The 72,089-nt window shown below is 41.4% G+C and overlaps 1 protein-coding gene across 4 annotated transcripts; it reads right to left on the reverse strand.

Annotated features, from left to right (window-relative positions):
• Positions 1–4,039: 4,039 nt before the first annotated feature.
• On the reverse strand, positions 4,040–47,816 carry slc38a4 (solute carrier family 38 member 4). Of its 4 annotated transcripts, none has more exons than XM_080421738.1 (16): positions 47,748–47,816; positions 29,721–29,938; positions 28,276–28,372; positions 28,034–28,149; positions 24,713–24,786; positions 24,230–24,322; positions 24,038–24,119; positions 23,738–23,820; positions 23,245–23,303; positions 21,972–22,226; positions 20,329–20,408; positions 18,815–18,915; positions 18,456–18,580; positions 7,917–8,061; positions 6,066–6,163; positions 4,040–5,550 (listed from the first exon to the last, which is right to left on the reverse strand). In XM_080421738.1, exons 2-16 carry the CDS (start codon positions 29,846–29,848, stop codon positions 5,449–5,451), a joined length of 1,638 nt encoding a protein of 545 aa, XP_080277864.1. In that variant the 5' UTR covers positions 29,849–29,938; positions 47,748–47,816; the 3' UTR covers positions 4,040–5,448. The 4 variants fall into 4 exon arrangements, with proteins under 4 accessions (XP_080277864.1, XP_080277862.1, XP_080277861.1 ...); XM_080421736.1 differs by lacking the exon at positions 47,748–47,816 and adding an exon at positions 32,997–33,118 and having other exon boundaries at positions 29,721–29,934; XM_080421735.1 differs by lacking the exon at positions 47,748–47,816 and adding an exon at positions 32,997–33,112.
• Positions 47,817–72,089: the final 24,273 nt, after the last annotated feature.

Genomic DNA, 72,089 nt, shown 5'->3' on the forward strand with positions numbered 1-72,089 from the left:
AGTGGAGAACATGACAAGCAGGTGCTACATGTCAGCAGTGGATGCTAGCTAGACAGGACTGGGACATCTATTATCTAATATCACTTGTTTGTTATGCCAGGAGAGTTCTGTCCTCCTGAGCCTCCAACTTGGACATCGATATCTTATGCAAGGCCTAGTATGGAGGGCCAGAGCTTCTATATCTAAAAATAAATTCAGAAATAAAAGTGCAGGCTAATATGAAAATAAATAAATCCTCAGACTAGGCCAAGGAAGAATTGCCACCCTACAATTTTCAAATCGGCTTCATGGTGGCGTTATAACAGGCATATTCATGTTTTGGCCTATACTATGACTCTTGAACTGTAGGTCATACAATCAAAATTCCTTTTCCCTTGGATTCCTTGGATCATTACGCAACTCCCCAAGTAAGCCATGCCCATTTTCACCAGTTTTTCTGTGTATGTATTTCCTGCCATGTTGCGTTTATTGTTTTTGGTACAATTTTTTATTTGTACACCATATCTCTGTAGTCATGTGATCAAGATGTGTCTGTCAGATTTCTCATATTCCATTCCAATTGGCTATTATTGCTTTCCAAACTTTGCGAGAGGGGCCCATTTTGCACAAAATGCCACAAGCAACACTGGACCGATCGGTGAGAAACTTCGGTGAACACACACTTCCAGTAGGCCAAGGAAGAACCTCCACCCCAAGTCTTTCAAATAATTTATGCCATCTATGGTGCTTCCTATGGTGATTCCCTGTCATTTATGGTGCTTCCTATAGTGCTTCCCTGTCTTCTATGGTACTTCCTATGGTGCTTCCTATGGTGCTTCCCCGTCTTCTGGTGCTTCCTATGTTGCTCCCGTGTCTTCTATGGTGCTTCCTATGGTGCTTCTCTGTCGTCTATGGTGCTTCCTATGGTGCTTCCCTGTCTTCTATGGTGCTTCCTGCTGCCCTGTCATCTATGGTGCTTCCTATGGTGCTTCCCTGTCATTTATGGTGCTTCCTATGGTGCTTCCCTGTCATCTATGTTGCTTCCTATGGTGCTGTCATCTATGGTGCTTCCCTTTTTGTGCGTTTTCTTCAAAACACAATTTTTTCTACTACTACTCCTACCGATTTTGTCCAAAACTCACACAAATTGGTACATATTATCTCTATTAAATCTTGATCGGTTGCCTCTGCTACAGACAGTTCACAGGTTCAAGTCCCATGCCATCAAGGTACAAACATACGTTCACCTTGGAACTCCGTTCACAATTTTAATATTTCAGCTTACTGTGGACACACATGCTTGAACTTTTTACTTTGAAATGTTTTGTAGTTTTTGAGATATTTACCTTTTAAAACGTACATCTGAAAACTTTGGCACCTCGCTGTTCCTTCATACTTTAACCTAGAAACTCCATTCACAGTTCAAAAATTCCACCTTACTGTGGACATGCATCCTTTAATGGGGGAAAGTACAAACTTTGGCAGGCTACTAGTCCTAAATACTTACACCTAGAAACCCTATTCAAACTTTAAAATGTTCATCTTATTGTGAACATGTTTGCCTGAAAATGAATCTTTGAAATGTTTCATAGTTTTAGAAATATATAATATATTTTTATAATGGAGGTCTATGGAAGATTTTGGCACCTCAAAAAAACACTTTCACCTAGAACTGTGGACAATGGACATGAATGCTTGAGATTTTTTCTTTGAAATAATGTGTAATTAATGTGCACGTTCTTCAGTGAAAGATTAGATAAAGGTGCAAGAGTCAGGTAAAAATTGGAAAAATTTCCTGGTTGGATCTGAACCGGGAACCTTCTGGTTACAAGCCCTGTATCCAAACCACTGCACCACAGTAGTTCTTACTCATTCTGTTCACTTGCATGGTCTTCACTGAAAGATTAGATAAAGGTAAAAGCGTCAGGTAAAATTTGGAAAGATTTGATTTTAACCAACAACCCAGAGGTTGCAAGGCCTGTATCTTAACCACTGCTCCACCATGATTCATACTTTCTCTAGTCTCTTGCACGCTCTTCATTGAAAGATTAGATAAAGGTGCAAGAGTTAGGTAAAAGTTGGATTTTTTTTCTGGTTAAATTTGAACTGGGATCCTTCTGGTTGCAAGCCCTGTATCTAAACCACTGAACCAGAGAGGATCTTACCTTTTTTTGTTAACTTGCATGGTATTCACTGAAAGATTAGATAAAGGTGGAAAGATGTCCTTGCTTGTCCTTCATTCACTTAAAGTGGATGCAATATTCAATATTTCTCTTTTTAATGTGGTTACGCCATTTGACATGTTCAAGAGCAGTCTGTAATTTGACAATTTAATTGTAAAAATGGTGCAAATGTCTTTTCAAATGACTACAAAATGTACATTTTAACAAACCTGATACATGCCTTTAAAATATTTTTTAATTAGTCATCTTGCCAACACCATTTTGTCACTGACCCTTGAAAAAACAACACATAGCTTTTATTTCACATTTTTTATTGTTCATAATATTGACAGTTTCACTGATACAAAAAAAAAACCTCCTTGTTCAGGCAAATATACAAATCTAAATGTTAGTTGATCCACAGGAAGCCGGCATTTAAAGAACAGGGGCACTGAGTCGGTACTTCTGAAAGGCTTGAGGTTCGATAGAAAAATAAGGCAGAGGGTTTCAGGGGTGGTACTTTACATCTCTTTTTTAAATGACACTGCATTTAACACAGTCATATTTAACCCGTTACACATCCATGAACCTGAGCTGAGCTGTACTGCATGGCTCGAAGCACTTTTTTTTTACTTGTGGGTTTGATTTAGCCCCACTGTGGACCTACAGTACATTCCCACATGGCAGGAAACAATCACCTCAACTCAACCACTACAATATCTTTCATAAGTGCTCCTACTCAACGCTAAGTTTATATGACTACCATGTGCCAATGCAGGCTGCTGAAATTGTATTCACAAAATCCATATAGATATTAAAAGGCATAGACAGATAGATGAGTAGAGACCAATTTTCTACAAATATACAAGTTTCAACAAAGAAAATAACTGGTGTCATATTGAACCCCCCCCCCCCCCCCCAAAAAAAACAGAAACCTAAAACATGATATATATCTATCTATAAATGCGTGAAATATCTGTCCGTCTGTCCCCCGCATAACTGAGAACGGACCGATCGATTTCAACATATAAACTAAAACAACCACTGAATTGCAGAAGATTTCACCCCCACAGCCCATTCTCACAGACAATGAGTGTCAGTGCACCATATAATAAGATTATTTACAAAGCATATACAATTGTCAAAAAAGACCACGTTTGTAATCCATAACATGCACGTAATACACTATTTCATTTGAAATATCATTTTTTTTCACGTATGTAGATCCGCAAAGGATCTGTATAATGTCTTCCACTTTGGCTGGATGTATTCATGACACATAATGGTGTAGGAGCACCGTATAATAAAAATATAACAGACAGATGGACCATTACAGTATGTGTTGGATTCAATCTACTGGTGCTGTCATTGATTGATAACTAAGGCACCAGTATTCAAGAGACATATTCCAAAAGGCACGCTTTGAAAAAGAAAATCCCAATGGACAACAATGGCCACAAAATTATTTTTTCTTCTTTTTTTTTAAAGGCATTGGGAAGTTTGGGGATTTGTCAGATAACCTCAAAGAATGTCAAAGACATAAGAGCACACAAGCAAGGCAGGGTGAAATGTTAAGTTAAGTAACAAGGTACTGCAAGTACCACTGTGTGATGGTAGCAACTACACAGACTTTAATGACCCAACCTTGTTGGTAACAGCTGGAATACAGGGAAAGGTCCCTCTAATCATTAAGAGGGAAAGGTCCCTCTAATCATTAAGAAATAGCAGAGCTTATCTCAGTGTTTCCTGAACAAATATGGACAAGACGTCTTATCGGATCAATTTCATCAACATGTTATTCTTTTTCGCTGTGGAAACGTGTTTCGTAATTGAAAATGACCTTGCCTTTTATTTTTTTACAGATGTTTTCCATAGAGATACTTTTGATTTGAAAGTAAGAGTAAAAAAGAATTAGTAAGCGAGCCACTGATATGGATCATAATATACATTTTCAATTGTCGTGATTTGGGCTTTTGCCGTGTAAGAACCGTTTATGCATGAAGCCCTTGGTTTGGTGCACGTTTCCACAACACATGGTTTGAAGAGTCACAAGTGGATAAAGGTAATAAATAGCTGTCGTCAATTACAACCTCGACTTGCTGAGTTACAAGCCTAAGTAATTCCTGACAAAGGCTTACAAAGCCTCTTTGATGGTACTCCCAGGAAGCGACTTGATATGGCATGAATTAAAAAGTATGAGAAAGCGAAGTAAGATACTATGTACAACACTCACTCTTTCAGTAGATACAATTACTTATGTACATTCAAACCTTATGTACATTCAAATTTCTCAGCAATACTGAACCTGCTTGGTGTCCTGACTGAGCCACTATCCAAACAGAGGCTAGGTCATGGAGATGCTGGTTTTATGGACCAAGACAAAATGGCCACCATGCATCACCTCTTCACCTCTGCGTGACCCTTGTTCTAAAATGTATGCAGAATTTGGCAAAGTTTCTCCATGTAACATATATAGAAACTCAACAAACTCATACTTATACTGATCAATCTCCTGAGCTGAAATACTATTTTATAGCTGAATGCTCTTTGCCAATTCACAACTAACTGATTAGAATATGGCAGTGTAGGAAAGTTGCATTGTTTATTTAAAAAAAAGGGTAGGGGGGGGGCACTGTAGATATTCTTGATGCAAGTGTATGTGCGTGTATGTGTGTGTGTGTGTGCATATATCCATGCTTGTATGTGTTGAGGACACCACACAAGGTGGAACATTACGCTAGAAGTGCTCTGCGTTTTTTGTGGAGATCATTTCACTCCACTTCCCCATGTCTACTTCAAGTACACAGAGGACCTAAAAGGGACACTGCCTTGCACGGCATTGCCTCCCCGTCTCCCAAGCAGGACGCTCACAGGCTGGCTTTCGGGTGAGCGCTGCGAAATGCCTGCTTGTGCTCCATCTTTTTCATAGTCGATGTGATTGATGACGAAGATGATGAAGGCAGGTTGTCGACTTCATGGCCCTGTTGGGCCTGCAATCTCCTCTAATGTCTGCAAACTCTGTTTGTGTCCTGACAAGTCCAATGCTATACAGCCTGCCGTAATCTTTTACAGCAGCAAAAAAGAAGACCTACAAAAACATCAAAATTACAACCACTAAAAAGAGTTCCCTCCAGTAATACTTTATGGGATGAACTGAGCGAGATCTGTTAGGGTCTTCTACCCTCCACAGTAGCACATACTGTAATGTTGATAAGTTATGTGTCCTGGGTTCTTTGTGTGTTTCCAGAAGGAGGGCGCAGTACACTTGGTGTGGATTCGGGATAGATAGCCGGGATGGTCAAACGACTTAATGACCCCTAGAGCCAGGGGGGTTTTTGATCCAATCGGCCACGATGAGCGTCAAACTGGTGATCATAAAGAAGACGCCCACTATCAGGAAAATGAGTGCCTGAAAAGAAGAATTTGGGGAAAGAAAAGAAGGGAGGTGGGATTAAATTAAGTCAAATGTTTGAACGCAGCGGTTCTTTGTTTGTTTTTTTGGCCCAGTGCTCAAATCTGGCCCTGGGGACCAAACACGTTGGTACTCTGCTCATGTTGCAATTATCAGAATCCTAACTGAAATCTGAAGAAAGGCTGACACAGCAGAACCATATGCTACTCTTCTGGAACCCCAAAATGCTACGCTGGCAATAACACAAAAGACTGCAGTGTGTGTGTGTGTGTGTGTGTGTACGTGTGCATGTGAGAGTGAGAGTGAGAGTGAGAGTGAGAGTGTGTGTGTGTGTGTGTGTGTGTGTGTGTGTGTGTGTGTGTGTGTGTGTGTGTGTGTGTGTGTGTGTGTGTGTGTGTACATGTACATGTACATGTACATGTACATGTACATGTACATGTACATGTACATGTGTGCATGTGTGTGTGTGCGTGCATGAGTGACAGTGCGTGCGTGTCTGTGTGTGCACTTACACCAATTTTCTGCGGGGAGCGAAAAGGAATAGACTTCACCAGCCTTAGATAAAAAGCAGCAGGCAGGATGAAGATGAGCATAGTGGCTGCAGAGGCACCTGGGAAAGACAAGGAACAACAATAGTATTACACACCTTTTGTATTTCATTAGCATTATTTATTGCTATTATTAGAATAATGATAATAGAATAAACAAAACCCACTCTTTAATTCATGGTTTTCTAGTAGTATTACAATTAAGGCCCTGACATACTGAAAGCGTCAGACACTCGCGTCATCAAACATTGTTTACAACGGCTGTAGCCGCCCTGGAAGAGTGGCTGTTCTAAATTCTCTTTTGAGAAACTCAAGTCAGTATTTAAAGGAATAGACAATGGTCTGCACACATCCTAACAGTCCTAATCGATCATAATATGTTTGTCTGTGACACTACAGTAGTCTCGTCTTCCTTAGCATGTATTTAGCTGCTGACTGTAGCACTTTAAACTGAAAAAATGCGAATGAGGAGAAATACTTAGGCTACCCTGTTAAGTTCAGGTAAAAGTTCAAGAGCTCTTTGCAGGTCAGAGTGCAGGTGGAATCGAGAGAGAGATAAAGAGAGAGTGAATGGAAAGACAGAGGTACATAACATACAACAGTTCGAGCGTGTATGTGTGCGTGTGTGCTTGCGTGTCTGTGTTATGGTGCGTCCCTCGTTTCATTCGGTTTGGTGCAGTGCACCTCAAATGATTAATGATTGCAGTGCAGCCAAATACGTGGCCAACTTGTCTTTAATTTAATAGATCTAATAGAAATATTGTGAGTAACTTTATTTTGACCTCTAAAATATGATTTCTCCATTTACTTATCTCCAAAAATAATGCTCTTGGCTATTTTCTGTATACTTTGAAACATTTTGCTGCTTGTACCTGTATGAGTGAGTGACAAATAAACCCTCTTGATATAAAATACATTATTTGAAGAATTATGTACCTAAACCATTAAAGTCGACCATACCAGCCCTGACGACGTCATTTTGTATTTTAAAACAAATTGCCAGAGTTAAATGGATTTGTTTTGGGCGGTACCGAGAACACCGTGTTCAGATCCAGTGATCAGGAATGGCTCACGCGACTTACACGACTCACAAACCCTCTGCCTTAAGCCGCAATACTACCACGGGTTTTCTTAATAACTGGTGGTCAAGAACTGACCCCAGATCCCAGGGTATTAAACTGTAAAACAAATGGAAATGTACTCGCTTATCAGGCGTCATGGGAAGGGAATAGTTCATATAACATCATGGGTGTAAGATAGGGGTGAAGATGTTGATGGTGGTGGTGGTGGTGGTGGTGGGGGGGGGGTACATATCAAAATACAATGAGATCAATACAGCACACTGTATTATCTGTTTTCCTTGTAAAGTACAGTATATACTGGCAGTAAAATGTTTCTTTTGTTGTGGCTGTCAGTAAGTAAATATCTTGTTAAACACCTCAGTAATAATTCAGCGATTATATTTGGATTAGGATTATTGTATTTCTGCGGGTAGATTTAGCTAAATTTGATTCTGTAGCCAGTAAGGAAGTGTCCCTCCTGAGCTACTGTAGAGGTAGGTAATGCATATGAATAAACATCTGTCAAAAGGATAAAAACATAATAAAGCTCAAGAGCATAGCTCCATTGTGGTCCTGTGTGTGCGTGCGTGCGTGTGTGTGTGCGTGTGTGAAGGGGGTAGCAGACAGAATTATTACAGGGAAAATTAAATCAATGCATTCATACAAGTTCTAATTAACCACCCAACAACAAAACAACAACAACAATGTAATGGATAGTGGAACGTGAGCCAAAACCCCGGTGATAGAGACTTACCAATGAATCCAAAGATGTCTCGGATGGTGGGGACAAAGATGACCAACATGTTGTTAAAAGCCAGGATGGCGGCTGCGATGAGCAGGTGGCGAGTCCAGCTGAACTCCCGGCCACTGAACAGTAGTGTGGTGATGGAGGAACGGATCTGTGGTACCACACAAAACAAATGTCAGTAGCTGCCTATACTGTACCTCCATGTAGAGGCCTCATATCAGAAAAAAAGAAAAAAACTAGAGGGTAGCGAAAATGGCTCAAAGCTCAGCTATTTAATAAAGAAATACACAATTTTTGAAAATGTTAGCCTATAATGGCATGCCCAAAATAGGGACGTCAGGTTTAACGTAGCTAATGAATGTATGGTTGCAAGACAAGAATATATCCATATATCCATATCCATCTATAACGTGTGTCACATATAGATCAATGGGCGTGGATTGAGATGCACTCAGCACAGACATGCAAAAAAAAGGAGGGAATAATATGTATAAAAGAACCGATTTTGAGGTTAAATGCTAATGCCAGGGGGGTGTCAGTTACCATCCCCAGGGACACCAAATAGCGCCCCTGCCTTGACTCAGCGGCTCCTACATAAGCATTACTTTTCATAAACATTCCTGCTGCTGTGTAGAGGCTCTGCACAATAATAAAACATAGCAGAGTGGGAATAATCTCCATGGGAAATATGGGCCTGAGTCAAATAGTAGTAAAGTAAATAATAGTCTTGACACCCTGAAGTAGGAATATTGCTGAAACATGAGTGTGTTCACCACATTCCACCTGGGGGCATGTCATTTTAGGCGAAATTTTAAAAACTTTTCCAGGCATTTCAAAAATAGCAGATAATAGAAAGAGTCCTTTACACACCTACTTACAAGAACAGGTGCGTAGGGAACAAAACAATGTACATGAAAGGAGGGAGAAGTCCTGCACACTAGAGAGTCTTCGCTTACAAAGTTGTTTTATTGAACGTTTCAATAAACATTGTTCTTTACTCAATAAAACAACTTTTGTGAAGACAGTGTTATGATGCGTTGTGAGATCAGCTATTTGCGTCTGAACTACTTGCATCTATCTGCGTTTGTTGGGTGGGTTTTGCCACCTAGGACCACACCATAAGTACATGGAAGTTTAGGCAATTCAGAGTAAGGTAAGTGATGAGTCAGTTTAGCAATGTTTTCTGTGATAGCAGTCAGACAACCTGATCCAACTAGAAATGACAACTTGCTACTTTACAACTACTACCACGATGAAACAAACAGTGAGCCAAGATGAGGCTCATGGCTCATAGCTCCAACAGTATCTAGTACAGAGCTATGAGCCATGAGCCACAGCTTGGCTCGCACACTATAAATTACGTTTCAGACCATGAACACAACTAAACCTGGGTGTAACTGCCGGGTGTGATAGCAGTGATACATCATGATGAGGTCATTATTTAATGATGGTTAAGATTTCAATAGATCTGAGGAGTTCAAAAATAATTACTCATCCAATGCTGCCAGACAAGAATCCCATTCAGGAGTATAGAGAAACTACACTGAGTGGCTCAATTCAATTAGTTATTTTTGTTCTCCATTCTTTGTCTCTGAGAGAACCATTATCAACGGCAACAAGCCTCCGCTCAAGGCTAATTCCTACACTTGGTCATAGACTGAACTGTGTCACGTGCTACAAGGGAGAGAGTGACAGACATTCAGAGAAAGAGAGAGACAAGGAAAAAGTGTGTTCGAGAATGACAGATTTACAGAGAGAGAACAGGAGGGACTAGGGAGGGTGTTAAAAGTATGAGGAAGAGAGAGAGAGAGAGAGAGAGAGAGAGAGAGACAGACGGAAAGACAGAAAGAGAAAGTATACACAAGAGTGAGACAGGCAGGCCACCAGCTAAGATGCTAGGTGCTGCTGATCCACAGACACCCTGTGTAAGTCCCACTAGGTGAAAGGTCATGGGTATCAGGTGAAACCGAAGCCCTGCCTGTCCTTCGGGGAACTGCTAGGGAGGCGGGGCTTAAGATCTCCATTCAGAAACGCAAAGGGCGATTAAGTCCCGCGGCGCAACGGAGCCACAGGCTTGCATCAGCCGGCTGTGAGAAAGGGGCGGGGCTTGCCAGTTGCCGGGTGGAGGTGTGTCTTTACCCAAAGCCACTATTATCATTTGCAAGTGACTATTTTCTTCCTCTTTTTGCACGATAACGAGACTCACATCTCAGTGAGCTCAGTCCGCATCTCCATAACAGCAGTGGTGGAAAAAGTACTCAAATTCTTTACTTAAGTAAAAGTATCAATCCTGCAATGTAGAAATACTCTGTTACAAGTAAAAGTCAGGTAAATCATGTACTTGAGCAAAAGTACAAAAGTATTGGCATCAAAATATACTTAAAGTACCAAAAGTCGCATTGGAGCCCAGTGTGCGAGCATTTATAAATTTTTTCTTCTATACACTATTCGTGCTCAGCACCTTCCCAAACTTGGGTTGGGGATGTGCATGTCGGTTCTCTCTTTTCAAAAGTAAAAGTACTCATTATGCAGAAAGTCCAGCACTTGAGTAAATGTACTTAAGTTACTTTACACCACTGCATAACAGACCAGCAAAGAACAGCCGTTATTGCCAGACAGTGGCGACTAGAGGCCTGCCCAAGCTTGTGTCATTTCCAAAAGCCACAGCTGTAAAGTTGGTATTTACTGACACACTACAGAGCTCCTGTGCAGTTGAGAGCGGGAGGGGGGGGGGGGGGACATGCACAGTAGTGGATAAAAGAGAGCCTGCATTAGTTTAGTTTCTCCACATCAAATGTTTTGCACACTGTAAAAGTTCTTGACTGCAAAGGGCTCATTTTCCAGTCAAGAATTTGACTGAAGAACCAGCGAGGGGGTGGGAAAATTTACATCCAGATACCCTGGTACAGTGGGGAAAAAGACAAATCCTGTTAACTGGATTTTCTGCACTGTCAGAATGAACGAGCTGACCTCCTTCAAGATGAACAGGGGTGGGCAGATGAGAGACGTACACTATGATCCATGATGCCAATTCTTTTTTTTTCATTTATAAAATGTCCCCATGACAGGCATTTTCTCATCCAAAAGAGTGACCTTAAATGAAGTAGCAGCATAACAATGCCGGGAAACCCCACAAATTACAAGGTGAAGCAGCAGTACAACCTGGCATACAGTACAAAGCCTTGCCTGCGGTGTGCAAACCAATCTATTCTTTGCCTTCTATGCTGAAGTGTTAGTTGATGATTTTCAACTTCTAAATGAAGGACCCCATAAATTCTACCATCTCCACGCCGGACCCCGAGCCCTTGCAACCGTTGTATAATTAAGTCGACTTGGAAAAGTGCAGTCTGCATGCAACATTTCTCTCCGTAGCTCCAAACTATTCAGCACCCTGCTGCTACTGGGCGCAGAGCCTTTGGAGTATAATGTGCGATATTTACACACTTCTCCCCATGTCTGGTCCTGTCACAGAGCCCACGACCTCTGGCAGATATGTGTAGGTGCACAGGGGGAGATGCATTCTAGATGCCCCATCTGGGTTGAGCCAGTTAGCACGAGGCCTTAAACCGAGAAGTGAGGCGTTGGTTCCCTAAACATATTGCCCAGTGGTTTAGAAACAGACAGATTCACATCTACAATTAAGCGGGTTGCTTCAAATATCTAGAGGATGCGAGCAGTACTCAAACTTCATTCTAGTAGTTTCTTACTGGGTGCACAATGTAGAACATTTCTTTTACAGTCAGGGATTGCCAGCACTCACGGAAATGTCCTTCAGGTATTTTTACCACTGTTATACCAACAGTGAGTGTATAACGCTGATGAAGGCTTTGTGCTGAAATGCCTATGTCGTTCTGTTTGCATCCCGTTCCAATTCACCAAATCTCTTTGTCAAAAATACAAGCTCACAACCCATCGCAACGCATGAGCTTGTAAATCGGCAATTGTTCGCCCCTGAGTAGGGACGCTAGTGTCCACGTCATTAAATAAAAGTACCAGAAGGATTTGCGTGAGTGCTGGCAATTCCTCTGACTACTTCAGTGCTTAACCATGTATCTTCTAGACAACATTGTCCTTGTACATATTCTGACTTCTGTTTCACATTCAAAGGCCTGTAATTACTCAGATGAGCTGAAGTAAAAACAAAAAAGTAAAACCCCACAAAGTCACACCTCTCAACAAAAAAAAGACAAATAAAACAAATATATAGTTTGTGACCAACTGCAAAACCACTGCGCTTAAACTGACCAGACAATAATAAGTTCAGCTTTTTTCCAGCAGCTTATATTTCCCTTCTCAGGATGTGCTCCTCCTCTAATGATGCCTTCTAACAGAGCACAAAATGCGTGAGTGCTGGCAATTCCTCTGACTGCTTCAGTGCTTACCCATGTATCTGGTAGACAACCTTGTCCTTCTGACACTGCACACATTCTGACTTCTGTTTCCCATTCAAAAACCTGTAATTACTCTGATGAGCTGAAGTAAAAACAAAAAAACCCATCAAAATGTCATAAACACTGCACCAGGTCATGCATCAGACTGCCACAAGCACACATGTCCAAGGAGAGTCTCTTCAACATGTGTGTATGTGTGAGCTCTAGTGGCCAAACCAGCACCTACATCAACATCAAAAACCATACTGTGGCTATGGATCCCTCAACTATATAAAACTTCACAAGGTCACACCTCTCTCCAAAAAAAACAACAAGATATATAGTTTGTGATCAACTGCAAAACCACTGCGCTTAAACTGACCAGACAATAATACATTTTTGCCACCAGCTTACTGTATATTTCCCTTTACAGGATGTGCTCCTCCTCTAGTGATGCCTTCTAACAGAGCACAAAACGTGTAGAGAATTTGATTGCTTAGTATGTGCTGCTTTATCAAGGCCTTAGTGTATTGATTGTCAGACATCAATGAAAGTTGTTGTTTTATAAACAAAGTTGAAGTCAAATTAAATGTAAGGCAAGGCTAATGATGCTTTACGGGCCAAGAACATGCTGACTTCCTTTAAGCACAACTTATGCCTCTAAGGGTAAGCATTTTATGTAGGCTAGCAACAAGGTACCTAGATTGAAAGTGAATTTTACAAGGCGAGGGATTAATGACCAAGTCAGCAATCTTACTCAGCCCCATCTGAGCTGGTCTCCTGTGGTTTAAAACCCACCTTTAACTAAGGCATGAGAACTAGGGCAAATCTGAATGTACATGTAAAGCCCTTTCATTATGGGCTAGATCCTGGCAAAGTCCTGCGTGACCTGACCGCCATTATAGACTTTGATTTGGATCCTGCCACTCTCTTCACGTGACTGCACACACACACGCGCACACGCACGCACACACACACACACACACACACACACACACACACACACACACACACACACACACACACACACACACACACACACACACACACACACACACACACACACACACACACACACACACACACACACACACACACACACACACACACATCCATGCCTGCGTAGTGCGTACTGTATACACAGGATCACGTGTGAAGGCATGAAAGCATGGCATGCACACACACACACACACGTGCACACGCACACGAATGCACACGCGCGCACGCACGCACGCACACACGCACATACTGTACGCACGCACGACCTCCCTTCTTTCTGGAGCCAAGGACATTCAGAAACAAGGCTAATGTTAAATCTCTATCTGAAGGTCTCTGGCATTTTGCTGCCAAATGAGCGGCTCAAGGGGAGCTTCTCAAATGTTACGTCTCCATGAATTCACTGTTTAGACACTTGGCAGGGGCCGGGTGTGACCGCCGGGCTCTTTTGATCTGATCTCTTAAATGCGTCCAAATTCCCCCAAGCTTGTGTGAGCCAAGAACACAAAGCCTGTTAGCCCTGTCACCATAGTGCCCTATAACCAGTGGCTCTCAGACGTCTTCATGTCAAGCGCACCCCATCTGATAGGATTTTGTGCCAGGGACTCCAATAAGAGAACATTTGTAATAACGTTTTTTCAAACATTTTCAAGGTTTTAAAAGCATAAAATATGGTAAAAGTGGAACCACCTCAAGGACCCCAGGGGGTCTCCGGACCACACTTTGAGAACCAGTGCCCTATAAAGACCTGTATGTGTGCGGTGTGTGATAGCAAATTCAACAATGCAACAAGAACGAGCAGTGCAGAATGTTCCCTGTTGCCATTTCATGTGGTGCAATAAATGTTATAATACTCTGGTATTCAGAGCAAATACACAATGTCCGGAAACACTCCCTCTCATCGCTGTTTAAAGGACCATTCCGATCGGGCATATTTAGCACTTAAGTTTAGCAGTGAGTGACTACTGTATGACTCAAGGTATAGTAGACATGACTGTCAATCATTTTCCAAAGCATACTGTGCTTTGTTTGGTTTTCAAGAAAGCCATTGTATTCAACTCATTCTATTCCATTCCATTCATCAACTTGCAAAGCCATGAAACTTGTTTGAGTTGTAAATCCAACACAGTAAACTTTATGGCGCCTTTATATTTTGTTAAAAACACGTTATAGTAAGGTACATTATAGTAAAATAATTGTTTTAATTGTGATTCTTATTTATTTATTTAGGTAAGTTCGGAAATAATGATTTTGGAGTAAATGTAAAGACAAAATCTAAAAATAAAATCCTTAATGTGGAAAGGGATGTTTATGTGTGATATTATGGCTGAACTTGTGAATAGAGAGTGACATGTATTGATAACGCTATAGGGTCCTCTAAAGCAATCAAACTCATAGATAGTGGGGGGACAAATGCACTATTTGAAAGACATTCTTGCAGATCTCTAAGCAGGCTGCACCTGCTTTCCAGCCAAAAACAGAGGTTTAACGAGACATGCCATTCTATATGCATCAATGCACACAGACACACATAATGTACAGCACACATGCCTCTATGCAAGTTTTTAATGTTACACGTGCAATTCTGTGTACACTTTTAACCCCGGGCACCTGCTAACGCATATCGTTGCGGTCAGGCAGAAACCTCGGATCTCCATATTTCAACTTTTTACATTTTTTTCCTAAATTAAGGCCCTACTTCATCATGCAAGAGTGTCACACAAAAGTTGTGAGAAAAAAAAAAGTGACACCTTGTGAGCTTGTAGATCGGCTATTTTCACTATTTTAAAATGTTATTAAAACAATAACAACAAAGTAACGGTTTTGGACATACACGGTTTCCACCCGACAGCAACGATATGCATTCACAGTCCCATGAGGGCGTGGGAGCTGTAATGCCTGACTCATACTTGGTTGTGTGCCGTGTTGCACACCAAAAATAGCAGATCTAAAAGCTCACAACGCGATGCATTGTGTGCATGTAGATCTGCTATTTTTGGAGTGCAACTAAGCATACGTAAATCAGGCTTAAAGTAACAACCGTCTTAACCTTACTAGCTGGCAACACAGGAGCGCTCATTATTTCATACTTGGTCGTAATTTAAGGGGATGAACAATGCGCTTCTCTATTCCCGGTCATATTTACTCATCTGGCTCACTTCTCTTTCTAGCCATCTCTCTGTCTCTCCCTGCCCGTCTCTTTCTGTGTCTGTCAACTCCCCCACCACTTCACCACTGCCCATCAGTCACAACCACTCTCTCTCTCTGCAATCCCCCCTCCCCCTCCCTCCCTCTATGCCCCTCCCTACGTTACTCCTGCCCCCCCCCCCCTTTTTCTATGCCTGTCGCTCCACCCCTCTCTCCTCTCCTGCCCGTCTGTGTTAGAACAGGAGGCAGGGGTGAGGGTTTTTCCATTGTCTGGCCCGGGTTTATCTCCTGTAAACTTCCACTGGGTAGTGTGTGTGTGGGATTCACTCCTCGCATTCCTATGAACAAAGCGAGGAGTGTGTGTGTGTGTGTGTGTGTGTGTGTGTGTGTGTGTGTGTGTGTGTGTGTGTGTGTGTGTGTGTGTGTGTGTGTGTGTGTGTGTGTTGTGTGTGTGTGTGTGTGTGTGTGTGTGTGTGTGTGAGAGAGAGAGAGAGAGAGAGTGTGAGAGAGAGAGAGAGAGAGAGAGAATGAGAGAATGAGATAAATAGTCTATGTGTCTGCCTGTTTATTTGTGAGCCATAAAGAAGCATTGTGCAGGGTGGAGAGCGATAAGTCGGGAGAGACACAGACAGAGTGTGATTATGTTTGAGTAGTAGTGCGTGTGTGTGTGTGTGTGTGTGTGTGTGTGTGTGTGTGTGTGTGTGTGTTGTGTGTGTGTGTGTGTGTGTGTGTGTGTGTGTGTGTGTGTGTGTGTGTGTGTGTGTGTGTAATGCATTAGCTATTTTGTACCATTGCCACATCATGCCATACCACCACCTGCATTTGTTCACCACTTCCCCTTTCATGCATATCAACAGAGCTGGTGCCCCCTGGTGGCCCATCATTGCACCTACATGAGCCAAAAAATGGTTCTATTAAATGCTTTGCTGTTTGTGTGTTTTGTGTGTGTTCTGTGTGTGTGTGTGTGTGTGTAGTGTGTGTGTGTGTGTGTGTGTGTGTGTGTGTGTGTGTGTGTGTGTGTGTGTGATTGCGCGCACGTGTGTGCGTGTGTGTCAGCTTAGAGGACATGATATACGTCCTGTGGACAGGAGCCATTTAGACACTTCTGATGTCATTCAAGGGCCAAGCCAAATTTAGCGCATGACCATATAGGGGCTTATGGTCATGAATGAGTGTGTGTGTGTGTGTGTGTGTGACTCAGGCTGGGGGAACTGCTAACTGTATCGGCAGCAGAGATAACCTCTAACATCACTGCTGCAAAAATCACTCAAGAGTCACTTCAAGTCTCAACCTGAAATGTTCTGTGCGTGGGGCGGGCATGCATGTGCATGTGTGTGTAGGCCTGTCACAATTATTAGATAATCGTCTAATCGCAATTATTTTAGATAATCACAATTATTTTTGCATAATCGTCATAATCGTCTCCATGTATTTTTTTTTATACACATTTTCAAATATTAAAAAGAGCAGAAATAGCTGATCTAAAAGCTTACAATGCGTCACGAACATTACTTTTACATACTATTTAACAAAACTATTAAATACGTCAATAATGTATTTGCCATTTCATTTATTTGTCATATCTGCCCTGTGCAATGTTTGATTACGAAGCCTAAAAGGCAAACAGAAATGTTATTTGTATTCATATGTTCTAAAGTTTAATGCCAAACTCAGAATTAAATGGTTAATCGCAATTATTTGAGTGACAATTAAGCGTCAGCTTAAATGTGTAATCGTGACAGCCCTATGTGTGTGTCGCCTTATGCCCGTCGGTACAATTACAAGAGGTGTGACACTTTTACGACCAAGGCCCTGTGTTCATTCTCTGTGTTGGAGATGACGCCACCAGTGTAATGCCAACCGAACAGGGTGTTCTTTACCAGAAGAAAAAAAAATCTGCGTCAATAAAAACACTCTGACACGGCACTAAACACAAAACGGCATCTGTAAGCAGAATGACTTGAGGTGGCAAGTTGTGCTTTTGCAGAAATCAAAGCCCAGAGTGAGAAGTAATTTTATGAGTCAGTCGTTGGCTCTGCAAGGCAGCAGCAGCCAGACATTGCATAAAAGGTGTAAGTGGTATGTGTGTGTGTGTGTGTGAGAGAGAGAGAGAGAGAGAGAGAGAGAGAGAGAGAGAGAGAGAGAGTGCGGGTGGGGGGGATTCAAAGGTGTTTGTGTAGATCGGCCAAAACAAATGCCATGTGCATGGACCTGTGCAGATTCTATTGGTGCTGTATGACGGCCACGAAGTTGAAAAAGCATCAACTGCTCGTTTGGAAATGAAGATCTGCTTCTCATTTTAACCACGTGAACCCTAGTATCCCTATTCTGGGGCGAATATTCAGCAAAAATGAGCAGATCTACAAGCTCACAACGTGTCGCATTGTGATGCGTTATGAGCTTGTAGATGTAGTTGCGGCGAGATATTTAGAGTCGAGGGAGAAAAGTAGAGGGTCTAGTATAGACACCTGGTGGACCCCGGTAGGTTTTAACGAGAGCTACTGTACAGTATCTGCAGTGTGACAACGTGAGTTGTCACATCTGTCAAATCTAACCTCTCCTCTCTAGATAAACCTGTTAAAATGGAAAGAAAACAACACTATGATGTGTATGTATCGTACTGTACATTCAATTGGCGGTCCGTGGCCAAATGCATATTGATCTGGTCCTGGACTTGAAGAAGTTTGAGAACCACTGGTGTACCTCCTACAAATGGCTTCTAAATCAGTAGTTCTCACACAAAAATAGCAGATGTACAAGCTTGCAGCGCGGCACGAAGTGACGCGCTGGGAGCTTGTATATCTGCTGGTTTTGAATAGCCAATGCAAAAATCTAAAATGACACAGATGCTTTGCCGGTTCAAGTAAAGCTCCTCCTGAGTTCACCTACCGAAGTCCAGCTCAGCTCTGTTACAGGACATACGTGGATGAAAAGGGGACAAGGCTTGACACAGCTTGTAAGTGGGTTGTGCAAGAAAAAGGTGTTAACATCAACCAGGAAGTTGTTCAGAGGACACGTCGGTTGTACTTACAGGGAACAGCACGATGGGGACAGTGAGGGTGACAGCCGTCAGCACGGCCAGGCGCACCAGCAGCAGCATGGTGTCGAACTTATACACTTTGCTGAAGGTGTGGAGCAACTCGTCCTCCACGAAATCTGGGGTGAAGAGGAGAGAGAGAGAGAGAGAGCGAGATAGCGAGATAGCGAGATAGCGAGAGAGAGACAGAAATAAATAAATAATAATCTAAAAAGGTTGTAACATGACAGCTTGACATAATCCAATTCAGAGCTCTGGCATAAGGGCTGATAGCTCAATTAGTGTTTTAATTAAAGTCTATAATTTTGAATTCGTATCATCATGGGATTGAGTGTCTAGGTGCCTTTTCTTACCATAGAAGGTGAGGTAGCCAAACAGTGCTGACATCATGTACATGATGAGCATAGCTAAGATGGACAGGTTAGAGACATTCTGCATCTTCCTCCGAGAGCGACTGTGAACACACACACACACACACACACACACACACACACACACACACACACACACACACACACACACACACACACACACACACACACACACACACACACACACTTATGTTATTTGCTATTTCACTAGTACTTTGAAACTGTCTGAATATATTTATTATTGATAAAAAGATGTCTGTATATCTCTGCTAACCCCGCCCCCCTAAAAAAACAGCAACAGACATGTCTCTCAGTTTACAAACACATTTGCACTCAAAGGACCATGATGTAAGTAAGCTCTCGAGCAATTATGTACAAACATGTGGTCGATTGGGCGTGTATATGCATTGAGAGCATGAAACGTTCTGCACTTGCTGATGGTCAACCTCAGCTCCACGCTTCCATTCTCAACCAATCACATTTCACTAATAGAGCGCCCCAATTAAACAGGGATATTTGCATTGCTCATTCGCCTGCTTGCTGCTTTGTCTCATGCTGTTGCTGCCCTTCTACGAAATGCTGCTCACCCTCCACCCCCCAGCTACCACCTGTTGTTTTGAAACTTCTTTTATGTACTATGGCAATGGGGGGATTTGGAAATACCTCTATTTGGTAGGGGAGATGTAGTGTGCTCCCACAGAGTACCTAAAAGCAGATCAATTCATCGCCAAATCAAAATATTTATTTAGTTAATTAATTCATTTTGTATTAATTACAAATATTTTAATTCAGTTCATGAGTTGTCCTGACTGAAATCTAATTCTTTACAGTTTAACCACTTTAAGGTATACTGGACCAGTACAGCTGTAGACAGTATACAGCAGTGTTTCTCAAATGGGGGTACATGTACCCCTAGGGGTACTCGGAGGTACTATAGGGGGTACGTGAAAGAAAGTGGAAAATGAAAGAAAGAAAAAAAGATTATGTTTAACCATGAAACATGAAGAAACTTTGTGTGAACCTAATGATCTGTAAAGTTTTAAACCAAACAAAATCAAAAACTTTATTGCACAACTGTTACTGAGTAGAAAGTAATACTTATTTGCACCACATATTGACATCAAAATTTGATTTTTGAGGTCAATATTTTCTATGTATGCAGTAGTCTTATAAATGGGGTACTTGGATTCAGAAAGCAGGGAAAGGGGGTACAGAAGTCAAAAAAGTTTGAGAAACAGTGGTATACAGTATATGATGCTGTTTTAATTGCAGTTACATAACGTGTGTGGGTGTTGTTTTCAACTTTTCAGCTGAAAATGCAGTATTTCTCTAACGGCGCTGTAGTGTGATGACGTATACTGCTATGCTACTGCAACGCTACACCTACTGATCCATCTGTTAACATTTAGTCAATATTCGTTTCATATTTTATTCCTCAATAATTTAAAGCACCCCGAGCTACGTACGTTCGATACAATATGAATGAGCCCACTCACTCTTTCAGCTCGCTGTAGATGGGAAGGACCTCAGGGTGACAGACAAAGGCAAAGGCAAGGATGGGAACAGTATAGGCCGTCTGAAACAAAAACACACATAGAGGACAGACACCATAAGGCACTCGGTAAGCATCGGTAGATTGTTCTCAACATGGGGTCCGGGGACCAGCAGGGGCTGGTTCCAGGGGGTCCCCAGCTAAATGATTGATAGACCCTTACGGTTCTGTAACTATGAGAGTTAAATAGGCACTGAGGATTTTACAGTGTAGATTGGGGTCTCAGAGATATACACTATATATGTTTTGTTTTTTTTTCACCAAATGGGGGTCCGTTGCCTAATGCATATCAAACTTGCGGTCTTTGTCATAAATCACTGACGTACACAGACTTTAATTCATCAGTCAGGTCAGGGATGTAATGGTTAACAGAGTGGCCGAAGAACTACAGGAAAATTAAAAGGATTTCAGTAACCACTCCCACTGAAATAGAAAAGAACAAAATGTATGGTGCCGAGACAGGTTTATACTATTAACAGTATCATTCATCTGTCCTAATCCAAACATGCACATACATGCATGCAGAGATGCACAGACACAGCACAAATCCAACTACCACACCTTGCGTTTTACATATTGATTTCACTGGTATATGGACTGCTGGCCTCTCTCTGTATTCTCACTTATATTAGTTTACGCAACAGTAAAAAACTGTGGTGGAAGAAGCACTCAGACTTACTTTTTACTTAACCACATGCAACCTAGCGTCCTTATTCATAAGAAAAGAGTCACCAAGTCGCAACGCAACGAGTTGTGAGCTTGTAGATCGGCTATTTTTGGTGAATATATTTGGTGTAGAGGGAAAAAAGGAGGGGTTTAAGTGTTTAAATAATAAAAGTAACAATACCACAATGTACAAGTAAAAGTCCTGCATTCACAATTTTACTTGAGTAAAATATATTATTGACATCAAAATATATTTACAGTACCAAAGTTACATTTACAGAAAGTACTCATGAAATCATAGTATTGCATTGTAATTAGTAATGCATTTTACAAATAAAATAAATAAAACAATTATATTGTCTGCGTTCCAAGTCACTATGTGGGTTAGAGTCCCATTTGGTGTACAACCAATTTCATGGGGTTCAAGTCCCCCTGGTGGTGGTGTGTCCCATATGTTTAGGCATTTGCCTAGATGCCTTGGTTCGACACTTTTATGTGTTTTTAAACTTCTAAATGGTTTTATTATCTATGTAAAGTTGAGCTATGTATAGTCTTATGTCATTGTTTACAATTATTTCGTCTTTTTCCTTTTTATGCCAATGTAGCACTTTGAGATTTGTTTTAAATGTAGTAAGTGCAAATAAAATGTATTGTTATTATTATCATCAATGATGGTAATACCGCTAATAATAAAAAACGATGACAACAATAAAAGTATCTACAGAGATGACAAAATAAGAATAAACATACATGACAGTAGAAAGGTAGGGGAGATTGACCATATATTGTGAATATTCACATATTCATCTTTTGTTCTTACATCATACATTGGGTGACATAAGAACAAAATGGCCACAAAACGCTCTTCCACCTGCAGAAGAGGCACGAGGAGATGGGTCCGCCCCAAACCTGTCAACTTACCTGTGAGTTGAAGATAAAAGATCTGGGCGTGCACATCTCTTCATCAGATGGGCGAGGCTCCACGTGGACACCTGCGGCATGCTGAGAATCATGGCTTCCTGTGACTGCAGGAGACATGTCCGCTCGGGAGAAGTCCATGTTCGTTGTCGTGGCGTTGTGCAGTGCGTAGGGCGCCGAGGCGTTGATGCTGAGGTTGGCCGAGTGGTGGTGGAAGAAGGGAAGAGGACAAGGCAGCTGAGTCTTCTTGTAGATCAGCTGGAAAGAAAAGGACAATTCGTTTACATTTGGAGATGATGCACAGAAACTCATACTGAATTGCTTTCTTTGACATTGCTGTACACACCATAGCGCTACAGTATGGACTGAATTGTGAGATTAGTGTTGCAACCTTGATTTTACAGCATTTTATAGGAAACATGAGTTTGGACTATTCAGTTTTGCCTTTCATTCAGACAATACAATCACGAAATTACAAAATAAACATGAAACACTATATGTATATGAGTGTTATTGTCTCCGCCAGAGGTGGAGAGTATGTTTTCGTTCTTGTCCTTCCGTGTGTCCCCCCGTCTCAGCCAAGCTAACATTGGTCAAGCTTCGCGTGACACTTGACAATATGTTGTCACCAATGCTTTTGATTGGCTAGCGAGACGCATGACGAAATAAAAACCTATAAATAGGTGTGTCACTTCAAAAAAATCATTTATATTTTTTGAAGTGAGCTTCCATCAGCCAAGCTAACATTGGTCAAGTGACACGTGACAATATGTAATATAAATAGGTAAGACAGGATTAATCAGGTACAGTACTGGCGGAGACCTGTGCTCCGAGGAGCACATTTTCTAGTGAAATATGATGTTGTATGACATTGAGGTAGTTCAAGTACGGGGCATACACTGTATGCTCCCTTTAAAATGTGCCCAGACTCGCTTTAAGGCGGGAATGTTGGTTAATGTGGCAGATATTAGGTGTTGCACACGTGGTGACAGACTGACAGTCTGATCGAATGCAACATTTGAATACAGGATACAGGAATACAGGACAAAATGCCCTCCGAAAAGAGATGTCATTTCAGAAAGAAATCGAGGGTGGCAAAAAAAGTGAGTCAGTATCGAAAACAGCAGATCTACAAGCTCATATCGCGTTGCATTGCTATGTTCACCTATTATGACATGCCCAAGATAGGGATAATCAATAATTAATAATTAATATAATTAATCTGTAAACAAACGTTCAGAGTTGGAGAAAATGTCCAGTCAGAAGTCAGACTTACCACACCGAGGAAGAACACCATGCAGGACAGAGAAAAACCACTAGTATAGCCCAGGTAACCTAGAGATAAGAGAAGACACAGTCAGACGGTCAGTGGACAGTCAGTCCACCTCAGCCCGTAGTACTTGCCGTAGCCTTGATGACCTTGCAGGCTTATGCAAAGGCTAAAATGTCATTTAGATAGCATGTTATGTAGACAGATGCCAGGTCATTGTAGACCTGGCATCCTATAGTGTGTATAGTTTCAATGTACAGATTATTATCTTTTGTTTTGCTGATATCACACTGTTTAGACTGATGATACTGTAAGTTCTTGGTTTAGCTATGATTCTAGATGACTCTTTCTATGCATTTGATGTATTAAGTTGCGTTTTCCTTGCTTACTGTAAATCACTCTGGATTAAGAGCGTCTGCTAAATGCCTAAATTGTAAATTGAGAGAAAACAGACACTCATGAACACAAAAACGTGCACACACATGCATCCATCCCTTACCTAGATTTTTCAGGAGGGACAGCGGGAGAATGACTCCAACGGACACGAACACTACCAGGTAGTTACCGTTCAAGTACCATTCACTGCAATCAAAGCAGAGAAGAACAGTGAGAAACGGAATACGTACAGGAATACATTACAGTATACTATGACACACCACTGTACAAGAAGACACACATCACAGAGGTGCACACACACACACACACACGCACGCACACGCACACGCACACACACACACACACACACACACACACACACACACACACACACACACACACACACACACACACACACACTCACCCAGTTGCCTCCTCTAAGCCCAGGAAGGCGCGGATCACTTCAGGTAGCTCATACTTCACAATAAAGAGGTAGCTGGACATGGCTTTATGGAGGCACACACAACACAACAGGATAGAATAACCATCAGATGTCAGGTCTGCTGTTCAATTCAATTTAGACATGAAGACAAAGATGAGCTCATTTGCTGTTTACCTCCAATATTTTGCATGATTATAGCTACGAATGCAGCTATTTTCCCTGGCCAACCGAAAGCCCTCTCTCCCAGCTTTTCATATATGAGGGAGCCTGCCAGACAACAAAACAGAGAGCACATTAGTGATGCTAAATCATCTAAGCTTGATAAATAAATACAAATTCATTCGAGTTGATTGCAGCAATGAAAACAGACAGGTGGCTGAATGGGGTGCAGGTATGAGCGCAATTGTTTAACACTGGGGCTCTGGTTGTGTAGAGACTAGAGCACACTCCACTAACTCACAAATTCCATTTCACGTACTGTACTCTGCACAAACAACTTTCTGTGGTGGCAGACATTAAAACGGTAAGTTTGATGTATACCAGTGCATGAGTAGAAGCAGCCTAAATAAATAACGCAGAATATTTACTTTAGGCTAGATCGTACATGTCTTGGGGCTTGTTGGACTTGTTGAACTGGAGATTATGATCGGTACGTACCTCCTTCTTTTGCCGTCATCAGCAGCAAATGCACCGAATACAAAGACAAGATGGCCACGCCCACGAGTAGGATGCTGTGCAGAGAGAACACACAATAGGGTATCCACGTCAGTTCTCACATGCGTATGTATGTACAGTATGTACTGTATATAACTCAGCAATCATCTGAGTGGAAAAATACTGGACATACAACATACTGGACCTACTACTATATAACAATTGGACCTGCAAACAGGCCAAAAATGCGAATGATTGTGTGATGACAGCTGCTTCCTGAAGTTTTACCACACCACTGTTCTTTGGGGGAGTTTTTTTTCTGATAGATAATGTATGATTGAAGCATCATAAGGGACACTGAAGGGGGGTGCCAATAGATAACCGGATAGTCCCCAGTTTGACTGACGATACGACGCGTTGTGTGAGCTTGTATATCAACTATCTTTAGCGCAGGACACCGCCGTATGACCAAGTATAAATCAGTTTTAATGTGCACAGAGGTTCAGCTGTCTCTCCCAGACCCCCCCCTCCTAAACAGGCGTGCCGGCCAACCAGTAGCAGTGCGGGCTAGTGCAGCGACAACGACTCAGTCACCTGTCATCTTCCCACCCACAAACTCGGCCAATTATGTTCGTTGGAGTGCCCGGGAATTGAACCCACGGAGGCAAGACTTCTAGCCTACACGTTACTACATTTTACAAAGCATCTAGCAACGTGATCCCACAGCAACGGACATGCTGGCTGACATGTGTTTATTCATTGTTTATATACCCCTCAGAGATAATTATACAACAGCACCTCTGTCTCCTTCCCATCTTTAGACACCTGGCACCTGTAGTGTCCAGCACTCACACGTGTTCAGTAGCAGGTCAGTCAGACCTGCTACCTTTCAGGCTACCAGGTCATCTTGGCTTATGGAGATTTTTTTTATATAGCATTTCATACCAGTCTAAGTGAGAGGTCAGCTGCTTGTCAGTAGTCTGTTTAAAGTGTATGATTCACTGCATGGTACAGTTTTAACAACATTGTCTCAAAGAAGACCATGAGAACACTGAGTTCTTTACACTGAACTTATGTCATGTACAGTTCTCTACAGTAAGAGATGATATAGATGGATCTAAATGTACAGACAAGCTGCTTTCGACATGCCTAAAACATGCTTGAACAGTACATCAACGTATCCAAACACTGCACGCTTTAAATAACAAGTCTGACAACTCCCTAGTTACTGTAAAGCGTGATACAGGACATTATTTTGACCAAAGTACACTCTGAGCGGTTTATAATTGTGTTCATGTACAGTTATATGTTAGTACAGTAGGTTTGCTGGGGTTATATGAGGTCAGGATATATGAATTGCTACTGGATGAAGCTGTACTTCTGCTGTCTCAAAGACCTGCAGAAGCAAAACGGCATGCTAGGGCGGTACTAACGTTAAAAATGTCAGGGGGGGGTAGGGTTGACGGTCAAGTTACCTTTGGGGATCAATTATCTCCCCATTTGCAACTCTACTTAAGTGCATGATATAGTACTTTGTTGAGCGTGGTGATGTCGTGCAAAGAAAATAGCTGATGTGCAAGCTCACAACACAGAGTTATGAGCCTGCATTTAAGTATAAATCCGGCTGTGTAGACTGTCTGTCTTCCATTACAGTGACAACAGTGCTTGACTTTGACTTTGACTTTGACTATGACTGTGATGAAACGTGCAAATAAGTACTAACAGCAGCCCTTATCAAGAAAAGGCTTGGGTAATTTAATTGAACAAAAATGCAGTTGTGTTCTTTTCAGTTGCCTCATTTGCGTTCTTCTGTTTACTGACCGCTGTTAATCTAATAATAATAACTATTCTGATAATGAGACAACCTCCGGTATATGGCCAGAGACACAAAGAGCATGAAACAAATTCAAGAAATGTCATTTCCCAGTGGATATTAATGGATCTTGTGTACCCCCTAGCACCCCCTACCACCACCACCCCCACCTCATCCTTTCTGTGAGCCAAAGTTGGCCCTCTATATCAGTGGTTCTCAAACATTTTCATGTCAAGGACCCCAACATGTATTTGGCCACGGATCCCCACCTGAAAATAAATTGTGCCAGGTACCCCCAAAAACAAAAACATTTGTGTTTTTCTGGAGTTTTCAAAAGATTTCGAAAATATATTTAATGTATAAAATAGGGTTAAACTGATTGTGATGCTATGTTAAATAATTTTACTGGGGGCGCCTGGATCCCTGGAATCAGTGTTCTACGTATATAACCAGGTAACACGATAGCAAGAAGAAATCCAATATGTAGCCTACCACTGCACGTAAGGGTCAAATGATAGCTAGAGGCAGGGAAAGACGGACCACAGTGACACGAAGAGGAAGTGTGATGTCACAACACTCGGAAGGGAGATAAAAGAAAAGAAAAGAAAAGAAAAGAATGTACAAATGTACAGTGTGTGTGTGTGTGTGTGTGTGTGTGTGTGTGTGTGTGTGTGTGTGTGTGTGTGTGTGTGTGTGTGTGTGTGTGTGTGCACGCACGCACGAGGGCAACACCACTTGAACCCCACAGAGGAGGGCTTGTGTTTTTCCATGTCTAGTTTACTGTGGGGCGGTTGACAAGATGGAACTGGAGATTAGGTTTGGTACGTAAGGAGGAAATAATAAAACAGCCTATGTGAGGATGTGTACACAAGTAAGACGCGCGAACGCGGTAAGCGAACGCCAAAAAATTAAAAAAAATAATGAAAAAAAATATTTTAAAAAAAAGTAACCAATAAAAAAAAAAAATAATAACATGGAGGAGAACATGTCAAACTGAGGTTGCGCAATGGGTGTGATTGTTATCCAGCTGTGAATGACCGTGTTGACAGATAAAAGCCTGACTTTATACTTTAAATGGCGTGCTACGTTCAAGAGTGTTCAAACGTTCAGCCTGGGCTGGGAGTTCCTTGTGGGTAAGTAATAGTTCTTATTAATGGCTCTTAACTATGAAACCTCAACAAACAATTTAAAAAGTAATCAAAAGTGTGAGTGTGTGTGTGTGTGTGTGTGTGTGTGTGTGTGTGTGTGTGTGTGTGTGTGTGTGTGTGTGTGTGTGTGTGTGTGTGTGATATTACGTGTAATACTCTGGAGTTGGAGTCTCTCTTTTGCGAGCAACCTCACTGAGGAACCCAATATGGGGTGAGTCACTGAGGTGGGTATTACATGTTTGAGGGGGTGTTTGTGGGGATGGGGTGAGGAAAGACGTAGGAAAGACGTAGGAAAGACGTAGGTGACAGATCTAAGAAGGTCACAACACATCGAGCTTGTAGATTGGCAATTTTTGCACTTACGTAAATAGAACAATTCCAGTGTTGGCCATAGCGTACGATAAGCCCAGGATGCCACTGCCCATGATGGCGTTACTCAGGTTGAAGACCGACATCCCAAAGGAGGTGTGGCCTGGGTGCTGTTCAGGTGGTGATGGGGTGGAAGAGGAAATATACAGTATACATTATACATTATACACAGCATATAAGGGAAATCTTGTTGTACATTGCTATGAGACACTCAGTTATATATGATGTTTTCTTACATATTCTTCGTGGTATTCTTCATATTTCTTCTTCTTCATCATTCCATTGGTGAGGAACTTCTGACTTTCCCCGTCTTCATTATCGTCCAGAAACTGACTGCAAAGAGACCAAGCCAACCATGCTGTCAGTAAAACTTAACCCATTAAGACCTGAGGCCCATTCTACAAATGTCTTCGTAAGTCAATCCGAAGACAGTTTTCTGAAACACTTATGTTGCTATAATATCAGTGGTTCTCAAGACCCCCAAAATCATTATGTATTTGGCCGAGGACACCCATCATCAAAGTATTTCGTTTCAGGGACCCCCAGAAGCAAAGATTTGAGTTACAAATGTTCGCTTTAAACATATTCAAAGATTTGCAAAAATGTTCATGATTTTTTAATAGCCAAAGTATAAAATAATGGTTAAAGTGGCAAAAATCTAAAATGACAGATGCTTTTCCCGGTCTTAATGGGTTAATAAGCACGGACACATTCTGAGGCAACATGTCATAACAGTTGTTCTTTTTGGTTCCTTTAACACAGTGGTTTTCAACCATCTGTGGATCAGGGCCCACTTGAAAATCTAGAAAGCGTTCACGGCCCACCCATATGACCACTTACACCCTGGTAAGTGGTCATATGGGTGAGCCGCGTGCACTTTATTTTAATGCTCATTTAATCATTCAATGATGTTCTGGCTTGGATCAGTGGAACTAACACAGTATTCCTATTGATCGGTTTGCAAGGTTTAAAACAAAAAATACCATGTCATTTTTGTTATATAATCATTAAAACAGATTCTTTTTAACATTTTTATCTCTGGGACCCTAATCTACACGGTGTTAAGTTAAATTACAGACTTGTAGGGATCCATTTGGTTCCTAACTATCAATAATTTAGCTGGACCCCTCAAGGACACCTGGGGCTCCCCGGACCCCACACTGAGAACATATGTTCTTTTGAGCAATTGCAGGGCATAAAGTATATTTCATGTTGAACTGTACCTTCCTAAGTGTAGCACTTCTATTTATTTATACATCAATATACATATGTATGCCCTTTCATTGTCTCTGTAAAGCTGCTATAGGTTTTTAATAACAATAAACTTTAACTATGTTTTTTTGATGACTCAGTGTGTGAACGTTTTCAATATTTGTTGCGGTTCATTACAAGGCACTTCATCACCAAGTAAAAATTCCTTGTATGTGCAAATAGGCAAAAATGAAGAATTCTACAAGGTGTGGCATTACGCTCTATACTGTACCTCTCATGACATTACAAAGGACACACCAAACCAAACATCTCCTTACAAAATGCAATTACACTGTCATTACAACTACGTCTGTCGGTCAGTGTAAACAGGTATCCGTTCTCAACTGACCGGCGTCGTTGAAAACAGGTTTAAATAAATAAAATGTCAATAAAGCCATCGGGCCTTTCCGGGCTGCAGAACCTCTCTGACCTGTTGATGGTAGCCTTCTCAGAGTCAATGGGCTCAGTGTAGCGATCGTCCAAGCTGTCTGTGCTGTCGTCATCACCGTCCTCCGTGGAGACCTTCTTAAGCTCCATGCGGTCCATGGCTCCCGGCATTATGGCGGTGGTGTGCAGCAGTAAGGGCTCGTTAGGGTTCAAGGTTTACAAGGCAAGTAGCACACTTCTTCTCGGGCAAGCCTTGACTACCTGAAAGCAAGGACAGAAAAGATGGTAAATATCACTTTACTGTCTGATTTTTCAACATGGTAATGTGTACCATGTTGCATATTCAACACATTCTCCTTGGGATTTCTGTCCACATTTCAAGGTCAAAGATGTGTAACTGGCATTGTATTACATTTTTTTATGATTTGAGGAAAAATTACAGAATAAACAAAACAAAATCAAAAACATTTTATCACACTAACTATTCCCTCAGTCAGCTCAACTCACCACTTTTGGGTTACAAAGCAAGCAGCTCAAATCCAAAATGTCATGGCCATGATGAGTCTATACAAAATAACACTTTGTAATAAGTTCAGTCTAGGGCATTTTCAAGGGCATACAGGTGCATCCAATAGAATGTCTTATCAGACTCACCAGAACACCATAGCCTTGACAAAGACCTGTTCTGAGTAAGAGAGGGCATTCAACCCAGCCAGACAAGCCAAAAAGGGAAGCCATCATGTGTTTCAACACAGTAGGCAACGAGTCACATGAACCAGCGTGTTTCTTAAACATTTTCATGTCAAAGAACACCAAATTGATATGTATTTGGCTGCAGACCCCCATTTGTGCAATATTTTGTTCCTCCACTGTCTATACTGTAGGTGGAGATACAGATAAAGATACAGTAACAGTGTCTAAAGTGGTTAACAGAGTTAACCACCTAACAGAGTTAACCACTTTCAGCCTGGCCTCCCTATTTTGGGCATGTTATTGTAGGCAGAAATGTTCTAAAAATTTTCGGAAACTACTGATCTACAACAGCACAGTGAGCTTTTCCTGGGGATCCCCCAGAACCCCCTCAAGTGCCCCTGGGGGTCCCCGGACCCACTGACACAAACCATCACACAGAACTTAAGAGGGCAGGACAGTCTCATGTTTCTCACGTCAAACCACACGTTTACGGGGTTCAGCAATCAGTTATGTCCATTACGTAAGGAGAGGCTCAGAGGCCATGAGCAGAGCACGTACAGCTCTGCCGAAAAATGATTTTAACAGCCAATTACCCACAGTCCAATTTGTCATCGCACAAAGAGCTCTTTGACTGGATTGGATGAAAACAGGAGGAGCGGCCAGCCGGGGCAAAGCTCCAGGAAGGTTCTAAACTAGGTACTCACTCCTCTGTTCCCCCGCGGGGACGCCCCAGCACCAAAAATAAACACAAACCATGGAAAATGGGTATAGAAACATGACCACTTAATCATAAAACGCAACTACAGAGAAACGACGACTACACCTACACAACTACACACCCTAGTGTATATACACTGATAGAATTATACAGTCAATGATTTCATTGCTCAGAATTGTGTGCCATGGCAAGCTTAATTTTATGCACAATTGATGAACAAATGACGTGGATTCCTGATTAAAAGTGTTCAAAGGTACAAATAGGGCTTCTGCCTCGTCATGTGAAGCACATGTTGACAGTCAACATCCCACTTCGTAATCGACAGTACAGTATGTGTGTGCTTAATTTTGAAACCCTGGTGTGTGGACATAGGAAACTCGCAGCCTTGAGGACTGTCACAAACAACGGTATCAAAAGCTTCTCAGAAACTCTGTGTCTGATCTTAATTTTAGACACAATGGTGCGGGTTTACAGCACAAACAGCCCCCATGAAGATACTGGGTGAATGTTGTTGTTGCTTAACCCTTTAAGACCTGAGGTCGATTCTACAAATGTCTTCTAAATCAGTAGTTCTCACACTTTCAAGATTTAAAAAAAATATTCAAAAATAGCAGATGTACGGCTCGCAGCGTGGCACGAAGTGACCCTGTGAGCTTGTATATCTGCTATTTTTGAATAGCCAACGCATAAATATAAAATGTCAGAGTACATTACCATTGCCTGAATCTTTCAAAGATCACCCACACCATTCAAAATGTAATAAAAACAAAACATTTAGAAGGAAAAATATTCACAGAAGGCATAACGGCACGTGTATGCTATGTATTGCAAAGAGGATGAACCAGTCTGACGAGGATACGTTTGTACTGTACTGCTTCAGTACCATTAACTCAAAGCACACAGTTGGCAAGGTGTAACGCATGAGAGCAGATTTGGGCATAATTATGTTGAGCAAATCAATTTAATCTTAATTAATCTTCTTTGGTGTCTGACAAGGAAACTTGTAGAGTTGATTGGATCCTTGCTTTAAACCTGGAGTTCCTTATAGATGGAAATTGTCAAACATTTTCAAAAAAATAGCAGAGATTGCAGATTAGATATTTTCACTTGGTTCGTTTGTTTTTTAATCTGATATCACTCCCTCGACTAAATTAAATTTAAATATTAGAAGGAAGCATGCTAGTATATACAAAGTGCAGCAGTTTGACCGAGCAAACAGAAAAGTACAACCAAGTCAAAGTTCAAGTCAAAACATAAACAAAACAAAACAAACACTATTTTGAAAATACTAACCATTTCTAACTTTGGAATAGCTAACAAGTTAATGGACAAAAAGACAGGTCAGACAAAACCAATTTATGAAAAAAGAGCCCTTCAGGACCAACGTCAGCTTAATTACATTTTCTTGGTTGAGTGGTTTAATATTCTATAAAGTCTGTACTGTAACCTCAAAAGGCTCAATACAAAATGAAATTGTCTGCACAAAAAATGCACTCTTCTTTACAACGTTTAAATAGGAGGAAATGCATTGATTACTAAAATAATTTAAAATGTTTATGAATGCAAAAAACTTTCATTACATAAACTACAGGCTATGTCCAGAGATATATCAATTTACCAGTAGCTCACACCCTTATCTTGCATGTTAAGTCAAGTCAGAAAAAAGCAACATTCCAAAATAATCAGACAACCCAAAACATCATCCTCCCAAAGACAAACTCTTGCATCAGCCAAGCACCTGAGAGTGAAATTCCTTGAACATGAGGAGCACACCCACTTTGGATCTCCTTGAGCAGTAACTCTGGCACCCAGTTCCTACACACCCAGGTGCAGAGTTATGGGTATTGAACAAGAAACGTACACAACGAAAACCCAAGAAAACATCAATCACAATGCAGGCATACTCACTCACAACTAGCTCCTATAAGAAGGGTCCACAGCTGTGCTTTAAAAAGGTATTTTCTTTTTTGCCTTTTCCTTTTGCAAGGATAAGGACAGAGAGAACAGACACCTGAAGCAGAGAAGAGCTGCGGTGTTATCTAACTACTCAGGTGAGAAAAGGGAGGCTTTTAAAGCAAAGGGGGAGGGAGGGCTCGCCTCGGCCAATAAGGGGAGATACACAAGACAGTAAGGCCCTTCCCCCTTTGCACATGCTCCTACCCCCCCCCCACCTCCTCCACATACACATGCACACACGCACCACAGACAGGCACACACTGTCTACCACAGCCAATAGAGGAGGAGAGAGAGACAGCGAAAGGTGATGAGTGAACGAAAACATTAAAGGGGTGACGAAGGCCCACATGACAAACACAAAATATATACAGCCAATGACTCAGGATCCTTATGAAGAGAGAAAGAGAGTGACTTTTACAAAGAAAAATAAAAGTTTCCAGTGTTCCATGAAGACAAAAGACAAAATCATGTGACATGCGACATGTGTCCCCGTGGCTGCTCACAAGCGTCTGCCGAAATGGCGCTACAAAGCTGTATGGAGCAATTTCAGAAAGCACATCAAAGGCTGTGACAACTTAGCAAGTTAACTTAGCAAGTTGAATTCATAAGTGCCTGGTGGCCTCCTGTGTTACTGAGCATGCCATGCACAGTCCTAGAACAGGATGCTCATCCACCCTTCTATGCCCCCTCACACTGATGCCAGGACAAACTCCTACCACCCTCACACACGCTCACGTTGAGAGACAGTACAAAGGACTCTGTTTGTAGTGAAGGGAGGCTGTGCCACTGTCTGACCAATCAATGGCAAGCTGTTGGGATGTCGTTGTGTCCAAGGTCACATTTGCCTCGAGGATGTGGTTTTATCTGCGTCCCTTGCTAACCACTTGAACCCTAGCGTCCCTATTCTAGACATGTCATAATAGGCTAACATTCCGCCAATAGCAACCTCGCAATGCGTTGCAAGCTACACTCTATTTGGTGTAGAGGGAAAAAAAGTAGATAGGGTGTAAGTGGCTAATTTAATAAGAAAAGCTAGAAACACATGCCAACATATATGCACAGGGAGATGCACATAAACTGACAAATATTATTTTCTCTAAAGATTGATCATCAATTCATAGTTTCATTCAGTGAGTTAACAAAAATAGCCTGAGCCATGATGATATATATATAGAACAACACATCACTGATGTTTCCAGGGCATTGTCCCAGAACAAAAGTTATTGCAGGACATCATGCCATAGAAACCAAACCTAAAATGATTTCATAGCCAGGCCAATAGAAAATTATTCAAATATTAACCTGCTCTTCTGAAATGAAGCATCCCATGCAATAATAGTTTGACACACTATTCACCAGTTTAACCCTGAAAAGGTTAAATCTGCATTCTGAAACTCCCTAAACGTGATTATTCATAAAACCATGTGTTCAAGTTATTAGTGGTGTTAATGTTCTGCACTTAAGCAGCAATAGATTTTGATTACATTTGACAGATTTACTACAGGTCTTTAGCCATGAATATCACACAAACAAAAGGTTTCTGTTGCCATCTGGTTATTAGGTTCTTTCAGTAGAAGATACGTAATGAGACAGAGACCATGAATCCTGGATATGAAACATCACTGTAGAAATGTCCCGGTCAAGACAACAGAATCACAACCAAGCAAAAGGCAATAAAACTTCAACAGACCGTGACTGGTATCCAAATCTTCACAATGGAAAACTCAACATGTTCCAATGGCCACGGGGGCATTCCTTAAATGGCATCACAAAGCTGAAAGTGCAAGGGTGTTCACGTTCACACCATGTGAGAGTCGGGTGTCTTTCAACCAATCACCCGTGCTGTGACTAGACAGGCCTCCCCTGGGCCAATCCCATGACATTCCAAACTGGGACAGAATAGGTACGGGTAGGAGGCTGGGGGTTGGTCTAGGCAGGGGTAAGGTCACTAACCTTTTGGGCGTGTGTGTGTGTGTGTGTGTGTGTGTGTGTGTGTGTGTGTGTGTGTGTGTGTGTGTGTGTGTGTGTGTGTGTGTGTGTGTGTGTGTGTGTGTGTGTGTGTGTGTGTGTGTGTGTGTGTGCGCGTGTGTGTGTGTCTGTGTGTGTGTCACATAGCCAGTGTAACCAGCATGGCCATGGACCCAAACACACTGACCAAAACAACACTAACCAAAGACGCACTGTGACCCTGGGGCTCAAGAGTCAAGGCAAGAATCAGAATCACATCAACAAACACACGATGCCATAACATGCTGCCCGATTTATGTCAATAATGTAGGTGTAGACAGACAGTGTATCACTTCAGGGAAACACAGACTTACAGTAACACAAAAAAGGTACATATTCTGTACCGGAAAATGTTGCAGTTTAAAACTGATTTTGGAGATCGATCCATTTGTTTTTGTATTTAAAAATACTTGTGTGAATTAGCACCTCACCCTGGACTATTTGTGAGACATTCTTCAAGCATCCCTCCACTGCATTCCTCCTGTATCTACAAACTCTCTGTGATGTATGAATACATGTCTTCCTGTAATTAAGACTTACAGTAAACACCATGCCCTTACTGACATCAATTGTCCATTTAGTACTGAACTTGACAAACCAGTTTCTGGCAGGCAAACAAAAAACGTGACCTATGTTTACATACTGTACAGTACTGGTCATCTCCAGACTCTTATTTTAACATTACAATCCAATTTGTATTCAGCATTATACACATAGGGGTGACACTGTCCAATTATGTTACGTCACTGCCTGGACCTCAAAGTGGGATCAGGCCGGGAACCCCTCAACATGGGGTCCGGGGAACCCCAGGGGTCCTTTAAAAGATTGATAGTGAAAATGTACCGTTATGAGTCTGTAACGCAGAGAATGTACAAGTAACCATTTGGTTCCATTTATACAAACTCAGAGTTAAATTAACAATGAGAAATAAAAATCATATCAAATGGGTGTCTGTGCAAATCAAACTGGGGCTCCTCGAAATTAAGAGGGGCTAACATAATTACCCAGACTCAGATGGGTGAATGCTTTACTCAGTTTAACAATGAAGATCAGTAAAGCACCTGGGCAGCTGCCAAGTGTAACCCCTGTGCGTCCGTTTCCATAACACATTATAAACATCCTGCCTTTGACAACTTTCCGGATAATGGTGCAAAAGTGGTTACTGTGGCCAATAGGCCCCCACTTCAGTTCATTGCAATTTAACTAGGTGCTCTGATGTACACAGAGGTGCCCAGATCGTTAGGAGGCCAAACCGAGATCACTTTCTTTCTGGATAAACACAAGGAGGACACAGGAGAAAGTTGACATCAGCTGGTAAAGAAGGGGGATTACTTCCCCCAAGATGTGTCTTTTCCATGGATCAAACAGTTACTTAGCCTTACTTTGGGCCAATTGTCAACAATAACCGTATTTGATCATTTGAAATGAGAGAGATAACCCTACTGGGCAGTAACCCCCCCCCCCCCGCATAACCTTGGAACTTGGCCCGAACCATTTTGTCAAGCCAACAGTCCTAACAAACCTCTGACCAATCATAATTGGTGGAATCTGAAGGTAACTAAAATAAGACTGTACCTCAGCAACTCATGTGACACGCTGAAAATAACACTGACCGGCAGTCGTTGAACCGCTCGCCAGATGACGCCACATATATGCACAATCCTAACAGGAAGGACGGTTCTCTCAAGACGCACTCGAATACAGACAGTTCAATACCCATTTCATTTCAACATCAATTTTAACCTCCTATTTCAGCACTCTGAAAACACTTCTTCAAAGAAGTTCAACAAGTCTAGCGCGCCCTTAATCAAAAGCACTCATTGGGCGTTCATAGAGGCCGATGAGTTTCCGAAGACACTGAGCTAAGCTTAAAATCACATCGAAGGCACTTCATGTACTCATGTAAATACTTACAAGCCTGGGGCAAATTTCTCAGAAACAGAAACCAAAATGCCAGCCTTGAAAATCCAATGACAGCCTTTGATCAGTGATTCATGAGGTACATCTTTGAGGGTCCTACAGGGTCGTAGGCAGCACTATGTATGAACACAGTGTGAATACCCAGAAATAAAATTTAGCCAATCTGCACTTTAACCTCACATAGTCCTTGTGACATTCCCGTCCACGTACGAGCAGAATAATGTGTCACTATGCAAACAGTTAGGAGGCTCAGCTGTATGTGCCATGACTGAGTGTGCTCTACTCATGCACTTTGCCCTTACATAAGCGGATCAATACAATCATTATCACAGCAACTTGATGGACCGATCATGAACAATTTACAACTTCTGATCAGCTTCAATTGGTCCATCATGGACGTTCTGTATGTTAGTATGTTATATCCTCATCACCTTGTGTGGTAGATTAGAGTGCTTCAGAATTACGCATGTATGACACTCTACACACATTTAGTGGTGATTAATCGTCACCCTCCAAACACCATCTCCCTCTCACAGTACAGTAAATGCTGTTGACTTGAGCAGTGGTTCTCAAAGTGGGGTAAAATGTGTTAATAGCATCAACATCAGTTGAACCACTTTAACCCTATTTTATATTCCAGCTATATGTATGAATGTGGGGGTTCTTGGTATGAAAACGTTTGAGAACCACTGGTCTTGAGAAAAAAGTCCCATTAGTCCTTTCACTTGGGAAGTGCACGTGCAGCGCTCGGGGGGTTCACTCCACAAGGCATGTTAAGAATCAGCAACCCCTTGACTTTTTCCACTCTTACACAGTGGTCATACATTCTACATATATACTCTCTGAGGCACCATGGTCAACACTGATAGACCAGGTGTACTGTTCTACGTACATATTTTAACCACTAGCATCCCTATTCTGGGGCGAAAATCTGGCAAAGCTTGTAGTGAGCTTGTAGATTGCCTATTTTGGGGGCAAAGAGATTTGGAGGGAAATACTACCGGTTGACCGGGGGACCTAGGATTACTTCACATCTAGTACCATTTTGACTTTTGAATTCAAAACCTGCACACGTGAGCAGTGTTTGTACAAAGTCTGTCCAATATTGTCTGACATTACGTAGGTGTGCTTTAGGTAGGGGGTAGAAAGTAAGTAATTACTAAGTACTCTCATGACTGTAATTTAGTAACCATGTCATGGACCGATTTTAGAATGTACTCAAGAAAGTAGGGGAAAACCGGGACGAACGACGCGGAGGGACGGTTGCAAGTCGGACCTTTTTTCATGCTACACTTAAAAGACATGATTTTTTCCCCAGTTCTGATCAAAATTGGCAGAGTTGAAGCCACTTTTGTGTATTTCCACACTGTAGTAAAAAATACCCTATTTGAGTGTTTTCCATTTGTACTGCTGTGTTTATTTGGTGCCGATTGTAAATGGATTTTGACTGTTAGGCTAATCTGTGGGCTAACTCTCAGTGAAGGTTCCATTGAAAAATATTCATTAGCTTTTGTGCTAGCTAGCAAAACATCCGGGGAGGGCAGGGAGGGACGAACGGCGCATTACGCCACTCGGTGCATTACGGACAGGGAGGGACGAACGGTGCATGTGTAACACAAAGTTGAGGAAACAGACAGAGGCGACATTAACATGATACATTTTAACATTTATTTGACTAACAGCATGGTCATTTGCTCGTAGGATTCTACTGAAGCATCAATGAGAGTTAGATGCCAGAAATGTAACTTATGTGCTTGTTATAGGACATTTCATCCGACCGCGCCGTCCGCCCCCAATGTATGCACCGTTCGTCCCGACTGGCGGCCGCGTGCGGAGAGTAGCGCAACGTCACTTTACTTACCGATTGCGTTCGACTCGTTTCACTAAAATTTAAACGGACTGCGGGTAATGGGAGAGGACAAGTGTCTCTTGTTCACAAAAAAGTGTGGTTACATGAAATTAATTAATCTCTGTGCAGGGAGGGAAATAGAAAAGGGTGCGCCGTTTGTCCCCACCCTACCCTACATTCTAAAATCTGTAATTCTGCATTCACTTAAGTAGATTTTTGATGAAGTATCGTACTCAACTACTTTTGCAAATGTGAGAATTACAAAGTATGGGGAGTATTTTTGTGTGCCAGGGGAGGGGAAGCTTTTACTGGTTAACCCATTCAATCAATGCCACATTGGACCTTTCACGTAGTGACTGTTACACAGATTAGTCTACAATCAAGCTACTTTTGTACCTTTACTTGAAGATTCCACATGTTATTTTATACGATTAATATTCAACCCATTAAAATCGGGTCATTTTAGATTTCTTTGGCTATTCAAAAATAGCAGATATACAAGCTCATAGCGCGAACCTTTTTGCAAATCTTGAATATATATATTTTTAAAGCGAACATTTGTAACTCAAATCTTTGCATGGAGGTCCCTGGAACAACATATTTTACAAATGTTCGCTTTAAAAGATATACATTCAAAGATTTGCAAGATTTTTCAAAAACAGCCAAAGTATAAAATAATGGTTATAGCTCAAATCTAAAATGACACAGACGTGTTCCCGGATTGAATGGGTTAATATAGTAACAGAGTACTTCTACTTGAGCAAGATACTTTACTTGGTTTTTTAAGATGCAAATGTCCTCACAGATGAGGGTGAGCTGCCTGTACAAACAAACAGCCTGTAAAATCCTTAATGTTAATACTTGTTATTCCAGCATATTTATTTATATATTTTAGTTAACAAGAAATGCATCTATAGTCAGCTTATCTCCTGCTTTTGTAAGGACATAATAATACAAACAAAAATACGGCGAGAGCACATCAATTGTGCACCGAAATACACAAGCAAGAAGACTTTACATTAGCTACAGTTACTTTGGGCACAAATATAGCCTATTACTCCACTGATTATCTTCACATAGTCAACTCGCAAATATGTGCCCTAGATAAGTGTCTTTATCTTACTGCACAGTATATCAGAAGAGTTCAAATAGTCTTCATACTTTAAGCAATAACACACGAGAGGCACAAGGCCAAGTGACGTAGATCAGCACACCAGTTCCAAAATCTCATTGCAGAGCACTGCCTCTTGTGGATTATTGCTATTATTCCACAGTTTTATTATTCAACATTTATGAATAGAAAGTGGAGAAAACAAGAGGAAGAAAAGAAACAACATTGTTACTAACAACTGGTGGTAGCTGTTGCTAGGTGACAGGTAAGGTAAATCAGGTGGAACCACCATGCAAGGTCAGAACTAACTGTGGTATAATGACAAGGTTGGTCACTATTTAGAGTAACAAACCATTACAATTACAAGTTGGCAACAGAAGAGCAATGATCTTGTGCTGAAACTGGGTTTTGTATGGAGGTGAACAGGAGATTGTTTAAAGAGAGATAAAAAAACATTATCGCTGTCTGGCAGAAACCCTGTATCTCAATATTGCATCTTTTTATGTTTTTTGTCCCCCCATGCCCTATTTTACACTTCGTGTGACAGTGTTGCTCAAAGATACCGTAAATAGCCGATCTACAAGCTCACAAGCAACGTCTATTTTTGCTATTTTGGTAGTAGGGACGTGTCAAATGGGGTTACGTCTGTCTGTGGGTTTTACAAATACTTAACCAATGAAAAGTATTAACAAGAGCTTGTTACTAAATAATAACTACATTAGATGCATTCAGGGTTGCATTGCTCATGGGACGGTCTTGCACGCCGTGCAGGAACCTATTTGACCAGGAGCACGCGCAGGCACACGCATAGATTTAAAACCACTTTAAATTCACACCTCAACAAAGTTTACAAAGGCTGCCGACTCACACCAGGTGGACTAACATAGGAATAAGCTTAGATGCATATCAATTGTCCATTGTGTGACCTGTATTGTAGGTGTTAAGCGACGTGCACGTCACGTCATTAAAAAAGAGTGCAACCACGTTCCAATTCAGCATTGCAACACTGGATGAATTGGAGCACAGGTTTTTTTTTCTTTTTTCCATTTCCTGAAAAGTAACAGTTTTGAACTTTACAAGGTCTCTCCGCCCCACAACAACGATAATTATGCTGACGTAAATTACGGACTTCATTGTCTTCTGAGCTGAACCGTGTGTTGGCCTTAAGTAAACAATGTATTGGCCTTTTGTTCGTATGCCTGGCCTTGTTCTAACCTTGTTTGTGAACTCTTCCTCACAGACCCTCTCTGGTGATCTTATCAGCCAGTATCGATCTGACAGCGGCTCGTGTGGGCCGATGATGGTGGCGTGGCGTGCAGCTTTACAACAGCATCGAACTCTACACAAGGTCAAGGTTTTGTGTACTGTACCGTACCGTTTGATTGCTCTCTGTTGTCCAGAGCAGCGGTTCTCAAATATTTTCATGTCGAGGACCCCTAAATGGAGATTAATTTGTCTGTGGATCCCCATCAGAAAATAATTTGTGCTGGTGACCCCCATAAGAGAAGGTTTTAAAAGAAATAGCAGATCTATAAGCTCACAGCGCATTGCATCGTGATGCGTTGTCATCTTGTAGATTTTCGAATAGACGAAAAATAAGATAACGCTAAGCTTAAATGTTTAAACTGATCCACGGTTTGCTGGTGACCCCCTGGAACCCTTCAAGGACCATAGACCAGTGGTTCTCAAAGTGGGGACGGGGAACCCCAAGGGTCCTTGGAGGAGTTCCATGGGGTCCCCAGCGAAATGTGTTACCGTGGCTATTTAAAAATAGCAGATATACAAGCTCACAGCGCGACACTTCGTGCCGTGCTGCAAGCTTGTACATCTGCTGTTTTTGAACATTTTTGAAAAATCTTGAAAGTGTTCCAATTCTTTTGAATACAAATCTTCTCTTCTGAGGATCTCTGGCACAAAATATTTTCAGATGGGGGGGTCTGCGGCCAAATTATTTTAGACAATGATTTTAGACAACCCTAAAATCATTGTCTATGAAAACATTCATGACAGGTTTACTACAAATTGTACAAACGCTTGCTTTAGGCTAAATTTCAAAACATGTTTAAATCAGCTTAGGATGAGCAGAAAAGTCAGTGTCTGAAAAAGAATATTTTGGGACACGCTTGACATTCAGCAGAATGGCAGGTTTGCGGAATAACCAGAAAATATGTTTGTTCTCTACTGATTTGCATGAGCGGCTGCCAAATGAAACAAACCATGACATAAGCCTGAGGGAGACGCTTTGTACACAAAGTACTTGTTCGTGTTAATTTCTTTGGCACAAATAAGTAACTAAATATTTCATGAAACGTCCATAGTTGCAATTCCAAGATAATATATATGTTGGTATCCGTTATACAGACAATGGATCTATAAAAGTGACCTCTTTCTTACACAATAACATTTAAAAAGATCTTACAGGATTGCATAAAGTACTGAGGTGTGAATTCCCTCTCATTCATAGCTACTGATATTAATATATGACCATCTCTGACTCTTAAATGGGGTGTTAAGTGACATTTTGTTTACGTTTTACGTAGCTTGATATTTCCATAGTAATCATTGCTGTGGAGTGTTAGTTCAGTAACAGGGTCTCCCCATCTCTCCAGCTTTTTAGTAAACAGAAACTATATTTTAAGGTAGGGATACCAATTTCATCCAATCACAAGAGAGGAACTCATACAGGATGAAAAAGTACAATTGTGTCAAAGTAAAAAAAGTGATTCAATAAATGAGCTGATGAAAATGCTGGCCCACACCCTGAAAAAGATATTTCTGTTCATTGAAGAACTGGTTGTTTAAACAACAACACCCTTAATGTAATCTCAAACCCATCAACCCTCAGTCCTTTAGCAAAAGCAGTTCATTGCGCAAGTTCCACCCTGAGTGCAGACTGATTATTTAAAGGCTCTGCCTATAGCTGCTGGGGGGTATTACCTAATAGAATACGGCCTGTGACATTAACAACTGGAAGACATTATGTTACCTTTACATATAAGATTAGACATATAAGACATTAAGGAACAGTTGTGGGTGTACCAACTTTCAACAATCCTGATATCTGCAGGACTGTGGGGAGCAGGATCAGAACTATTTAATACAACTTGCTTTTGAACAAAAGGTTCTGCTTGTATGACCAATTTCAGCATTTTGATTGATAGAAACATCTGGTCACAATCAGCAGTTTACAGTGGCCTTAGTTTAGATTTATACTCAGTTGCGTGCAGGTGTCGTGCACTGAAAATAGCCGCTCTACAAGCTCACAATGCGTCACAGCATGACAGCCATGCACAACTAAGTACTGTATAATTCGGGCATTCTCTCTAAGAATGTTTTTTTCTTTTTTACAGAATAGGGTAAATTGATGAGAGGGACATCTAATCTTATTTTCTTTTAGCTTTGATATACAGTATGAATGGCATGAGGGACGTTTTAGTTTTCATGGCAACTGTTTAATGAAAGGATTTGTGTCAATGATAGTCTAGGCTTCATGAAAGAAGAATACATTGTCACTTCTAAGCTCACATTATTTTCTGTTGACGACTTATGTACCATTTGTTGGTGTAAAATAAATTAGGTGTACAGTATTTTGGGTAAGAGAATTGCAGGATACAATGGTACGTATCAGGTTACTGAATAATGACACGCTTGAGGTATAAATAGCACACACTTGTACTATTGTGTGCTGTACTGTACACCTTCTCCAGTTTCAATTGAACATGGTGGACAGTGTTTTGGAAGACCATGATATCCTTTGATCCTTTCTCAGATTATCTGCATCATCATAGTAACAATATAATAGAGCCAACCGATGCAAGACTTTTGGATTCGATGCCAAATTGCCAATGTTTTGACCAACATTTTGTCAAAAGTGCAAAATCAATTCTAATTAAATTAGAAACCTGTGATTTGATTAGTTTGTATTTCCTAACCTTTAATAAGCAAAGTAGCAAACAGAAAAAGTATATTAAACTTCAATATATGAAAAAAAATGTTATTACACAATGAACAAGCAAACAATTAAATACAAAATACACAAACTGAACTTTATCTTATTTAACCACTGTAGCCCTACTAAAAAAAAAGCTTACAACATGTCGCAGTGCAACACGTTGTAAGCTTGTAGATCTGTCATTTTTTTTACATTTCCGCCTAAAATGACATGCCCAAAATAGAAACGCCAGGTTGAAAGTGGTCAAAAATAGGGACACATCAGCTGCGTAACCTCCAATACCGATGTAACAAAACAAGTCAAATAGTGGCCAACATATCAGCCAGACCGAGACATAGAGGTCAGGCTCTCGACAAAAACATTAACCCATGTTTTTTTTAACCCGATGTTGTATCATGACGTTAGGCTTCATTCTCTGTGCTAGGAGTATTTAACAGCTCCTTCTCACTCTACAAATTGCATCAGCCAGAAGATCGAGCTTCAACTCTAAGGCCTTTAGGAGTTGACTTACATTTGTTATGTAACAGGGCTGGCAGGGAGACAAAAAGGTAGAGCAGTAACAACTGTTCTCTGCCATGGCTTGCTGACAGGTGTGGGTAAACTAAATATCCATTGAAACAACATACCAGCAGCATTGTACCTCAACTGCGTGCTGATGAATTTATAAGCGTCTTTGTAAGAGGAAATGAATACAGTAACGAAAGCGAGTACAGTCTGCGGCTGCACTGACACTGTACAGGGCAAGTGATGCTTCTGCACAGAAAAATACTGATTTCTGAGAGACCTATAAATGCAATTTTTACACTCTCCCTCAAGTTATATTAATGCTGGATATTTCTGACTCTAGCCACACTCGCAGAAGTGCCAAGAGACTGGATATGGGAATGATTTCAGAGCAATGAAAGGTAATAATTTACCTTTTATGTACCTATTAACTTTCATAGCTCTGAAATCATAATAATTTACCTTATTTACTTAATGTTGCACAATGTACATACTTAACTTTGATATGACTTTAAATGTCAATTCACAAAACATGGATTGATTCAGTATTTTACTACGCACAAGATGCAACACTGAGTGACTGGCTGCTAATGTTCACATACAGTATATACAGTATAGCGGCGTACATGCAGCAAAACACTGGGCAACTTCACATGGATGTCACCATACTTTAAGTCAAAGGCATAGGCACTGAGTACAGTGCAGAGCAGCTCAGGTAGCAACCTGGTATTTTTAGCAGTCGGAAATGTATCAGAATATCTGATTACTTTCAAACATCTAAACCTAGCTATTATTAAAATAGTGCAGTTTCAAATAAAATACTGCTGTTCTGTGACTTAAGTTATGTGTATGCTGATCTAATCTCAGAGGTGTCTTTCTTGAACTGGATTTAAAAATACATTATAGCTATTTTGAGAGCTAGATACTCACTGTCCTCTGTAACTAAAATGTAAAATGAAAAACACCTTAAACATTTTCTTTATTTTAGAAATAGTTCATCTTTCACTCAATAGGGGCAATGCCCGTCACAAGTTGATGATGTCATTTGTCCATGTGTGGTCTAGCTCTATGGGATTTATGGAATGCATGTGAAAATAAAATAAAACACTTAATACTTCCTAAGGTTAATATGAGCATCAAATCAATATTTTAAATATGTTTTTTTTGCACATGCATTTCATAAATCCCATAGGACTAGACCACATGGACAAATGATATCATCAACTTGCAACGGGCATTGCCCCTCTTGAGTAAAAGATTAACTGTTTCTAAAAATAAATAAAATATTGAATGTGTTTCACATTTTTTATTTGAGTTATAAAGGGCAATTATAATGTATTAAGGCATATTTGGCTTATTAGCCAGGGATCCTTTTAAGAATCTAAAAAGCTGCATTTGGTAGTTTGTCTCTGCCTGCCTTGTGTAACAAGAGGGTGTATTTCTTTTCTTAGGGTGATATCCCAAGTTGTACCAAAGGTGATCGGTGACCATGCTTAAAGCAAACATATTATATTGTGTCTACAACTTGTGCTTTGTCAGTTCCATCTTGGAAGTGGAAATGAAGATATATTTTACGGTAGCTAGTTAGATACATTATACTGAATGTTAGTACACACTGTCCCGTAATTATTATTATTATTTTACCTTAAAAGTATACCCCACAGTGACTCTATTAGTAAAAAAAGAAGAAGAAAAGCAGGCTACTGCCAGACAATTTCACATTAGATTATTATGTCATTTATTTATGACATTATTTATCACTTATCAGTGATAAGTGATAAATAATAATGTAATGTAATGTGAAAACAGGAGAGTTGGCAGGTATGCCTATCACCAGAGAGCATGCTAAATGCAACATGTTAGTGGTCTCATTATGAATACTTGTAGGACTTGTAGGTTATGTATAGCCCAGGCAGATATACTGTAGGCTACAGTGGCAAATTATTGATGCAATAAATAAAGCCCACAAAATATGTACTGTTTTGCAGTGGTGTAAAGTAACTAAGTACATTTACTCAAGTACTGTACAATTTTGAGGTATTTTTTACTTTACTGGAGTATTTCCAGTTTTCTGTACTTTTACTTCTACTCCACTACATATCAGAGGCAAATATTGTATGTTTTACTCCACTACAATTATTTGAAAACGTTAGTTACTAGTAGATTTTGATTGTTATTACAAAACATTACAAAAATTGAGCATGTAGATCTGCTATTTTAAAAAGATTTGTATACATTTGAAAACTTTTCTGAGAGACCTATAAATGAAACGGGACATTCTGCATGATGAGTACAGTGCGTTCTATTTTTGGTACTTCAAGTAGCCTACATTTTGATACCAATACTTTTGTCCTTTCACTGAAGTCAATTTTGAATTCCAGACTTTTACTTAACAGAGTATTTCTATACTGCAGTATTTATACATTTACTTAAGTAAACAATGTGAGTGCTTTTTCCACCTCTTCTGTTTTGTATTCGACCCGGAACAGCGGGTAGATATGCAAAACAATAGTGTAAACAGGCGCGACTGTAAGGCTAAATAGAGTGTTCTCTATAGTCTAATATAAAAGCAGCTGTAGCTGTTGGAAATGAAGGGGAATAAATACAACTCAACACCACTTAATAGCACGTGGTATACCAAAATACAGGAGACATTATTAATTCAGGATGAATTTGCATGTTTGGCGGACAACACCCTGCAGGAGGAAGCACGTTGTTGATAACTAACAGCGAATACCAAAACGCTCGTCCCAAAACACAGTCGCCCGAGGGCAATTCCGGTGACCTCGGAACAGTCGCCACCTGGTATTCCTAAACGTAAACTATGCCTAAACCTGACCTTATTCCTAAACGTAACCTCAGTATTATTAAACTATGCCTAAACCTTAACCTTATTCCTAAACTTAACCTCAGTAAAACTATGCCTAACCCTAAACTTATTTCAAACCTTATCTTCAGTAAAACAAACACAAGAACCGCTAGGGGCAAGAGGTCCGCGAATTTCTTTGGAGGGCGAGCGTGTTTTGGGGCGAGTTTTCCGGTTACCATACACCCTGCAGGAGGAAGCACGCTGTTGATAACTAACAGCCCCATCATAACTTCATACATGTATTGGCTAAAACATAAGAAAGAAAATGTGAACGATTAAAACAATAATTACGTGTTAAACGTCTAATTAATTACACTTACATAGAGCTGTAAACTCTAAATATAAACCAAATAATGCGTCCCCCATGTTTTGTTTGTTTTATTAATAATTCAAAAAAATCATATATAAGCTGATTCCAGGCAACAGCTATCCGAGATCAATACAGATTAGGGCCGATCACAAGAGATCACTTAGGAAAAGAGAGATCCTACCTTGTGAATAGTTGGGGACAGTCAGACAGCTGCAGCGGTGGGCAGGGAGGCGGATCACTGAAGTGATCGTTGGAGACCCTTCCCATTTAACAAGCGAAGGCGACTCAGTGGAAATTTCCACCATGTGATGGTAACTCTTGAAAGCATCATGTTACACTAAACCAGTACCAAGACAGACCTCTCGCACAACACAAATACCTTATAACACTAGGCTAGTATAAGATATAATATGATAATAACAAATGCGTGCGTTGCGATGGCGAATTAAGTGCGAGCGTGGTGCACACGTTGAGAAGGGATTTTGAAGCAAAAGACTACATACAAGCATCATATTAGTGTGTGATTGCAGTCTTTTGTTGACATTCCGTCTGAACACATTGTAGCAACATGCGCTCCACACACACGCTCCAATTCCGCGCGCGTCCTTAAAGGGAAAGGACATCGAATTTATCGATTGATTAAATAGAAACACACAAACACACAATATCAACTTTTTGTGGGTTTTACTTTTACATTCAGTAACATACACCAGTCGATTCTGTTAATAATTTAGTATAATAATAATAATAATAATAATAATGATAATTATTATTATTATTCATGTCTCGCTAGGACGTGCCTCACTAGCCAACACACAAGAGGGGGTTGACTCACTTGAATGAATTCGAAGGGATGCTGCATTCCTGAAAAAAACTGAATTCTGGAATCAAATTAGGACAAAAAAATGTATGGACAATAAAAAAAACTCTCGATTGTCACATAAGTCCCCAGATCCTATGGGGAAGATTGGAAAATTAATAAATGGATAAATTAATACATTAATACATTCATACATTCATACATTCATACATTAGGTTGCAATGATGTTTGGCTTTTTTGTAACTCCTCCCACAAACTTTGGAAGACAATTATAGCCTATATCATATCATATCATATCATATCATATCATATCATATCATATCATATCATATCATATCATAATAATAATAATAATAATAACCTGTGCTCCTCGGAGCACAGGTCTCCGCCAGGTCAGGTAGGTTATTGTGGCCTCCTGGTGGCGCTATAATAAGTAAATGTGAAAGGGGGCGGCATTTCTTCTTAGGCCTTGCACGGTAATCGGACACTGCATTCATGATTTGAGGCATTTTGTTCCAAAAATGTGTTTTGCTAAATTAGACCTGATGGTGGCGCTATAACAGGCCAATGTGAAAAGGGTGGCATTTTTTCCTCGGCCTAGTGGGAATATGTGTGCAAAATTTCACAGAAATCGCACGTTGCGGACCTATCCAGCAAACTTTGGAAGCCAATGTTAGCCAAATAGGATGGAATATGAAATATCGGACAGATCCGTCTTGATCACATGACTATGGAGATACTGTGGACCGATTTGTGATTTTTGGACAGAATCTGAAGGTGTAAGAGCAAAAAAATTGTTTTACAAAAGTCATCCTCCTGGTGGCGCTCTAAAAAGCATATGTGAAAAATGCAGGGCAAAGGTTTTTCCTTGGCTTCTAAGGAGTGTGCGTGCAAAGTTTCACGCAGATGGGTGCAGTTATAGGTAAAAACGTGAATCGGCCTGTTATAGCGCCACCATGAGGCTGATTTGAAAGTTTTCAAGTGGCATTTCTTCCTGGGCCTAGTGGGAATCTCCGTGGAAAATTTCACGGAAATCCCATGCTGCGTTCATGATTTGAGGCATTTTGTTAAAAATGAACCAATCCTGCAAACTTTGGAAGACAATCTTAGGCAATCAGGATGACATATGGAAAATCGGACAGATCTGTGTTGATCACATGACTATAGAGATACTGTTTGCCGATTTGCGTGTTGTTCGGACAAAATCTGTAGGAGTAATATCCAAAAATGTGTTTAGCAAAAGTCGGCCTCATGGTGGAGCTATGACAGGCTGATCTGAAAAATGTGGGGCAGAGGTTCTGCTGTGGCATCCAGGGAGTGTGTGTGCGCAGTTTCACAGCGACCAGGCCAACGGTGGCGGAGATTAGCTGCTCACAGACAGAAGGACGGACACGCGGAAGAACGGACGGACAGGGGGCAAAACATAGTAAATCTACATTCAAGAGTTATAGGCCAAAGCATAAAATGGGCTGGTATTGTGCCACCATGAGGATGGAGTGATTTCCTACTGGCAGCCTGCTTTAGAAATCTGGCACAGATCGGTGGAGAACTTTCTGGAGATTAGCTCCAGATTCACACACATAAAACATAACCTCTCCCTCCGGCTGTTCTGGCCTGGCATGAGATAAAACAGGAGACATAGATTAAAAGGAAGCAAACAATATTAAAAACAAAACAAGAAAAACTTTGAAATTACCCAATCATCATACAGTAGGCTAAATGTGCCTAGTCTACATTTTTAAAACAATCAACTCAAAATAATTTTCAACTAGCCATTCATTTAAAGTTATACTGTGAACATTCATTTTAGTATAGTATTTTTGTCAATGTCTATGGAAGCTTTGTCATTAAAGTGTTTGCCTATACGGGAAGTACTGCTAAAAAAGAAATGCTGTAGGTTCCTAACGCAGAAGGATATTTTGGAAGGCAACGGTGTCAGAAACTCCCACCCAATAAAGAAATGTATTAACTGTAAAATATATCAACTTTGCTAGTGTAAAGGCGGTTACACACCGGCGAATATGCGAATATACGCAAAATTCGGACTCGTTCCGAATAATTAAAAGACGCTTTTTTCGCTCCGCGAAACTGGTGTGGAAGCTTGCATTGACTTTATAAGGTTTTAAAAAAAAACGTATTATTCTCATGAAAAAAATCGCCCCGGTGTGTAAGGACCTTAAAGGTCCTTACACACCGGGGCGATTTTTTCGTGCGAATAATACGCTTATTTTAAAAACCTTATAAAGTCAATGCAAGCGTACATGGCGCGAAAAAGCGGAAAAGCGAAGCGAAAAAGCGTCTTTTAATTATTCGGAACGAGTCCGAATTTTGCGTATATTCGCCACATTCGCCGGTGTGTAAGGACCTAAGAGTGAAATTCTTACACACTGGGGAAAAGCTAGAGAGGGAAGAAGACAAGAAGAGAGAGAGAGAGAGAGAGAGAGAGAGAGAGAGAGAGAGGGAACGGGGGATATTCATTCATTGTTTACGTCTGTTGGACTGAACTGTTTTGCTGAGAGACTACAGTAAAAGTTATTGAGAAGAACCTATACAGTGTCGAACTGAGTATATTCTGCACCCACACCCTGGTCGCTTACACTAGGCTGGGATGGCTCAAAGTGGAAGACCGATACAGCAACTTGCAATGGGTCTAATAGTCAGAGGAACAGTGCCCATTTAACTGTAACATTATTTCTCTAGAGTGAGAGACGCCCATGGGCTCCACAACAGAGGGAGCTCCTCTGATCTTGTTCCCCCTAAATGAGTGAGCTCCACTGAAGGAGCCCTGTGGGAGTGGCATTCTCTGTAATTTGAGCACATACATAAATATAAGTACAACACTGTGGAATAAAGTATGTACAGCACACCAATGTTAACTACACGTATACATGATTACGTTTGACATGACAGTGATAGGCCTGATCAATGACAATGACAAGATGGCATACAGGAGCGAGATCAACAACCTGACACAATGGTGCCAGTAGAACAACCTATTTCCCAACGTTGACAAGACCAAGGAGCTGAACGTGGACAACTGGAAAATCGGGGATCGAGGGAGGCTGGACCACATTGGCTATCATGGGGTCTGCTGTAGAGGGTTTTAAAAGCAAATATGAATTCCCTCACACACTGATTACCGCTGCATTGAATTCATTGGGAAAAAAGAAGGGGATTTATTCAAAACAGAGCAAGGTTTTGGACGCACAGACCTTGATTTTCATTCCCTTATCAGCTCTATCAGACCTGATTGCCTGATTGCCTCAACATACAATAGTCTAGTCGTACACATTTAAAATTCCTTTGGATATACCTTTTTTTCATGGTTAAAGGTATGAATGCAGTATACATCAGACATATCCCAAGGATAATGTCCCATGGGGTCCTGTATCTTCTGAATCAGCCATGTACAAATTTACAAAATATATTTTGGGAGGAATATATAGAGAGTCAGCAGCTTCAAGTATCCTCTCCATTCACATCACAAATTACCTCTCCTGAGATGGCCACACGCATCAGTCATGTGGTGAAAAAGGTACAGCAATGCCACTTTCACCTGTAGGTGGCCAAAGAAGTTCATGTCATTTTAAATTAAGCTAAGACTAAAGAAATTGAGAATGGGGCCCAAGATACTACATGCAGGCCTGAGGCACCATCGAGCACATCCTGACTGGATGCATCAGTGCCTGGCAGAGGAACTTAACTGCCCTCAACTGCAAAGCACAGTGGATGTCAGCTTCCCTCCATCCAGGATATATACACTGGAAGATGTGCCAGTAAAGCCCATGCTACCATCTGGCAAGTGGTATACCAGCAAGCTTTGGGGCAGCTTTTTCCACCAGGCAACCAGGCTATTATGAACAATAGACACTAACGGCGTATAGGCCTGTCGGTCACGCACGCACGCACGCACGCACGCACGCACGCACGCACGCACGCACGCACGCACGCACGCACGCACGCACGCACGCACGCACGCACGCACGCACGCACGCACGCACCCACACACACACACACACACACACACACACACACACACACACACACACACACACACACACACACACACACACACACACACACACACACACACACACACACACACACACGTGCATACATTCACACACAAACAGGCAAACAACCACATTTATTAAGGCAGGATCTACATACACAGCACATAACACACATTATTGTATTACTGTAGTTAAACACATCCCCCACACACAGCACCCGTCACTACATTTAGACTCACACACACACACACACACACACACACACACACACACACACACACACACACACACACACACACACACACACACACACACACACACACACACACACACACACACACACACACACACACACACACACACACACACACACACACTGTATGGTCAACATATTGGTCAATAGAGCAGTTCAATAATACTGACGTACTGTTTGTAGACGGAATGACCCGACCTCAACTGAACTCACGTGAGTTAACATGAGACTGCATGGCTGACTTTACAGTCAGTTAATTACCCCCCTTGTATGATAAAGATAAACTATTGAGCTATAACCTATAACCTACAACATTTGACAATATTGAGTATGTCAGGCTTTATGACCCCCCTGTCAGGCTGCATGACCCCTTACGGTCCATTTATCAGCTGCAGCTTGTTTAGCACCTGTTAGAATGCCGTCCATTCTGTCTAATTCTGTGCTTCAATCCATTTGATTTTAGAATACTTTGAAAAACCAGCACCATCAAATTTGCTCAACTCATACACACAAGTCTTGGATTTTAATTACATTAAAGTTTTAAAATGTCACGGCCGCTGCCGGTGGCCATGTTTAAGCAGACTAGGAAAACAAGCAAAGAATGTCAGAAAAACTGATATGAAAAGTGATTTTCATTTTGGTGAAAATCAGTTATTTCTGTCCAGAGACAGTGTCCTACAATTAAATATAAATAAGGCTTAAAATAAAATAAAACACAACTACAGGTCAACTACAATGGAACAATTAAGGCACCCTGAGCCACTGTGCTATTAGTGCCAACTTGTGTAGTCTGGATGGCCCCAGTGGCCAGCCATGACTTTCAACCCAGCCATGCATGTGTCATGCACTGTACATGGTGTTACACAGCATTCTCATTATTGTTGTCTCTAAAAACAGAGGCTTTACTCCCTCTGGCCTTAAGTCACAGCCCAGCAAAACAGCCAAAGAAAGTGGGGAATGCACAACGTGCAGCCCCCACTGATTTCCTGGATAATAAACACATCTGTATTATGCTGTTATTGAAAAATACAGGACTCTGTATAACATGTTTGGTAGACAAACAATACTGGAGGGTGAATATGGAGACATGGTATGACTGCTGTTGTTAAAATGAACATCTGCGTGTTATAATTAGACCAAAAAGAAGTTCTCATCTGGAAAGAAAGGAAAGGACACAGACCCCTGCTAGGGTATTCAACCTCTGTCAATGGATGTTTATCCAGATGGATGTTATTATGAACATGAGAGCAGCTGAGACACTTTCAGAATAGCCTTCCTATACAGATAAAATAACTAGAAAATTGATAGCTTTAAATAAATTATAAAGAAACAGGAAAAACTAAGGTCTGAAGGCAAAGAAAAAGAAATGCATCTGAATGCGTGTTGTGAATAAGAATATATATTTAATACTCATACATTGGGCATCAACAATTCATTACGTTAAGGGGAACTTGGGTCAACATTTTACATTATTGAGTTTACACACAAGCAACGACCTGGGAAAGTCTCAGATTTACTGTCGGCATGAAACGATGAACAAGGGTTATATGACGCGCAATCCTAGTCATGACCCGGACTATTCCTGGGTCAGACATTGGCTTTGGTGTGAAAGGGGGAACACCGGTTACTTGACACTTGCTTAATTGAGGGTTGTGACCAAGGTCAAGGTAAAGGCCATAAGATCAGAAGCACACTATGGTGTAAATACAAAAGCGATCTTTTAATCATGTTAAACATATCAACCTATTCAACAGCGATGCATGCTGAAGTACGGAAGATCGATTTTCTTTCATTACAAACTGTATTTACAACTTCAGTTTGACAATAAATATAAATAATATAATAAATGTGTTCAGTACAGGGGGTAAGCACCATGTGTACAAGTGAAAATAAAAGAAATGCTAATTGAATATGTACAGAGTAAGTGTGAGCCAGAAAATGAGACTCTGTCCCTTGTCCACCACTATCCAAGAAGAGACAGACATGGACCACCTGTAATCATGCCTCAGTTACCCCCGAGTCCCTGTGATAATGAATGATTGCGAGAGAGTGAGAGAGAAACAAATATTAGAAAACCGTTGGCTTATCCTCTGTTCTTTCAATGGATTGAAGTTAGTCTTGCGTTCTTACAGTCACCTCTCGTGCCAGTATAAAGTTCTATACCGTTAGAAAATAAACAAATTAAAACGGTGGGTTATCAGTCAATACCAGAACTTTTGCTGCCAAGAAGGGCATGTGAAAACGGTCTTTCCCATTGCCATTCCAGCAAGTTATGCTAATATTTTTTGCTGGAAAACTTCTGGGACTGTAGTGAAAACATGGCTTTAGGTCACCAGGTAATTTAGTGCACTGTTTCACAACTTTCTGTATTGAACTCATGTGAACTGATGTATAATGATTTGTAACTTATGTATAAGTGAGCAGACACATGCAATTAAATGGGCATAATAATGTAGCGAGAAAGTGAGAAAAATGTTATCCACCGAATACAGCAAATCAGTCTGGATTCCAGCTAATAACAATGACGACTCCAGGCAATCCGGTACACTTCCCCTTCTTGAGATTCTAACTCCCTTTCTGTGGAATTTCTTGACCCCCGACTTCCCAGTAACGGGTCAACTAAGGTCACCAGGTCATTTAGTCAGGCCATCGTCCAGAACCGCTGATCCAACCGATATGCCCATATTATACAGATGACATCAGGGATCTCCATATATGGACATAAAAGGGATACAGACAGACAGACAGACGGGTTTGCATTATAACCGGATGGGTCTGCATTCCCAACTTGCATTGTTCCTGACTTGCATCGTTACTGAGTAGGCTGGGGGCGCCAGTCTAGTTAAAATAAGCAATGGCATTTGCCACTGACCTCATCATGTGGACTACTGGGCCAGTGTTTGAATACTGCCTCACAAAGTCATATCCACAAAGTCATGTGACTTTGATCAAGGCACTTGAGCTGTACAAGGGTCTGTACAAATCCTTCTTGCCAAGAAATAAATAAAATGGACATAAAGTGTCCAATAATAAACCTACTGTCATCTCAGTAGTACATTCTGGTACTCCAAACAGGTTTAAACAAACATTAAGAATTATGATTAAGACTCTTGTCTGGTCTGAATGTTCTCAGCTCTAAGCCCATTGAGGTCTGGCTGTTTCACCATCAACCACCACCATGGATTTGGGCAATTCATTTTTTATAGCCCTTGGTTTACATAAATAGTAGTTTGTTCCTAAACCATGCAGTGATCTCGCTTAGACTGCATGGCAAAGACCAACAGTGAAATTCTTGTTAGTGTTAGCTTGAGTCTTCAAAAATGCCCCCCTGTGCCAAGTCCGGCAACAACAATAACAAGGCCTCGACATAATTTCCGGATTCTTCCGCTCTCTTGGCCTGTCTATTAATTGTTGAAGTCCGTTACATAAGGTATTATGCAATCTATTTTTTTTGGGACGCTATTTTTCTGGCCCCTGTTCACTAATGGGGTTGGGGTCAGGTTTACATGTCTGGGGTTTGCTGTTGACATTCATAAGCTAAAAAAAAGAGCCCCCACTCCTTTCCCGCAGTCAGGCTCCAGCCACAATGAACTCAAACATGCGGTAAAATGTTCAACTACTGGGTTTCAGGGAACACCACCATAAAGGCCACATGTCCAGGTGATCAATTACTGAGGGACTATGTTGCAGCCTGTGGTGTGTGTGCTATCCTGAATGGTATCTCTTTTATATTTCCTTTGTATATCCATCATTTGTACATTTTAGTATCATTAGAATCTTGAGTTTGAAATGTTTGACACTGAAGTGGTTGTCTACATACGTCATTGTTAACCACATGAACCCCAGTGTCCCTATTCTATGGTGAGCATTTAGCAAAAATAGCTGATCTACAAGCTAACAACGTGAAGCATTGTGAGCTTGCAAGCCGATCTGTACATGTAGATCGGCTATTTTATTCCTCTACACAAAAGATATTTGGTGTAGAGGGAAAACAGGAGCGGACCGAGTATAGAGTCCTTGGGGACGCCGGTCAATTATACAGTATATAGGGCTTAAGTGGTTAATAATGATTTCAGTTACTCTGGCTGATTATTCTCAGGGCTGTGTGGGCATGCACAAACTAAAAGTTTGATTGACAGCTCTCTCTCACACTGCTGTTAGTCTTGTTGCATTTCTAAGGGCAGACAATTTACCTTGTTGTCTCCGCCAGGCCGTAAGGCATGGCGAGAGAGTATGTTTTGCACGTCTGTGGACAGCTAATCTCTGGCACCGTTGGCTTGATCGCAGTGAAACTGTGCAAACACACTCCCTGGATGCCAATTCAGAACCTCTGCCCCAAATGTTTCACAGGGGCCTGTTATAGCGCCACCAGGAGGCCGCTTTTTGCAAAACACATTTTTTGACAGTACTCCTACAGATTTTGTCCAAACGTCACGCGAATCGGTACACAGTATCTTTATAGTCATTAAACGAAACGAGTATTTCATATTTTTCATATTCCATCTTGATTGGCTAAAAATGGCATCCAAAGTTTGCAGGAGTGCTCCGTTTTTTTTTTTGCCTCAAATCATGAACACAGCATGCAATTTCCGTGAAATTTTGCACGCACATTCTCACTAGGCCGAGGAAGAAATGCCACTTGAAAATTTTCAAATCTGCCTCATGGTGGCGCTATAAAAGGCCAATTCGTGTTTTTACCTATAACTGCACCAATCTGTGTAAAACTTTGTATATGTGCACTCCCTAGAGGCCAAGGAAAAACCTTTTCCCTGCATTTTTCACATCTGCCTTTTATAGCGCCACCAGGAGGCCGACTTATATAAAACACATTTTATGATGTTACTCTTTCAGATTTTATCTAAATTTCACGCAAATCCGAAGACACGATCTCCATAGTCATGTGATCAAATGGATCTGTTAGAGTTTTCATATTCCATCCTGATTGGCTAAGATTGACGTCGCAAGTTTGCAGGAGTGGCCCTTTTGAACAAAATGTTGCAAATCATATAACTGCACCGATCTGTGTAAAACTTTTTTGTTTCTTTCTGTGCAGCACTTTGGGCAATCTTTGGTTGTATGTAAATGTAATCCATAAATACAGTTTGATTTGATTTGAACTGCTTCCTCCTCCGCGCTCTGTGGCAGCACTCAGCTGGGTGAAGCTGAAAACAAGTTCCCCGGCGGGATGAAAAAGGTCACCAAAAAACAAACAAAAACAACACAAAAAAACATTGAAGACCCTTGCTCTACGGCACTGTTTCTCAACCAGTGGATCGAAACCCAAAAGCAGGCAAGGGACCGTAATATATTGGGCACAGACTTCTTGGTCAAAATGAAATACTCCAGCAAAAAAATACCTAAAAAGTGTACTTAAGTACAGTACTTGAGTACTTGTACTGTACAATTAGACCATTGTCTATCCAAAACTAGATATTCAACTTGATGTTCCCAGACGGAAGAAGATACAGAGAGAGAGACGGGAAACCTTTGGAAAATGTATTTGTTTCCTTGTCACGCAACCTCACACGCTTCACACTTGCAACATGGACATTCTACTTTACAGCATGATTTACACAGAGTTCTCTCTCTTGACAAACTGGCTATTTGACTTGAGTTCATTCAACCTCCACCATCAGTTTGACGATTTTTTCCACCTCAAACTGTGATGTATTCATCAGTGCCCATTTACTTCTCTTTTCCACCAGCTATTTAACACCAGTTTATTTTATTACATTTCATTTTATTTGATGGAGGTACAGGACAACAGTTGTTGAAAAACAGCATGTACAGTACTCGTTCATAAATAAATAAGTATATACATAAATCTATTCCATGTTCCCTGGTTAGAGAGCCTGCCTGGGAAGTCAGAGGTCCCAGGTTTGAGTCCAGGCCTCAGCCATGTGTCAAAGTGTCCTTGAGCAAGACACTTGACCCCTAACTGCTCCCTGAGGCTCTGCCTAAGTAGCGCCCACTGCTACTGTTACTTAGGATGGGTTAAATGCAAAGAACATATAACTGTAACTGTTATAATATATATATATATATATATATATATATATATATATATTATATGTCACTGTATATGCAAATATACAGTGACAAATACCACAAGGGGACCATATTATTATTATTATTATCATTTTCTTTTGCTTTAAAATATGTTCTGCTTTAACTAACTACCTGTTTTATTCTTATTTTTGTCTTTATTCCATTTTTGCAGTGGTGTACAAAGTATTCAAATGTTTTGCTTAAGTAAAAGTATCAATACTGCAATGTAGAAAAATACTGTTAAAAAAAACATTCTGGAATTCTAAATTGACTTGAGTAAAACTACAAAAGTATTGGTATCAAAATGTACTTAAAGTAACAAAAGTAAAAAGTACTCATTATGCAAGTTTTCAAATGTACAAAAATCTTTTGCAAATAGCTGATCACACTGCGTCGCGATGTGACGCATTGTGAGCTTTTAGACCGGCTATTTTCAAATGGCCGAAATGTACATAGTGCTGAAGTTGTTAATGTATGTTTTGTAATAATAATCTAAATCTACAAAGTAACAAGTAACTAACGTTTTCAAATAATTGTAGTGGAGTAAAAGTACAATATTTGCCTCTGAGATGTAGTGGAGTAGAAGTAAAAGTACTGAAAACTGGAAATACTAAAAATACCTAAAAAGTGTACTTAAGTACAGTAGGCCTACTTGAGTAAATGTTCTTAGTCACTTTACACCACTGCATTTTTGTACTTCTATTGTTATTAAGTTATTTAGCTGTTCCTGTCGTGTTTTTCACACTTACTGCGGGCTTTGATGACACACAGGGATCAATAAAGAGTATCTATAATTTATGCACAATAAATGAGAATGCGGAAATTTGAGGAAAGTATTGCAACAGCATGACTTTATCAACCTACAATGAGAGCATTGCAGGTTGACTAGATACCCAAACTAGATATTAAACTTCATTTTCACAGATGGAACAAGACGGAGGTGGGTTCCAATTTCCTTTAGGCAAAACTCCAACAGACTTATTTACTATTTACTGTTATAGCCAGTTTCCTTCTCGTATCCACCAGTGTGTGTGTGTGTGTGTGTGTGTGTGTGTGTGTGTGTGTGTGTGTGTGTGTGTGTGTGTGTGTGTGTGTGTGTGTGTGTGTGTGTGTGTCCGCGTGTGTGAATCATTTGGCCTAGATTTTCCAGCAAGACCCAATTTTGCAGCCTCACTCTTGTGTTTCGATAGCAGGTGAGTCAGTAGATTAGAGGTGTTGCCTCCAGATGCTTGCACCTTACCCAGACACAGTTTACAGATAACCTCATTGACATTCTCAGGTTCCCTATCAGCATTGGGTTTGTACCCAAACAGTGCTATCGGTGTGCAAGTAACGTACTCGGTGGTGTGCCCGCACACCCGTAACACCAACACCGGGTACCGTGACATCCCTACTAGCAAGCAACCAATAGACCCTAGCTAACAACTGCCTATTATACCCTACAAACCACCTATTAGACCCTAGCAACCACTGTTTTACGCAAAAAAAAACTATGTATAACACTACTCAACACTGTCAACACTATCAAAACTTTTAACACTACTACTACTTTAACACCTTTAAAACCTTTAACACCATCCGTAAAACCTTTATCACCCTCAAAACCTTTCAAACCTTTAACAACTTTAAAACATTTAGAACCTTAAACCTTTCAAACCTTTAGAACCTTTAAAACTAGGGATAATTTCGATATTGACTTTTCTACCGATATCCGATTTACAGATATATGCAGGCTTTTTCAACTAATTGTCCTGGTAACAGCATCACATATCTAATAAAATAAAACAGCTATACTATCAATATAAAGTCTATTCAATCTAATATAATACAGCGATGTTGTTAGGTTTTCAATAAAGTGAGTCCTGGGACTCACTGGTGGTCATTTGAACGAGTCCCACTACTCTTAGATTAGATGTTGGCATATTTGACAGTGCAGAAGCATAATTGCTACTATAACATTAACGAGCTGGACACCGACACACACACCTGCCCTCTGCAGTGCTCTAATTTGAAAGTGACTGGAGTCTGTCTCATGTACTTACTATACCTGCTAGCCTGGCATAGCGAGACTAATATCTGGAATCTCTGTGTGGAATCTGTGGAACGTTTTTTGTTTTTGTCTTTTTCTTTGTTATTTTTGTCTCCGCCAGGCCGAAAGGCATGGCGAGAGAGTATGTTTTTCCCCCTGTCTGTCCGTCCGTCCGTCCGTGTGTCCGTGTGTCCTGTCCGTGTGTTACCAGCTAATCTCCGGCACCGCTGGCCCGGTCGCTGCGAAACTGTGTACACCCACTCCCTGGATGCCAATTCAGAACCTCTGCCCCACATTTTTCACACGGGCCTGTCATAGCGCCACCAGGAGGCCGATTTGTGCAAAACCCATTTTTTCCCATTACACCTACAGCTTTTAACCAAACGTCATGCAAATCAGTACACAGTATCTCTATAGTCATGTGATCAACCCGGATCTGTCCGATTTCCCATATTCCATCCTCATTGGCTAAGGTTGGCTTCCAAAGTTTGCAGGATTGGTCCGTTTTGAACAAACTGCCTCAAATCATGAACGCCGCTTGCCATTTCCATAAAATTGCACACACACATTCCCACTAGGCCGAGGAAGAAATGCCACTTGAAGGTTTTCAAATCAGCCTCATAGTGGCGCTATAACTGGCCAATTTGCATTTTTAACTATAACTGCACCGATCTGCGTGAAACTTTGCACGCACACTCCTTAGAGGCCAAGGAAAAACATCTGCACTGCATTTTTCACATCTGCTTTTTACAGCGCCACCAGGAGGCCGACTTATGTAAAATACATTTTTGGAGATTATTCCTTCAGATTCTGTCCAAAAAACACGCAAATTGGTACACAGTATCTCCATAGTCATGTGATTCTGATGGATCTGTCCGATATATCATATTCCATCCTATTTGGCTTACAGTGGCTTCCAAAGTTTGCAGGATTGGTCAGTTTTGAACAAAATGCCTCAAAACATGAACGCAGTGTGCAATTTCCGTGAAAGTTTGCATGCATTTTCCCACTAGGCCGAGGAAGAAATGCCCCCCTTTTCACATAGGGTTTTTTGCATTTTTATGTGGTGAAATTGTGGGAAGTTGCGAAATATGCGGAAAGTTGTGAAATATGCGGAAAGTTGTGAAATATGCGGAAAGTTGTGAAATATGGGAAATATTGAAATATGCGAAAAGTTGCGAAAACTACGAAATATGTGAAAAGTTGCGAAATATGCAGAAATATGCGATGCGAATCGCATATTATGCGATGCGATGCGCATATTATGCGATGCGCTTTTTATGCGATGGAGCCTTTTTGAAAAAACGTTACCCCCGCATAATTATGCGCCATTTTGCTGATTATGCGGTAAATTATGCGATCGCAAAATCACATTTTTCTGGAGGGTCTAACTTATATGACACATCAGCTCACAGTGCAGACAATGCGGCTGAGTGATGGTGTGGTGGTCTAAGCATCAGACTCTCAGTGCAGAGATTACATGTTCAAATCCCAGTCATTCTATGGTTCCTTGCTTTTCAACTTTACTAACTGAAGGCTGACACATAAACACTTCAAGAGTACGAAGAGACATACGATGGGAGTGGCTGAGAGATGGTATAGCGGTCTAAAGATCAGACTCTAAATCCGAGTCATTCTATGATTCATTGCTTTTCAACTTTACTAACTGAAAGCTGACATAAACACTTCAAGACTACGAAGAGATACACCATGGGAGTGGCTGAGAGATGGGGTAGTGGTCTAAAGGTCGGACTTTCAGCACAGAGGTTCCATGTTCAAATCCCAGTTATCCCATACGTCGTAGTTGTAGTACTTTGACATTTTCAAGGCCAAAATACAAAAAAGCAAGTCAAAAGAACGAAGAGACATGTGAAGGGACTGGCTGAGAATTGGGGTAGTGGTCTAAAGGTTGGACTACCAGCACAGAAGTTCCATGTTCAAATCCCATTCCTCTCATACTTCGATGTTGTAGTACAGAGGTTCCATGTTCAAGTCCCATACTTCAAAGTTGTTGTACTTTGAAATTTTCAAGGCCAAAAAGCAAGTCAAGAGCACGAAGAGATATTTGAAAGGAGTGGCTGTGAGATGGTGTAGTGGTCTGAAGGTCGGACTCTAAGCACAGAGGTTCCATGTTCAAATCCCTGTTGTCCCAAACTTCAAAGTTGTGGTACTTTGACATTTTCAAGGCCAAAATACAGAAAAGTAAGTCAACAGCACGAAGAGACATGGGAATGGAGTGGCTGAGAGATGGGGTAGTGGTCTGAAGGTTGGACTCTCAGCACAGAGGTTTCATGTTCAAGTACCATATTTCAAAGTTGTAGTACTTTGACATTTTCAAAGCCAAAAAGCAAGTCAAGAGCACAAAGAGACATGCGAAGGTAGTGGCTGAGAGATGGGGTAGTGGTCTAAAGGTCGGACTCTCAGCACAGAGGTGCCATGTTCAAAACCCAGTTGTCCCATACTTCAAAGTTGTGGTACTTTGAAATTTTCAAGGCCAAAATACAAAAAAGCAAGTCAAATACACAGAAAGACATGTGAAGGGAGTGTCTGAGAGATGGGGCAGTGGTCTAAAGGTAAGACTCTCAGCACAGAGGTTCCATGTTCAAATCCCAGTCGTCCAATACTTCAAAGTTGTAATACTTTGACATTTTCAAGGCCAAAAAGCAAGTCAAGAGCACGAAGAGATATTTGAAAGGAGTGGCTGTGAGATGGTGTAGTGGTCTGAAGGTCGGACTCTAAGCACAGAGGTTCCATGTTCAAATCCCTGTTGTCCCAAACTTCAAAGTTGTGGTACTTTGACATTTTCAAGGCCAAAATACAGAAAAGTAAGTCAAAAGCACGAAGAGACATGGGAATGGAGTGGCTGAGAGATGGGGTAGTGGTCTGAAGGTTGGACTCTCAGCACAGAGGTTTCATGTTCAAGTACCATATTTCAAAGTTTTAGTACTTTGACATTTTCAAAGCCAAAAAGCAAGTCAAGAGCACAAAGAGACATGCGAAGGTAGTGGCTGAGAGATGGGGTAGTGGTCTAAAGGTCGGACTCTCAGCACAGAGGTGCCATGTTCAAAACCCAGTTGTCCCATACTTCAAAGTTGTGGTACTTTGAAATTTTCAAGGCCAAAATACAAAAAAGCAAGTCAAATACACAGAAAGACATGTGAAGGGAGTGTCTGAGAGATGGGGCAGTGGTCTAAAGGTAAGACTCTCAGCACAGAGGTTCCATGTTCAAATCCCAGTCGTCCCATACTTCAAAGTTGTAATACTTTGACATTTTCAAGGCCAAAAAGCAAGTCAAGAGCACGAAGAGACATGTGAAGGGAGTGGCTGAGAGATGGGGTAGTGGTCTAAAGGTCAGACTCTCAGCACAGAGGTTCCACGTTCAAATCCCAGTTGTCCCTTATTTCAAAGTTGTAGTACTTTGAAATTTTCAAGGCCAAAATACAAAAAAGCAAGTCAAAAGCACAAAGAGACACCTGCTGACGGCCCAAAGGTGCGTTGGCGCAGTGGTGTGGTGTGCTTGATCGGTTGCCTCTGCTACAGACAGTTCGCAGGTTCAAGTCCCATGCCATCAATGTACTGGAGGACCATCGGTGGGACTGCGTCCCTCCCCTGTTTCCTGATAGTTAAAGGTGGGGGGTTATGTCTGAAAGAACTCTGCCCAGCTAAGGTTTTAAAGAAGGACACTCGAACTCATTCAGAGCCACCGAGGTCCTCCACGTGCCTCAAAGGCTCTGATGTGTTTTTGGTGTTCCACGTGTTCTTGGTGTTTTCAGTGCTCTCAGTGTTTATCCACCAGATGGCCCTGTTCGCAAACCAGCGGATACCATACGAGTCCTTCAGAGGCACCAAGGCAGCAAAACCATGTGATCCCCAAAAGACACCCTGCTGAGCTTCTGCAGAAGGGGACGGGAGTGTAATCAGCCCAATGAATTCACGGGACCTAACATTTATTTCTGTAAAACCTTAGCTGGGCAGAGTTCTTTCAGACATAACCCCCCACCTTTAACTATCAGGAAACAGGGGAGGGACGCAGTCCCACCGATGGTCCTCTAGTACATTGATGGCATGGGACTTGAACCTGCAAACTGTCTGTAGCAGAGGCTACCGATCAAGCACACCACACCACTGCGCCAACGCACCTTTGGGCGCTCAGCAGGTGTCTCTTCGTGCTTTTGACTGGCTTTTTTGTATTTTGGCCTTGAAAATTTCAAAGTACTACAACTTTGAAATAAAGGGACGACTGGGATTTGAACATGGAACCTCTGTGCTGAGAGTCCGACCTTTAGACCACTACCCCATCTCTCAGCCACTCCCTTCCCATGTCTCTTTGTGCTCTTGACTTGCTTTTTGGCCTTGAAAATGTCAAAGTATTACAACTTTGAAGTATGGGACGACTGGGATTTGAACATGGAACCTCTGTGCTGAAAGTCCGACCTTTAGACCACTACCCCATCTCTCAGACACTCCCTTCACATGTCTTTCCGTGTATTTGACTTGCTTTTTTGTATTTTGGCCTTGAAAATGTCAAAGTACCACAACTTTGAAGTATGGGACAACTGGGTTTTGAACATGGAACTTCTGTGCTGAGAGTCCGACCTTTAGACCACTACCCCATCTCTCAGCCACTCCCTTCACATGTCTCTTCGTGGTTTTGACTTGCTTTTTTGTATTTTAGCCTTGAAAGTTTCAAAGTACTACAACTTTGAAGGATGGGACAACTGGGATTTGAACATGGAACCTCTGTGCTGAGAGTCCGACCTTCAGATCACTACACCATCTCTCAGTCACTCCCTTCACATGTCTCTTTGTGCTTTTGACTTGCTTTTTTGTATTTTGGCCTTGAAAATGTCAAAGTACTTTGAAGTATGGGACAACTGGGATTTGAACATGGAACCTCTGTGCTGAATGTCCGACCTTTAGACAACTACCCCATCTCTCAGCCACTCCCTTCACATGTCTCTTCGTGCTCTTGACTTGCTTTTTGGCCTTGACATTTTCAAAGTACTACAACTTTGAAGTATGGGACTTCAACATGGAACCTCTGCGCTGAGAGTCTGATCACCATCCCACTACACCATCTCTCACTGACTAACAGCAGATGTCTCTTAGTACTGTTGACGTGTTCTTTTATATGTCAGCCTTCAGTTTGTAAAGTTGAAAAGCAATGAACCATAGAAGGGCTGGGATTTGAACATGGAATCTCTGTGCTGAGAATCCGACCTTGGGACCACTGCACCATCTCTCAGTCACTCCCTTCACATGTCTCTTCGTGCTTTTGACTTTCTTTTTTGTATTTTGGCCTTGAAAAATCTCTCAGCCACTCCCATAGTATGTCTCTTCGTACTCTTGAAGTGTTAATATGTCAGCCTTCAGTTAGTAAAGTTGAAAAGCAATGAACCATAGAATGCCTGGGATTTGAACATGGCATCTCTGTGCCGAGAGTCTGATCTTTAGACCGCTACACCATTCCTTCAGATTCTGTCCAAAAAACACGCACATTGGTACACTGTATCTCCATAGTCATGTGATTCTGATGGATCTGTCAGAATATTTCATATTCCATCCTATTTGGCTTACAGTGGCTTCCAAAGTTTGCAGGATTGGTCAGTTTTGAACAAAATGCCTCAAAACATGACCGCAGTGTGCAATTTCCGTGAAATTTTGCATGCAGATTCCCACTAGGCTGAGGAAGAAATGCCCCCCTTTTCACATTCACATTGGCCTGTTATAGAGCCACCAGCAGGTCTAATTTAGCAAAACACGTTTTTGGAACAAAATGCCTCAAATCATGAATGCAGTGTCCGATTGAAAGGCCTAAGAAGAAATGCCACCCTTTTCGCATTGGCCTATTATAGCGCCACCAGGAGGCCACAATAACCTACCTGACCTGGCGGAGACCTGTGCTCCGAGGAGCACTTTTTCTAGTTTGCTATTGTTTTTAAACCCTGTAGCACTTTGTGATTTACAAAAAGGTAAATTGTGTTATAAATCAAATGTATTATTATTATTATTATTGCAGCCAGGCAAGGAAGCCTACCGTAGTATCAAGGGCAACACCACCAGGATACTGAACAGTTTCCACCCGGCTGCTGACTGTTGATCAAGGCCTGACCACTGCCTGTCACTGGGCTGGCCATACACTTTACCTTTCCTTGTGGATCTAGCGTGTGGATTTCACCTGTGAAAGTTACCGCCCTACGCAGACTACCATTCTATGTGACCAGGACAATGTGTTGTGAACAGTTTTGCACCTTAATGTCTAATCTCATGTACAGACCTGCTGCTAATGTGGACCTACACCCAAGTGTTACCACCTTGCAACGTATGTCTAACCTCATGTACTTACTGTACCTGCTAGACTAATATCTGGAATCTCTGTGTGGAACCTGCATTTCCAAGGGGCGGATTTGCACTGGCAGATTCGTCTGGTTTCCAGGATATTTACCTGCTGGTGTATGTATTTCTGTCTGATCAAGTATTCAATCAATATATGAAGATGTGTTTATTTTTGCCTCTCCTTTACATGTTTTTCTTTATTGTCTCCGCCAGGCCGAAATGCATGGCAAGAGAGTATGTTTTGCACCCTGTCCGTCCGTTGGTCCGTCCGTCTGTGTGTCCTGTCCGTCCATTAGCAGCTAATCTCCGGCACCGTTGGCCCGGTTGCTGCGAAACCCGGCACACACACTCCCTCGATGCCAATTCAAATCATGAACACAGCCTGCGATATCCGTGACATTTCACATGCACATTCCCACTAGGCCGAGGAAGAAATGCCACCCTTTTCACATAGCGCCACCGCAGGTCTAATTTAGCAAAACATATTTTTGGAACAAAATGCCTCAAATCATGCATGCAGTGTCCGATTGCCGTGAAAGGCCTAAGAAGAAATGCCACCCTTTTCACATTGGCCTATTATAGCGCCACCAGGAGGCCACAATAACGTACCTGACCTGGCGGAGACCTATGCTCCGACTTTTTCTAGTTATCATTCTTTTTGGCCCATCGATTTTTGTGACATGTCAGCATAGCTCAAAAAGAGCTCCAACCTGACACAGACGTTCAGACCGGCTGATTGAAAACCACAGATAGTATTGAAGTGAAACCTCATATTCATATCTAGTACACTTTAAAAAAAACTGATATGTCAAAGCCATACATTAGAAATAGTTTTTCTTTGCTAAACAAAAACTCCTTTACTCGGTTCCACAGATAAAATGAGTGAAAATAGCTGATCTACAAGCTCACAACGCCTCAACATTTTTGCCTCTTTCTTAGATTATTTGACAATTTGGCCAATGTTTGACCAGTTTTTATAGTTTGTTGTTGATTACTTTTGATGCAGTAATGGTCTTTTTCTTTTCTTTTTTTTTGGGGAGGTATTAAAAAGGTCTTAAAAGTCCTTAAATTGTCACTTCACTGTCATCTGGGGACCCCCCTCCCCCCCAAAAAAATGTTTCAATCGACCCACAGGTTGAGTCTTAGAGCACTGGTTGTCAATGTGGGGTCCGGGTATCCACAGGGGTCTTCCAGGGGTCCTTGAAGGCAAGGAGGGATTAGCCATGGGACCAGTGTGGCCAAGGCCCAGGGGCCAAGGGGCCGGTGGTTAATCAGCTGCTTGAAGGGGCTCCCCAGCAAATTGAGGAACAGGAATAAACTCTTAAAGGTTCTATGACATTCATTTTCACTTTTTTTATTTTCAATGTTTTATTTGGGGTTTTATGACCTCAATTACACCCAAAAAAACTGAACTTAGAACATTCAGTGGATTTTCTGTGGTCTGGGGTTTTCTGAATAATTAGGCTGAAAAGTAATCTGAGCTTGGCCCTTCGACAGTGAGGTCACAGTCGATTAATCCCGCCCACTCTCCTCCTCGCCCCTCCCCTCCCCTATCCTTTCCTTTGGGGGGGGCGGAGCAGAGGCGATGATTGACAGGCAAAATCCCTCACCAGCGACACCCGCAGGCAAAGATTTCTTTTTTCATTGCAGTTGAAAAGGCTTTAGAAATGTGAGAGAAAAACACCTGCCATGGATCAATGGAATGGAATTTTCACTTAAAACATTTTGTACACTTTTGAAGGACCAGGACAAAGACTTTGAATGTGGTGTAAAAGTGAATGTCATTAAACCTTTAAGCCTTGTTTTTGAAGAATGTTGAAATATCTTGACAAATCTTCTGTTATGGGTCCCAGGTAAAAAAAAATCACACCCGGTGTGAAGTGGGCGGTGTGGTCATCACAGTGGTCATCACAGTGATGGAAGCTCACTTAAAAAAAAAGTTTTTTTTTTTAAAGGGGCAGTTCACCCCCAAAATAACTTTTTTTCTATTGATTACTGACCATCTGGAGCCTTGAATTCATAGATATTTTTTTGTTTTTGTCACATTCCTAAGCCAATAATTTGATTATAATAAATTTGTCCCCATTGATTCCGGTAGGAGACACAAATGCATTTGTGTCTCCTACCGGAATCAATGGGGCTAAATTTATTATAATCAAATAATAAAGGAAGGAATGCGACAAAAACAAAAAAATATCCATGAATTCAAGGCTCCATGGGGTGAGTAATCAATAGAAAAAAAGTTATTTGGGGGGTGAACTACCCCTTTAAGTGCATAGTCCTATTTATAGGTTATTGATTTCATCATGTGTCTCGCTAGCCAATCACAGTGCTGAATAGAGTCAGCCAATAGAGTCAGCCAATCACAGTACAGCTAGGGGTGTACTAATGCTAGGGGTGTACTAATTATGAGCCAATCACAGTACAGCGAAGGGTGTACTAATGAGGTGTCCCAACCCCACTTATAGGGGCGGCTACACCGCCCAAAAATATGAAAATAATCAAAATGACGTCAAAGACTCCTAGACTCCATATTTGGGCATGCCTGAAACGGAACTCCATATATGGGCATAAAAGGAACACAGACAGATACAGAAATCTCCATTTATGACTATGAGCATAACAGGGACCTGACAGACGACAGGTGCAACTGGTACTCTGACAACAGGTACAACGGGTATTGTATAACCAGGTGTGCCATACATTAATTTGGGGGTCCATAACATAAAAATGTTTGAGAACCACTGTCTTAATAGAGATGCACCAGGGGAATCCTCCATCCTGTCCGTTTCTGCTGTGTCACTGGGCATGTTGTGAGGCCGTCCTTCGTGAGATTGTTCACACAAACAGGGACTTGTCTGATGGAACGTCATGCGCCAGTTGTTTCCTCAAATTGAGTTGCGCTAATTCCACAAACGGCACCGCAGCTAGGAGGCAGAGGCTCTACCATGAGAGAGTGTGGTGGCCGTGCACGTGGGGGGATGGGTAGATATGATTCCCTGTACTTTTCCATCGGGCAGCTGAATAAATGAGGGCCTCTGGAAGTTTCTAAGCCCCTCCAGTCTTGCCTCATCAAGGGGGTTGATTTTTCTTCCCTTGAGCTTTTGAATCGTACACCCCCCCAATCCCTTCAAATAGAGGGGGCCCCAGGCGTCTCTCAGCGAGAGCGTTATTGTTTTGTGTGTGTGGAGATGACATGCTTCTTAGCCCTCAAGGATCGGTTGAGTCCTGAGGCCAGTTCTTTATCAGATAAAGAACCTGGGGTCCGGGCCCCCCTTGTGGGGCCGCCAAAGATCACAGGGGGGCATGTCTGTTTGGGGGTAGTTCAACATTTAAACATGCGCAAAATCATAGTTAAAGGGGTATTTCATATATTAATTATATAACTCTTTATAACCCATGTAACATGGAGCACAAAATGTTTCAAAAATATCCGTGTCGTGATGCGACACATTGTGATCATGTAGATTGGCTATTTTTGCTATTCGTCATATGAGTATAGGGCATTAGTGGTTCAAATCTTCTGAAAAGCACAAGCGTGATGTGTGTGAGTGCATATGTGGGGGGTCTCAGCTTTTTCAGATGCAAGAGGGCTCCAAAGAAAAAAGGTTGGTAACCACTGCTTTACCATCTGCGACCGGGGTCCCCGCCATCCTCCTGTCAACGTGTTTATTTTTAGTTTTTTAGATTTGACCCCTTGACCAACCAACAGCCGATGGGAGACAACTCACTGAACCATCTTGTGGGAAATTGTTCATGCTTTGGCGTATAGAAATATCCGCCATTATGAGTTAGCCTTTCCTCATGAAAACTACAATTACGCTTGCGTGAGCTTTAAGCAATAGTTAGTTAGCGTAGCTAGCATACCTGCTGTTTCCACAGCCACAAGAATGTATGAAAACCCAGACTTGATTAAACAACTTTCTTTTCCGGTGACTGAAATAGTTGAGTTGCATTCAAGGACATGGGTGGGCCTCACATTGCTTACCTGGAATGTGAACTTTCTAACCCCTCCTTAAGCTTCACCTTTCGCCTATGACCACTGTGTGTGTGTGTGTGTGTGTGTGTGTGTGTGTGTGTGTGTGTGTTTGTGTGGGGGGGGGGTCTCTAAACACAGTAAAATGTTATCCATTTGTTTATCCATAACTCTGAGGGGGTACAAATGGAAGCAAATGGACCCTTGTACCCTCTCAGAAGTTAGTTCCTCTTTTCAAGGCACACTGTGATGATAGCATGATATATCACATACACCGCCTCCCACAGTTGTTGGCATGAGTGCACGTGTGTCAACTTAAGCAATATGGGACAATGATCCCCGGCCCCGGCCCACACACACACACACACACACACACACACACACACACACAGGCACACGCACACGCACACGCACACACCATGATGAGCAGGCTCAAAAACACACACCTATACATACATAGTTCACTACAGAGAGAAACACAAACCCAGGTGCATGCATGCAGCTCAAAACGTGCAAAAACACACGTAAAAAACACTGGGAACTGTCCGTGCACTGACAAATGTGTACGTGGCAAGACTTGTCCACGTCTGTGGCACATCTTTGATAAAAAGAAAAAAACAAATACCCCCCCTTATTTTGTTCAATGTGTGATGAAAGCACTGACTGCACTGATAAGACCCAATTATTGATATCTCACATATGGAATAGGCTTGGACCATGCTGCATTGATCGCTGTGTCAGTCACAAGATTTTCTTCAGAATATATTGAATCATTGCGGAAATTCTATTGTTTTAAAATGTGTAGCTACGGCACATTAGGAGTCCACTAATCAGGTCTAGGTGTTTTTGGTCATATTAACAGCTCATTTTGTAGGTCTGTGGCAAACATAAAGAAAACCTCCATCACAAGCCTGACTATTTCCCACAGTTTTAATTATTCCAGATTAGAGGCAGTATTAATACAGAGCATTGATGTGTTCTATTGGGATAGAATAACTAAAAGTCTTTGCTTCTATGGCAAAGTCAGAATCACACTTTGTTTTTGCCA

This window comes from Gymnoscopelus braueri (genome assembly GCF_963280865.1).
Source record: "Gymnoscopelus braueri genome assembly, chromosome: 23".
In the NCBI taxonomy this organism is placed as follows: domain Eukaryota; kingdom Metazoa; phylum Chordata; class Actinopteri; order Myctophiformes; family Myctophidae; genus Gymnoscopelus; species Gymnoscopelus braueri.

Excerpts from the sequence above, each read along its gene's own strand:
- slc38a4 (XM_080421738.1), bottom strand. The coding sequence starts at position 29,848 with ATGCCGGGAGCCATGGACCGCATGGAGCTTAAGAAGGTCTCCACGGAG. Across the intron at positions 23,304-23,737 it reads GTCCCTCCTGAAAAATCTAG|GTTACCTGGGCTATACTAGT; the intron begins GTAAGGGATGGA and ends TCTTATCTCTAG. Across the intron at positions 20,409-21,971 it reads CTTTTATCTTCAACTCACAG|ACGGCCTATACTGTTCCCAT; the intron begins GTAAGTTGACAG and ends TTTTTGTTTCAG.